This window comes from Triticum aestivum, chromosome 1D (genome assembly GCF_018294505.1).
Source record: "Triticum aestivum cultivar Chinese Spring chromosome 1D, IWGSC CS RefSeq v2.1, whole genome shotgun sequence".
NCBI lineage: Eukaryota > Viridiplantae > Streptophyta > Magnoliopsida > Poales > Poaceae > Triticum > Triticum aestivum.
Window position 1 is genome coordinate 450,909,721 of NC_057796.1, and position 72,089 is coordinate 450,981,809.

At 44.2% G+C, this 72,089-nt stretch overlaps 2 protein-coding genes and 1 pseudogene across 3 annotated transcripts; 2 read left to right on the plus strand and 1 right to left on the minus strand.

The window, feature by feature from the left end:
* The first annotated feature begins 32,192 nt into the window (after nucleotides 1-32,192).
* Nucleotides 32,193-33,163, plus strand: LOC123182838 (ABA-inducible protein PHV A1). 2 transcript variants are annotated; one of them, XM_044595509.1, is made up of 3 exons: nucleotides 32,193-32,348; nucleotides 32,450-32,494; nucleotides 32,528-33,163. In XM_044595509.1, exons 1-3 carry the CDS (start codon nucleotides 32,289-32,291, stop codon nucleotides 32,930-32,932), a joined length of 510 nt encoding a protein of 169 aa, XP_044451444.1. In that variant the 5' UTR covers nucleotides 32,193-32,288; the 3' UTR covers nucleotides 32,933-33,163. The 2 variants fall into 2 exon arrangements, with proteins under 2 accessions (XP_044451444.1, XP_044451442.1); XM_044595507.1 differs by having other exon boundaries at nucleotides 32,450-33,163.
* Nucleotides 33,164-36,916: 3,753 nt separating this feature from the next.
* On the minus strand, nucleotides 36,917-41,173 carry LOC123182840 (uncharacterized). The gene is made up of 6 exons (XM_044595512.1): nucleotides 40,842-41,173; nucleotides 40,602-40,752; nucleotides 39,800-40,060; nucleotides 38,872-38,953; nucleotides 37,641-37,834; nucleotides 36,917-37,408 (listed from the first exon to the last, which is right to left on the minus strand). The coding sequence occupies exons 1-6, from the start codon at nucleotides 41,078-41,080 to the stop codon at nucleotides 37,100-37,102; spliced, it is 1,236 nt and encodes a 411-aa protein (XP_044451447.1). The 5' UTR covers nucleotides 41,081-41,173; the 3' UTR covers nucleotides 36,917-37,099.
* Nucleotides 41,174-48,071: 6,898 nt separating this feature from the next.
* On the plus strand, nucleotides 48,072-48,836 carry LOC123174564 (ABA-inducible protein PHV A1-like; annotated as a pseudogene).
* The last annotated feature ends 23,253 nt before the right edge of the window (nucleotides 48,837-72,089 follow it).

Sequence of the window (72,089 nt, forward strand, 5' to 3'; positions counted from 1 at the left end):
CAGATCTGAAATCATGGCACTCGGGCCCTAGTGACAAGCATTAAGCATAGCAAAGTCATAGCAACATCAATCTCAGAAGATAGTGGATACTAGGGATCAAACCCTAACAAAACTAACTCGATTACATGATAGATCTCATCCAACCCATCACCGTCCAGCAAGCCTACGATGGAATTACTCACGCACGGCGGTGAGCATCATGAAATTGGTGATGGAGGATAGTTGATGATGACGATGGCGACGAATCCCCCTCTCCGGAGCCCCGAACGGACTCCAGATCAGCCCTCCCGAGAGGTTTTAGGGCTTGGCGGCGGCTCCGTATCGTAAAACGCGATGAATTCTTCTCTCTGATTTTTTTCTCCCCGAAAGCAAATATATAGAGTTGGGGTTGAGGTCGGAGGAGCTCCAGGGGGCCCACGAGGTAGGGGGCGCGCCCCCACCCACATGGACTGGGTGTGGGCCCCCTGGTCTTCATCTTTTGCAAGGATTTTTTATTATTTTCAAATAGACGTTCCGTGGAGTTTCAGATCATTCCGAGAACTTTTGTTTCGTCACATAAATAACACCATGGAAAGTCTGCTGAAAACAGCGCCAGTCCGGGTTAGTTCCATTCAAATCATGCAAGTTAGAGTCCAAAACAAGGGCAAAAGTGTTTGGAAAAGTAGATACAACGGAGACGTATCAACTCCCCCAAGCTTAAACCTTTGCTTGTCCTCAAGCAATTCAGTTGATAAACTGAAAATGATAAAGAAAAACTTTTACAAACTCTGTTTGCTCTTGTTGTTGTAAATATGTTAAGCCAGCATTCAAGTTTTCATCAAAGATTATGACTAACCACATTCACAATAACTCTCAGGTCTCATGTTTACTCATATCAATGGCATAATCAACTAGCGAGCGATAATAATAAATCTCGGATGACAACACTTTCTCAAAACAATCATGATATGATATAACAAGATGGTATCTCGCTAGCCCTTTCTGAGACCGCAAAACATAAATGCAGAGCACCTTTAAAGATCAAGGACTGACTAGACATTGTAATTCATGGTAAAAGAGATACAATCATAGTCATACCCAATATGAATTAACAGTAATGGATGCAAATGACAGCTGGGCTCTCCAGCTAGTGCTTTTTAATAAGAGGGTGATGACTCAACATAAAAGTAAATAGATAGGCCCTTCGCAGAGGGAAGTAGGGATTTGTAGAGGTGCCAGAGCTCGGTTTTGAAATAGAGATAAATAATATTTTGAGCGGCATACTTTCATTGTCAACATAGCAACCAAGAGATGGCGATATCTTCCATGCTACACACATTATAGGCGGTTCCCAAACAGAATGGTAAAGTTTATACTCCCCCTCCACCAACAAGCATCAATCCATGACTTGCTCGAAACAACGAGTGTCTCCAACTAGCAACAGTCCCAGGGGGGTTTTGTTTGCAATTATTTCGATTTAGTTTGCATAAAGCATGGGACTGGGCATCCCGGTGACCAGCCATTTTCTCGTGAGTGAGGAGCGGAGTCCACTCCTCTTGAGAATAACCCGCCTAACATGGAAGATAAGGGCAGCCCTAGTTGATACATGAGCTATTCGAGCATACAAAACAAAATGTTTATTTGAAGGTTTAGAGTTTGGCACATACAAATTTACTTGGAATGGCAGGTAGATACCGCATATAGGAAGGTATAGTGGACTCATATGGAATAACTTTGGGGTTTAAGGGATTTGATGCACAAGCAGTATTCCCGCTTAGTACGAGTGAATGCTAGCAAAAGACTGGGAAGCGACCAACTAGAGAGCGACAACAGTCATGAACATGCATTAAAATTAATAAACATTGGATGCAAGCATGAGTAGGATATAATCCACCATGAACATAAATATCGTGAAGGCTATGTTGATTTTGTTTCAACTACATGTGTGAACATGTGCCAAGTCAAGTCACTTAATCATTCAAAGGAGGATACCACCCCACTATACCACATCACAACCATTTTAATAGCATGTTGGCACGCAAGGTAAACCATTATAACTCATAGCTAATCAAGCATGGCACGAGCAACTATGATCTCTAATTGTCATTGCGAACATGTTTATTCATAATAAGCTGAATCAAGAACGATGAACTCATCATATTTACAAAAACAAGAGAGGTCGAGTTCATACCAGCTTTTCTCATTTCAGTCAGTCCATCATATATCTGTAGGAGATATGCCCTAGAGGCAATAATAAATGTTATTGATTATCTCCCTGTTCATAATTATGTTTATGTTCCATGCTATAACTGCTGTGGTTCCCGAGCCCGTATATCCATAAAGGCTCTGGGGAGAACCCATATGCACGTGTGGAATAATAAACGATAAAATGTATTCCTAGTCATGCCTCTAAGACTAGCTCAAGTGTTGCATGATGATTATGTTTTCCCAATCATGGGCATGTCTATGCCAAGCAACTTTGAGGGCACAATGTCAGGAAGGACATTTGTGTTGAATCGACCCGAATTGATGTTATGCTATGAGATACATTCGTCACAAGTTTATTGGTACATAACACAGAGATGGTTAATGTTTGCATGATTCCTTAGACCATGAGAGTATCGAGTTTCTTCATGCTTGCTTCATGAACTTTGGGGTTTGTTAAACGTCATCCGTAAATGGGTGGCTATTACGGCGGCTTACGGGTTCATGGAAAAGTGTGTCAAGTAACTTGATAGCTCAAGATTGGGATTTGCTCCTCCAACGATGGAGAGATATCTCTGTGCCCTCTCGGTGTTACGGTATCCATCATCGTCTGGCCAGACACTTTGTGATTTGATCACGGGGATGCCGGAACACGATAACGAGAAAAGAGAACAATACCGGTAACGAGGTAACTAGCATAGTGGACAAGTTGTTGATCCACGGGAATGCCAACATGTCTCACCTCGGGTATTTGTAACATATCGCGAAGCAACAGGAATAGCACACGGCAACTGGAGGTTCACTCGAATATTTATTCGTGTGGGTATAGGGGTCAATATGGGTGTCCACGGCTCCGATGTTGATCATTGATCGGAAGGGGTTCCGGGTCATGTCTATACTTCACCGAACCTATAGGGTCACACGCTTAAGGGTCATCTATCTGCTGAATACTAGACAGGGAGTCTGAGAGAAAATCACCGAAAAAGTTTCGGACAGCGGAATCGTACCGCAGAGAGAGGGCATCGGATAAGTTTCGATGATACCGAAAAGTTGTTTCGGGATACACCATTAAGTCAAATTGGTTTCGGCACATGCCTGATAATTCTTGGAGGATGCCAGAATCATTCTGGAAGCTTTTTGGAATTTTCTGAGATAAAAACCGGAAATGTTCCGGAGCTGCCGGAGTCACTTCAGATGCGTTTCGCAGATGAAAATCACTAAAACCGGAATTGTTTCGGAACACGTTGAAAATCATTTTAGTGGGTACTGGAAATGTTCTTAGCCCACATAAATATTTTCAGTTCGATCAGATGCTGAAAAATGTCGTCGTGAATAGTGAAAATCAGCTTTATGGTTACTTTATGGAAAGCCACCTTTTGGGGCTTTGCTCCAAAAGATCTTGGGGATGACATGGATGGATAGGAGCCATTTTTTGGGCCCCTCATGGGGGTGTGGCCGGCCACATGGGGTATCCCCCCTTGGGGACCCTCTTGTTCCTTGGTTTCACTCCTAGGTCCTTGTGGAAGGACTTCATTCATGTGCATTTTGGGTTTTTTGTGAAACTACCCTACCCCCTTGGGATTTTCTATAAATAGAGGTGGAGGGGCAGCCCTCCACACTCATCCCTTGCTCTCATACACATGCCATGCATTATCTGGCTTCTTCTCTCCCTCCCACGAAAAGAGTTTCGTAGAGCCGTAAGGCTGTCTGGGTTCCGGCAGGAACTAGTTCTGGACGGCGAAGCCCTGTCGGATAGATGACACCGTATGTGTGCAACTCTGTAGAGAGATCGTAGTTTCGGTCTTAGTTCGTGAGTGCCTCCCGAAGGGCTGTCCGTGTGACCGTCCGAGTTTCGAAGGTCCTCCCGAAGGGCTGTCCGCGACACCGTCCGGGGGGCTGTTCGACCGCCTCCCGGAGGGCTGTCTAAGGAGCAGATGAGGGTATACATCCTCGCAGTTGGGAGGTTGTAAATCCTAGCTGCGGGGATCTGCACCACCGATCGTCATCGACTCTACTTCCCGCTGCGCTACGAGTCGGTAAACAAAAAGGATCAAACCATGTATGCAGTCTCCATAGTGGTCCTGGGCTGGTGCGTAGGTCGGAATTTTTTTGGTTTCTGTCGCGTTCCCCTACAATATCATCATAATTGCCTTTCATTTGCACGACAGAACGATGTGAATAATAATATGAGTGCACGTGCATTGGACTAAGCTGGAATCTGCGAGCATTCAATAAACAGGAGAAGACAAGGCAATATGGGCTCTTGGTTAAATCAACAATAATGCATATAAGAGCCACTTCAACAATTTAATCATGGTCTTCTCCTATCGACCCCAAAGAAAAGAAAAGAAATAAAAGCTATTTACATGGGAAAGCTCCCAACAAGCAAAAGAAGAACGGGAAATCTTTTTGGGTTTTCTTTTTAATTATTACTACTACAGCAAGAAAAATAAACTAACTAAAAGCTACACTAAATTTTTTTGTTTTTCTTAAGGTTTATTAAACACACAAGAAGAAAGCAAGAAAAAGGAAAATAAACTAGCATGGATATTACAGTGAAAAAGTATGAGCACCGACATCTAGCAATGAGTGTGTGAACATAAATGTAATGTCGGTGGGAAATACGTACTCCCCCAAGCTTAGGCTTTTGGCCTAAGTTGGTTTATTGCCAAGGATGGCCTGGCGGATATCCATAGTTGTAGCCGGGGTCGTACTGAGACGAAGAGGACTCTGACTGCCACTGGCTAGCAGTCATCTCCGGATCCCAAAAGTAATCAGACTGTCGTGGAGGCTCAAATTGTGGTTCCGGCTCCAGGGCTGGTGTAGGGTTCCGGTAGGCTTGAATGGCCGCCCACGGAACGAGATGCGGACCTTCAGATAAATTAAACAAGGAAGGAGCAGGCAAGGTAATAGTCTCAGGGTGATGTTTATCAAAGAACAATTTGTATTTAAGCTCCCATTCCTTATTCTTAACAATAAAATCATGCGCTAACATACTCTTATAATCTAAATAAGCATTGGGCAACAATTTTTCTTCTTTCTCATAGAGCCTAATAGGTATGTTATAATGCGCAGCTAGGCGTGAAGCATAAATACCTCCAAAGATGGGGCCCTTAGTACGGTTCAGACTTAACCGTTTATCAATAATACCGCCCATACTAACAGTGTTATCGGAATATAAAAAATGGAGCATAATGATAATATCAGGGACACTAAGGTTTCCACAGTTTCCGCGACCAATTACAACGACTAGCAAATATGGCAAAGTAGCGTAAAACAGGAAAATGTATGCTAGTGATTCTTGCATCGGAAACCTTCCTAGTTTCCCCCACAGTGATGGTGTCAATAAACCCGTCCACATCTTTACGATGTGGTTCATCTAAGGTACCCTCGAAGGGTTTTGCAAACCTTGCAAAATTTATCTAGTGGGATCTTCTTAACAACATCATATAAATGAAACTCTACTGAAGGAGGTGTTTCTTTAGGAAAATAGTAGAAGTTTTGCACAAAAGTATTGGTGAGTAAGAGATACTGATGACGTTGGTCACGGAGGAAGTCGGTGAGGCCAGCATTCTCAGCCAATGAATAGAAATCATCATAAATCCCGGCTTTTCTCAAGAAATCATCGGAAGGCCATTCACACGGCCGGACCTCCGCGGTGCGAGGCAAATTATATTTGGGCCTCTGTGCTTCTTCATTTTGCTTTTCCTTCGAGCTTCGGCTCATCATTATTTTCTGAAATATTCTGAAATTTTTAGTAACTTCAAATAAAAGTAAACCAAACTCAACAAAATTGATAGCGACTACTCCTACAAGTGACTAGAGCCTATATCAAGCATTAGAACTACTTGGAACCATATAAATTTGACATGCAAGCTCAAGAACATGGTCACCTAGGCAGCACAAATTTGCAATGAATAAAGCACTAGAACAAAAACTAATTGGACCAATGGAGGAGTCACATACCAAGGAACAATCTCCCCAAGCAGTTTTGTGAGAGGTGCTTTGAGCAAGGAGATCGAAAATCACAGCAAAATGAGCTAGAACTCGTGCTTGAGCTGGATATTGGTGTTTGTGGGAGGAAGAAGGAGTGTATGGGTGCAGGAATAAGTGGAGGAGGGCCACCGTGGGCCCACGAGGCAGGTGGGCGCGCCCTGGAGGGTAGGGCGCGCCCTCCACCCTCGTGGCCAGGTGCTTGCCCCTCCTGCTGTGTTCTCAGTGCCAGAAATTCTCAAATATTCTAGAAAAAATCATATGCATTTTCAGGGCATTTGGAGAACTTTTATTTTCGGGGTATTTTTATATTGCACGGATAAATCAGAAAACAGACAGAAAAATACTATTTTTACTTTATTTCAACTAAATAACAGAAAGTAGAAGGAGGGTACGGAAGGTTGTGCCTTCTAGTTTCATCCATCTCATGCTTATCAAAAAGAATCCACTAACAAGGTTGATCAAGTCTTGTTAACAAAATCATTCCGAATAATCATGGAACCGGAGAAATTTCGAATAACACTATGTTACCTCAACGGGGATATGCACATCCCCAATAATAAGAATATCATATTTCTTCTTGACAGTAGGAAGAGGAAATTCAAAACCTCCAAATATAATCGATGGAATTTTTCCAATAGAGTTGATACTATGAACTTGAGGTTGTTTCCTCCGAAAGTGTACCGTATGCTCATTACCATTAACATGAAAAGTGACATTGCCTTTGTTGCAATTAATAACAGCCCCTGCAGTATTCAAAAAAGGTCTTCCAAGAATAATAGACATGCTATCGTCCTCGGGAATATCAAGAATAACAAAGTCCGTTAAAATAGTAACGTTTGCAACCACAACAGGAACATCCTCACAAATACCGACAGGTATAGTAGTAGATTTATCAGCCATTTGCAAAGATATTTCAGTAGGTGTCAACTTATTCAAGTCAAGTCTACGATATAAGGAGAGAGGCATAACACTAACACCGGCTCCAAGATCACATAAAGCAGTTTTAACATAATTTCTTTTAATGGAGCATGGTATAGTAGGTACTCCTGGATCTCCAAGTTTCTTTGGTATTCCACCCTTAAAAGTATAATTAGCAAGCATGGTGGAAATCTCAGCTTCCGGTATTTTTCTTTTGTTTGTAACAATATCTTTCATATACTTAGCATAAGGATTCATTTTGAGCATATCAGTTAATCGCATACGCAAAAAGATAGGTCTAATCATTTCAGCAAAGCGCTCAAAATCCTCATCATCCTTTTTCTTGGATGGTTTGGGAGGAAAAGGCATGGGTTTCTGAACCCATTGTTCTCCTTCTTTACCGTGCTTCCTAGCAACAAAGTCTCTCTTATCATACCGTTGATTCTTTGATTGTGGGTTATCAAGATCAACAGCAGGTTCAATTTCTACATCATTATCATTAATAGGTTGAGCATCATCATGAACATCATCATTAACATTTTCACTAGGTTCATGTTCATTACCAGATTGTGTTTTAGCATCAGAAATAGAAATATCATTTGGATTCTCAGGTGGTTCAGCAATAGGTTCACTAGAAGCATGCAAAGTCCTATCATTTCTCTTTTTCTTCCTTTTAGAAGGACTAGGTGCATCAATATTATTTCTCTGAGAATCTTGCTCAATTCTCTTAGGGTGGCCTTCAGGATACAAAGGTTCCTGAGTCATTCTACCAGTTCTAGTAGCCACTCTAACAGCATAATCATTTTTCTTACTATTCATTTCATTGAGCAAATCATTTTGAGCTTTAGGTACTTGTTCTACTTGAGTGGTAACCATAGAAGCATGTTTACTAATGAGTTTAAGTTCACCTTTAACATTAGCCATATAATCACCCAAGTGTTCAATCATATAAGCATTTTGTTTTAATTGTCTACCAAAATAAGCATTGAAGTTTTCTTGTTTGACAATAAAATTATCAAACTCTTCTAAGCATTGTCTAGCAGACTTATAGTGAGGAATATCGCCTTCATCAAATCTATAGAGTGAGTTTACCTTTACTACCTGTGTCGGGTTATCAAGACCATGAGGTTCTTCAATAGGTAATGGATTAAGATCACATGTTTCTTCAACAGGCGGTAGATTAAGACCATGTATTTCTTCAATAGGAGGTAAATTCTTAACATCTTCAGCTTTAATACCTTTTTCTTTCATAGATTTCTTTGCCTCTTGCATATCTTTAGGACAGAGAAATAGAACACCTCTCATGTTCAGAGTTGGTTTAGGAATAGGCTCAGGAATTGGCTCAGGAGCTGGCTCAGGAAGTGTCCAATTATTTTCATTTGTCAACATATTATTCAATAGAATTTCAGCTTCATCCGGTGTTCTTTCCTTGAAAACAGAACCAGCACAACTATCCAGGTAATCTCTGGAAGCATCGGTTAGTCCATTATAAAAGATATCAAGTATTTCATTTTTCTTGAGAGGATGATCAGGCAAAGCATTAAGTAACTTGAGAAGCCTCCCCCAAGCTTGTGGGAGACTCTCTTCTTCAATTTGCACAAAGTTGTATATTTCCCTCAAAGCAGCTTGTTTCTTATGAGCAGGGAAATATTTAGCAGAGAAGTAATAAATCATATCCTGGGGACTACGCACACAACCAGGATCAAGGGAATTAAGCCATATCTTAGCATCACCCTTTAATGAGAACGGAAATATTTTAAGGATATAAAAGTAGCGAGATCTCTCATCATTAGTGAACAGGGTGGCTATATCATTTAATTTAGTAAGATGTGCCACAACAGTTTCAGATTCATAGCCATGAAAGGGATCAGATTCAACCAAAGTAATTATATCAGGATCAACAGAGAATTCATAATCCTTATCGGTAACATAGATAGGTGAAGTTGCAAAAGCAGGGTCAGGTCTCATTCTATCATTAAGAGATTGCTGATTCCATTTAGCTAATAATCTCTTGAGCTCATATCTATCTTTGCAAGCTAAAATAGCTAAAGAAGCTTCTTTATCAAAAACATAACCCTCAGGAATAACAGGCAAGTCTTCATCATCACTTTCATCAATATAATCGGTTTCAATAATTTCTTTCTCTCTAGCCCTAGCAATTTGTTCATCAAGAAATTCACTAAGGGGCACAGTAGTATCAAGCATAGAAGTAGTTTCATCATAAGTATCATGCATAGCAGAAGTGGCATCATCAATAACATGCGACATATCAGAATGAATAGCAGAAGCAGGTTTAGGTGTCGCAAGCTTACTCAAAACAGAAGGTGAATCAAGTGCAGAGCTAGATGGCAGTTCCTTACCTCCCCTCGTAGTTGAGGGATAAATTGTTGTCTTAGCGTCTTTCAAGTTCTTCATAGTGACCAGCAAATATAAATCCCAAGTGACTCAAAGAATAGAGCTATGCTCCCCGGCAACGGTGCTAGAAAATAGTCTTGATAACCCACAAGTATAGGGGATCGCAACAGTTTTCGAGGGTAGAGTATTCAACCCAAATTTATTGATTCGACACAAGGGGAGCCAAAAAATATTCTCAAGTATTAGCAGCTGAGTTGTCAATTCAACCACACCTGGATAACTTAGTATCTGCAGCAAAGTGTTTAGTAGCAAAGTAATATCATAGTAGTGGTAACGGTAACAAAAGTAACGGTAGCAAAAGTATATTTTTGGTGTTTTGTAGTGATTGTAACAGCAGCAACGGAAAAGTAAATAAGCAAAGAACCATATGTGAAAAGCTCGTAGGCATTGGATCGATGATGGAGAATTATGCCGGATGCGGTTCATCATGTAACAATCATAACATAGGGTGACACAGAACTAGCTCCAATTCATCAATGTAATGTAGGCATGTATTCCGAATATAGTCATACGTGTTTATGGAAAAGAACTTGCATGACATCTTTTGTCCTACCCTCCCGTGGCAGCGGGGTCCTAATGGAAACAAAGGGATATTAAGGCCTCCTTTTAATAGAGTACCGGAACAAAGCATTAGCACATAGTGAATACATGAACTCCTCAAACTATGGTCATCACTGGGAGTGGTCCCGATTATTGTCACTTCAGGGTTGCCGGATCATAACTCATAGTAGGTGACTATAGACTTGCAAGATAGGATCAAGAACTCACATATATTCATGCAAACATAATAGGTTCAGATCTGAAATCATGGCACTCGGGCCCTAGTGACAAGCATTAAGCATAGCAAAGTCATAGCAACATCAATCTCAGAACATAGTGGATACTGTTGGGGAACGTAGTAATTTCAAAAAAATTCCTACGCACACGCAAGATCATGGTGATGCATAGCAACGAGGGGGGAGAGTGTTGTCCATGTACCCTCGTAGACCGAAAGCGGAAGCGTTAACACAACGTGGTTGATGTAGTCATACGTCTTCACGATCCGACCGATCAAGTACCGAACGCACGGCACCTCCGAGTTCAGCACACGTTCAGCTCGATGACGTCCCTCGAACTCCGATCCAGCCGAGTGTTGAGGGAGAGTTTCGTCAGCACGACGGCGTGGTGACGATGATGATGTTCTACCGATGCAGGGCTTCGCCTAAGCTCCGCGACGATATTATCGAGGTGTAATATGGTGGAGGGGGCACCGCACACGGCTAAAATATCGTATATCAATTGTGTGTCTAGAGGTGCCCCCCTGCCCCCGTATATAAAGGAGCAAGGTGGGAGGCCGGCCGGCCCTTGGGGCGCGCCAAGGAGGGGGGGAGTCCTCCTCCTAGTAGGAGTAGGACTCCCCTTTCCTAGTCCAACTAGGAAGAGAGAAGGGGGAAGGAAAGAGAGGGAGAGGGAAAGAGGGGCCGCACCCCCCTCCCCTAGTCCAATTCGGACTCCTCATGGGAGGGGGCGCGCCACCTCCTGGGCTGCTGCCCTCTCTCTCTCCTCAGGCCCACTAAGGCCCAATACTTCCCCGGGGGGTTCCGGTAACCCCTCCGGCACTCCGGTTTTATCCGAAACTTCTCCGGAACACTTCCGGTGTCCGAATATAGTCGTCCAATATATCAATCTTTATGTCTCGACCATTTTGAGACTCCTCGTCATGTCCGTGATCATATCCGAAACTCCGAACAACCTTCGGTAGATCAAAACATATAAACTCATAATAAAACTGTCATCGTAACTTTAAGCGTGCGGACCCTACAGGTTCGAGAACTATGTAGACATGACCGAGACACCTCTCCGGTCAATAACCAATAGCGGAACCTGGATGCTCATATTGGTTCCCACATATTCTACGAAGATCTTTATCGGTCAGACCGCATAACAACATACGTTGTTCCCTTTGTCATCGGTATGTTACTTTCCCGAGATTCGATCGTCGGTATCTCGATACCTAGTTCAATCTCGTTACCGGCAAGTCTCTTTACTCGTTCCATAATAGATCATCCCGCAACTAACTCATTAGTCACAACGCTTGCAAGGCTTATAGTGATGTGCATTACCGAGTGGGCCCAGAGATACCTCTCCGACAATCAGAGTGACAAATCTTAATCTCAAAAAACGCCAACCCAACAAGTACCTTTGGAGACACCTGTAGAGCACCTTTATAATCACCCAGTTACGTTGTGACGTTTGGTAGCACACAAAGTGTTCCTCCGGTAAACGGGAGTTGCATAATCTCATAGTCATAGGAACATGTATAAGTCATGAAGAAAGCAATAGCAACATACTAAACGATCGAGTGCTAAGCTAACGGAATGGGTCAAGTCAATCACGTCATTCTCCTAATGAGGTGATCCCGTTAATCAAATGACAACTCATGTCTATGGCTAGGAAACATAACCATCTTTGATTAACGAGCTAGTCAAGTAGAGGCATACTAGTGACACTCTGTTTGTCTATGTATTCACACATGTATTATGTTTCCGGTTAATACAATTCTAGCATGAATAATAAACATTTATCATGATATAAGGAAATAAATAATACTTTATTATTGCCTCTAGGGCATATTTCCTTCAGTCTCCCACTTGCACTAGAGTCAATAATCTAGATTACACAGTAATGATCCTTACACCCATGGAGTCTTGGTGTTGATCATGTTTTGCTTGTGGAAGAGGCTTAGTCAATGGGTCTGCAACATTCAGATCCGTATGTATCTTGCAAATTTCTATGTCTCCCACCTGGACTAAATCCCGGATGGAATTGAAGCGTCTTTTGATGTGCTTGGTTCTCTTGTGAAATCTGGATTCCTTTGCTAAGGCAATTGCACCAGTATTGTCACAAAAGATTTTCATTTGTCCCAATGCACTAGGTATGACACCTAGATCGGATATGAACTCCTTCATCTAGACTCCTTCATTTCCTGCTTCCGAAGCAGCTATGTACTCTGCTTCACACGTAGATCCCGCCACGACACTTTGCTTAGAACTGCACCAACTGACAGCTCCACCGTTCAATGTAAATACGTATCCGGTTTGCAATTTAGAATCGTCCGGATCAGTGTCAAAGCTTGCATCAACGTAACCACTTACGATGAGCTCTTTGTCATCTCCATAAACGAGAAACATATCCTTAGTCCTTTTCAGGTATTTTAGGATGTTCTTGACCGCTGTCCAGTGATCCACTCCTGGATTACTTTGGTACCTCCCTGCTAAACTTATAGCAAGGCACACATCAGGTCTGGTACACAGCATTGCATACATGATAGAGCCTATGGCTGAAGCATAGGGAACATCTTTCATCTTCTCTCTATCTTCTGCAGTGGTCGGGCATTGAGTCTTACTCAATCTCACACCTTGTAGTACAGGCAAGAACCCTTTCTTTGCTTGATCCATTTTGAACTTCTTCAAAACTTTGTCAAGGTATGTGCTTTGTGAAAGTCCAATTAAGCGTCTTGATCTATCTCTATAGATCTTAATGCCTAATATATATGCAGCTTCACCGAGGTCTTTCATTGAAAAACTCTTATTCAAGTATCCCTTTATGCTATCCAGAAATTCTATATCATTTCCAATCAGCAATATGTCATCCACATATAATATCAGAAATGCTACTGAGCTCCCATTCACTTTCTTGTAAATACAGGCTTCTCCAAAAGTCTGTATAAAACCAAATGCTTTCATCACACTATCAAAGCGTTTATTCCAACTCCGAGAGGCTTGCACCAGTCCATAAATGGATCGCTGGAGCTTGCACACTTTGTTAGCTCCCTTTGGATCGACAAAACCTTCCGGTTGCATCATATACAACTCTTCTTCCAGAAATCCATTCAGGAATGTAGTTTTGACATCCATTTGCCAAATTTCATAATCATAAAATGCGTCAATTGCTAACATGATTCGGACAGACTTAAGCATCGCTACGGGTGAGAAGGTCTCATCGTAGTCAATCCCTTGAACTTGTCAAAAACTTTTCGCAACAAGTCGAGCTTTATAGACAGTAACATTACCATCAGCGTCAGTCTTCTTCTTGAAGATTCATTTATTTTCAATGGCTTGCCGACCATCGGGCAAGTCAACCAAAGTCCATACTTTGTTCTCATACATGGATCCCATCTCGGATTTCATGGCTTCAAGCCATTTTGCGGAATCTGGGCTCACCATCGCTTCTTCATAGTTCGTAGGTTCGTCATGGTCTAGTAACATAACCTCCAGAACAGGATTACCGTACCACTCTGGTGCGGATCTTGATCTAGTTGACCTACGAGGTTCAGTAATAACTTGATCTGAAGTTTCATGATCATTATCATTAACTTCCTCACTAATTGGTGTAGGTGTCGCAGAAACTGATTTTTGTGATGATCTACTTTCCAATAAGGGAGCAGGTACAGTTACCTCATCAAGTTCTACTTTCCTCCCACTCACTTCTTTCGAGAGAAACTCCTTCTCTAGAAAGGATCCATTCTTAGCAACGAATATCTTGCCTTCAGATCTGTGATAGAAGGTGTACCCAACAGTCTCCTTTGGGTATCCTATGAAGACATATTTCTCCGATTTAGGTTCGAGCTTATCAGGTTGAAGTTTCTTCACATAAGCATCGCAACCCCAAACTTTAAGATACGACAACTTTGGTTTCTTGCCAAACCATAGTTCATAAGGTGTCGTTTCAACGGATTTTGATGGTGCCCTATTTAGAGTGAATGCAGCCATCTCTAAAGCATAACCCCAAAACGATAGCGGTAAATCAGTAAGAGACATCATAGATCGCACCATATCTAATAAAGTACGATTACGACGTTCGGACACACCATTACGCTGTGGTGTTCCGGGTGGCGTGAGTTGCGAAACTATTCCGCATTGTTTCAAATGTAGGCCAAACTCGTAACTCAAATATTCTCCTCCACGATCTGATCGTAGAAACTTTATTTTCTTGTTACGATGATTTTCAACTTCACTCTGAAATTCTTTGAACTTTTCAAATGTTTCAGACTTATGTTTCATTAAGTAGATATACCCATATCAGCTCAAATCATCTGTGAAGGTGAGAAAATAACGATATCCGCCACGAGCCTCAATATTCATCGGACCACATACATCTGTATGTATGATTTCCAATAAATCTGTTGCTCTCTCCATAGTTCCGGAGAACGGTGTTTTAGTCATCTTGCCCATGAGGCACGGTTCGCAAGTACCAAGTGATTCATAATCAAGTGATTCCAAAAGTCCATCAGTATGGAGTTTCTTCATGCGCTTTACACCGATATGACCTAAACGGCAGTGCCACAAATAAGTTGCACTGTCATTATCAACTCTGCATCTTTTGGCTTCGACATTATGAATATGTGTGTCACTACTATCGAGATTCATTAAAAATAGACCACTCTTCAAGGGTGCATGACCATAAAAGATATTACTCATATAAAGAGAACAACCATTATTCTCTGATTTAAATGAATAACCGTCTCGCTTCAAACAAGATCCAGATATAATGTTCATGCTCAACGCTGGCACCAAATAACAATTATTTAGGTCTAATACTAATCCCGAAGGTAGATGTAGAGGTAGCGTGCCGACGGCGATCACATCGACTTTGGAACCATTTCCCACGCGCATTGTCACCTCGTCCTTAGCCAATCTTTGCTTAATCCGTAGCCCCTGTTTCGAGTTGCAAATATTAGCAACAGAACCAGTATCAAATATCCAGGTGCTACTGCGAGCATTAGTAAGGTACACATCAATAACATGTATATCACATATACCTTTGTTAACCTTGCCATCCTTCTTATCCGCCAAATACTTGGGGCAGTTCCGCTTCCAGTGACCAGTCTGCTTGCAGTAGAAGCACTTAGTTTCAGGCTTAGGTCCAGACTTGGATTTCTTCTCCTGAACAGCAACTTGCTTGTTGTTCTTCTTGAAGTTCCCCTTCTTCTTCCCTTTGCCCTTTTTCTTGAAACTAGTGGTTTTACTGACCATCAACACTTGATGCTCCTTTTTGATTTCTACCTCCGCTGCCTTTAGCATTGCGAAGAGCTCGGGAATTGTCTTATCCATCCCTTGCATGTTATAGTTCATCACGAAGCTTTTGTAGCTTGGTGGCAGTGATTGAAGAATTCTGTCAATGACGCTATCATCCGGAAGATTAACTCCCAGTTGAATCAAGTGATTATTATACCCAGACATTTTGAGTATATGCTCACTGACAGAACTATTCTCTTCCATCTTGCAGCTGTAGAACTTATTGGAGACTTCATATCTCTCAATCCGGGCATTTGCTTGAAATATTAACTTCAACTCCTGAAACATCTCATATGCTCCATGACGTTCAAAACGTCGTTGAAGACCCGGTTCTAAGCCGTAAAGCATGGCACACTGAACTATTGAGTAGTCATCAGCTTTGCTCTGCCAGACGTTCATAACTTCTGGTGTTGCTCTTGCAGGAGGCCTGGCACCTAGCGGCGCTTCCAGGACGTAATTCTTCTGTGCAGCAATGAGGATAATCCTCAAGTTACGGACCCAGTCCGTGTAATTGCTACCATCATCTTTCAACTTTGCTTTCTCAAGGAACGCATTAAAATTCAACGGAACAACAGCACGGGCCATTTATCTATAATTAACATAGACAAGCAAGATACTATCAGGTACTAAGTTCATGATAAATTCAAGTTCAATTAATCATATTACTTAAGAACTCCCACTGAGATAGACATCCCTCTAATCATCTAAGTGATTACGTGATCCAAATCAACTAAACCATGTCCGATCATCACGTGAGATGGAGTAGTTTCAATGGTGAACATCACTATGTTGATCATATCTACTATATAATTCACGCTCGACCTTTCGGTCTCCGTGTTTCGAGGCCATATCTGCATATGCTAGGCTCGTCAAGTTTAACCTGAGTATTCCGCGTGTGCAACTGTTTTGCACCCGTTGTATTTGAACGTAGAGCCTATCACACCCGATCATCACGTGGTGTCTCAGCACGAAGAACTTTCGCAACGGTGCATACTCAGGGAGAACACTTTTATCTTGAAATTTTAGTGAGAGATCATCTTATAATGCTACCGCCAATCAAAGCAAGATAAGATGCATAAAAGATTAACATCACATGCAATCAATATAAGTGATATGATATGGCCATCATCATCTTGTGCTTGTGATCTCCATCTCCGAAGCACCGTCATGATCACCATCGTCACCGGCGCGACACCTTGATCTCCATCGTAGTATCGTTGTCGTCTCGCCATCTTATTGCTTTTACGACTATCGCTACCGCTTAGTGATAAAGTAAAACAATTACATGGCGATTGCATTGCATACAATAAAGCGACAACCATATGGCTCCTGCCAGTTGTCGATAACTCGGTTACAAAACATGATCATCTCATACAATAAAATATAGCATCATGTCTTGACCATATCACATCACAACATGCCCTGCAAAAACAAGTTAGACGTCCTCTACTTTGTTGTTGCAAGTTTTACGTGGCTGCTACGGGCTTAGCAAGAACCGTTCTTACCTACGCATCAAAACCACAACGATAGTTTGTCAAGTTGGTGCTGTTTTAACCTTCGCAAGGACCGGGCGTAGCCACACTCGGTTCAACTAAAGTGAGAGAGACAGACACCCGCCAGTCACCTTTAAGCAACAAGTGCTCACAACGGTGAAACCAGTCTCGCGTAAGCGTACGCGTAATGTCGGTCCGGGCCGCTTCATCTCACAATACCGCTGAACCAACGTATGACATGCTGGTAAGCAGTATCACTTACATCGCCCACAACTCACTTGTGTTCTACTCGTGCATAGCATTAACGCATAAAACCAGGCTCGGATGCCACTGTTGGGGAACGTAGTAATTTCAAAAAAAATTCCTACGCACACGCAAGATCATGGTGATGCATAGCAACGAGAGGGGAGAGTGTTGTCCACGTACCCTCGTAGACCGAAAGCGGAAGTGTTAACACAACGCGGTTGATGTAGTCATACGTCTTCACGATCCGACCGATCAAGTACCGAACGCACGGCACCTCCGAGTTCAGCACACGTTCAGCTCGATGACGTCCCTCGAACTCCGATCCAGCCGAGTGTTGAGGGAGAGTTTTGTCAGCATGACGGCGTGGTGACGATGATGATGTTCTACCGACGCAGGGCTTCGCCTAAGCTCCGCGACGATATTATCGAGGTGTAATATGGTGGAGGGGGGCACCGCACACGGCTAAAATATCGTATATCAATTGTGTGTCTAGAGGTGCCCCCTGCCCCCGTATACAAAGGAGCAAGGGGGAGGCCGGCCGGCCCTTGGGGCGCGCCAAGGAGGGGGGAGTCCTCATCCTAGTAGGAGTAGGACTCCCCTTTCCTAGTCCAACTAGGAAGGGAGAAGGGGGAAGGAAAGAGAGGGAGAGGGAGAGGGAAAGAGGGGCCGCGCCCCCCTCCGCTAGTCCAATTCGGACTCCTCATGGGAGGGGGGCGCCACCTCCTGGGCTGCTGCCCTCTCTCCCCTCAGGCCCACTAAGGCCCAATACTTCCCCGGGGGGTTCCGGTAACCCCTCCGGCACTCCGGTTTTATCCGAAACTTCTCCGGAACACTTCCGGTGTCCGAATATAGTCGTCCAATATATCAATCTTTATGTCTCGACCATTTCGAGACTCCTCGTCATGTCCGTGATCATATCTAGAACTCCGAACAACCTTCGGTAGATCAAAACATATAAACTCATAATAAAACTGTCATCGTAACTTTAAGCGTGCGGACCCTACGGGTTCGAGAACTATGTAGACATGACCGAGACACCTCTCCGGTCAATAACCAATAGCGGAACCTGGATGCTCATATTGGTTCCCACATATTCTACGAAGATCTTTATCGGTCAGACCGCATAACAACATACGTTGTTCCCTTTGTCATCGGTATGTTACTTGCCCGAGATTCGATCGTCGGTATCTCGATACCTAGTTCAATCTCGTTACCGGCAAGTCTCTTTACTTGTTCCGTAATACATCATCCCGCAACTAACTCATTAGTCACAATGCTTGCAAGGCTTATAGTGATGTGCATTACCGAGAGGGCCCAGAGATACCTCTCCGACAATCGGAGTGACAAATCCTAATCTCGAAATACGCCAACCCAACAAGTACCTTTGGAGACACCTGTAGAGCACCTTTATAATCACCCAGTTACGTTGTGACGTTTGGTAGCACACAAAGTGTTCCTCCGGTAAACGGGAGTTGCATAATCTCATAGTCATGGGAACATGTATATGTCATGAAGAAAGCAATAGCAACATACTAAACGATCGAGTGCTAAGCTAACGGAATGGGTCAAGTCAATCACGTCATTCTCCTAATGAGGTGATCCCGTTAATCAGATGACAACTCGTGTCTATGGCTAGGAAACATAACCATCTTTGATTAACGAGCTAGTCAAGTAGAGGCATACTAGTGACACTCTGTTTGTCTATGTATTCACACATGTATTATGTTTCCGGTTAATACAATTCTAGCATGAATAATAAACATTTATCATGATATAAGGAAATAAATAATACTTTATTATTGCCTCTAGGGCATATTTCCTTCAGATACTAGGGAACAAACCCTAACAAAACTAACTCGATTACATGATAGATCTCATCCAACCCATCACCGTCCAGCAAGCCTACGATGGAATTACTCACGCACGGCGGTGAGCATCATGAAATTGGTGATGGAGGATGGTTGATGATGACGACGACGACGAATCCCCCTCTCCGGAGCCCCGAACGGACTCCAGATCAGCCCTCCCGAGAGGTTTTATGGCTTGGCGGCGGCTCCGTATCGTAAAACGCGATGAATTCTTCTCTCTGATTTTTTTTCTCCCCGAAAGCAAATATATAGAGTTGGAGTTGAGGCCGGAGCAGCTCTAGGGGGGCCACGAGGTAGGGGGCGTGCCCTAGGGGGAGGGCGCCCCCCCACCCTCGTGGACAGGGTGTGGGCCCCCTGGTCTTCATCTTTTGCAAGGATTTTTTATTATTTCCAAATAGACGTTCCGTGGAGTTTCAGATCATTCCGAGAACTTTTGTTTCTGCACATAAATAACACCATGGAAAGTCTGCTGAAAACAGCGTCAGTCCGGGTTAGTTCCATTCAAATCATGAGTCCAAAACAAGGGCAAAAGTGTTTGGAAAAGTAGATACGACGGAGACGTATCAGTCTTGGAAGTGGATGAGGCCGGCCCCGGCGCACACTTCCATTAAAAAGGACGGCCATGCGGACCTTCCACACACTGCCAGGCGGCCCTGAAATAGGTGTTGATATTTAATAAGACGCGGGCGTTGGTTGGGCAGCCGACAAGTGGGACCGCGGCAGACACCTAGGGGACGCGCGGCGCGTCCGCGTCGACGCATTTTTGGCGCAATTTTAGGCTGAAAATGGGTCCGCGCTGATGCACGTTAGGCGCAATTTTAGAGCTCCCTAGTTTTAAAGGCCTCACAATCAATTGAAGTCTCCAATTTGAAATTGGTCATCCAATTTTGACCGGATCAATATTTTCACGCGGAGCTCTCATTCAAATTTTTTAGTATACTATGCTTCCTAATTTTGAAACTCTTCCATTCGATTGAGTTATACAATTTTAATCCTTGACTTGACTCAGTAAATCCTTAGTTGTGGCCCAATGAAATCTTAACTTCATTAAGCTCCCTAATTTTCAAGCCCCTCATTCAACTGAGGTCTTCAATTTGGATTGGTAAACAATTGATTTCGTCGTTGGCCTGGGCTTTATGGTGGGATTTCTAGAATGGGTCCTTTTGTAAGTTCTTAGGTGGCGTGGGCCTTCGTTGACAAAAAGAAGATGTCGACTATGACCGTTTAGCATCAGCACGACACATGCAGCCGACAACATAGGTAATTTTCTAATGTTTGTATAAATTAAAAGACACCCTCGAGTCACACAGTTAAAAAGACCCATCCAAAGACCACAATAAAAAAATGAAAAATTATACACTAATATGTCTCCAACGTATCTATAATTTTTTATTGTTCCATGTTATATTATCATTCTTGAATGTTTTATATTCAACGTATCTATAATTTTTGATTGTTCCATGTTGTTATATTATCATTTTGAATGTTTTAAATTCATTTATTAGCAACTTTATATCATTTTTGGGGACTAACCTATTGACATAGTGCCCAGTGCCAGTTGCTTTTTTGCTTATTTTTTACTTCACAGAAAATCAGTACCAAACAGAGTCCAAATGCTATGAAACTTTTTGGAGATTTTTTTCTGCCCAAAAGACACCCAGGAGGCCCAAGAAGTGCACCAGAGGGGCCCTGTGGACCCCAATAGGCACCAGGGCGCACTAGAGGCCCCTAGCACGCCTTGGTGGGTAGTGGGGCCCACAGGCACCCCCTCAACCGACTATCAGCTCTATAAATACTCTAAAATCCCCAAAACCCTAGGGGAGTCGACGAAACACAATTTCAGCAGCCGCAAGTTCCAGAACCACAAGATCCAATCTAGAGGCCTTTTCCGGCACTCTACCGGAGGGGTCAACGATCACGGAGGGGTTCTTCATCATCACCCTTGCCCCTCCAATGATGCGTGAGTAGTTTACTGAAGTAAATATGCCCTAGAGGCAATAATGAAGTTCTTATTTTATATTTCCTTATTCATGATAAAGGTTTATTATTCATGCTAGAATTGTATTGATCGGAAACCTTAATACATGTGTGAATACATAAACAAACATCGTGTCCCTAGTAAGTCTCTACTAGACTAGCTCGTTGATCAAAGATGGTTAAGGTTTCCTAACCATAGACATGAGTTGTCATTTGATAACGGGATCACATCATTAGGAGAATGATGTGATGGACAAGACCCATCCATTAGCTTAGCATAATGATCGTTCAGTTTTATTGCTATTGCTTTCTTCATGTCAAATACATATTCCTTTGACTATGAGATTATGCAACTCCCGGATACCGGAGGAATACCTTGTGTGCTATCAAACGTCACAACGTAACTGGGTGATTATAAAGATGCTCTACAGGTATCTCCGAAGGTGTTTGTTGGGTTGGCATAGATCGAGATTAGGATTTGTCACTCCGAGTATCGGAGAGGTATCTCTGGGCCCTCTCGGTAATACACGTCATAAGCTTACAAGCAAACGACTAAGGAGTTAGTCATGAGGTGATGTATTACGGAACGAGTAAAGAGACTTGCCGGTAATGAGATTGAACTAGGTATGAAGATACCGATGATCGAATCTCGGGCAAGAAACATACCGATAGACAAAGGGAATAATGTATGTTGTCATAACGGTTCAACCGATAAAGATCTTCGTAGAATATGTAGGAGCCAATATGAGCATCCAGGTGATGGGGAACATAGTAATTTCAAAAAAAATCCTACGCACACGCAAGATCATGGTGATGCATAGCAACGAGAGGGGAGAGTGTTGTCTACGTACCCTCGTAGACCGTAAGCGGAAGCGTTATGACAACGCGGTTGATGTAGTCATACGTCTTCACGATCGACCGATCCCAGCACCGAAGTTATGGCACCTCCGCGGACTGCACATGTTCAGCTCGGCGACGTCCCATGAACTCATGATCCAGTAGAGCTTCGAGTGAGAGCTTCGTCAGCACGATGGCATGATGACGGTGATGATGAAGTTACCGACGCAGGGATTCGCCTAAGCACCGCTACGATATGACCGAGGTGGATTATGGTGGAGGGGGGCACCGCACACGGCTAAGAGAGATCAATGATCAACTTGTGTCTCTATGGGGTGCCCCCCTCCCCCGTATATAAAGGAGTGGAGGAGGGGGAAGGGCCGGCCCTACTAGGCGCGCCCCAAGGGGAGTCCTACTCCCATCGGGAGTAGGATTTCCCCCTTCCAAGAGTAGGAGTAGGAGAGAGGGAAGGAGGAGAGAGGGGGAAGGAAAGGGGGGCGCCGCCCCCCTCCTTGTCCAATTCGGACTAGATGGAGAGGGGGTGCGCGGCCTGCCCTGGCCGCCCCTCCTCTTCTCCACTAAGGCCCAATAGGCCCATTACACTCCCCGGGGGGTTCTGAGGACCCCCCCCGGTACTCCGGTATTTGTCCGAACTTGCCCGGAACCCTTCCGAAGTCCAAACATAGTCATCCAATATATCGATCATTATGTCTCGACCATTTCGAGACTCCTCGTTATGTCTGTGATCATATCCGGGACTCCGAACTACCTTTGGTACATCAAAACAAATAAACTCATAATACCGATCGTCACCGAACATTAAGCGTGCGGACCCTACGGGTTCGAGAACTATGTAGACATGACCGAGACACGTCTCTGGTCAATAACCAATAGCGGGACCTGGATGCTCATATTGGTTCCTACATATTCTACGAAGATCTTTATCGGTCAAACCGCATAACAACATACGATGTTCCCTTTGTCATCGGTATGTTACTTGCCCGAGATTCGATCATCAGTATCTCAATACCTAGCTCAATCTCGTTGCCGGAAAGTCTCTTTACTCGTTTCGTAATGCATCATCCCGTAACTAACTCATTAGCTACATTGCTTGCAAGGCTTATAGTGATGTGCATTACCGAGAGGGCCCAGAGATACCTCTCCGACAATCGGAGTGACAAATCCTAATCTCGATTTATGCCAACACAACAAACACCATCGGAGACACCTTTAGAGCACCTTTATAATCACCCAGTTACGTTGTGACGTTTGGTTGCACACAAATTGTTCCTCCGGTATTCGGGAGTTGCATAATCTCATAGTCATAGGAACATGTATAAGTCATGAAGAAAGCAATAGCAACATACTAAACGATCAAGTGCTAAGCTAACGGAATGGGTCAAGTCAATCACATCATTCTCTAATGATGTGATCCCGTTAATCAAATGACAACTCATGTCTATGGCTAGGAAACTTAACCATCTTTGATTCAACGAGCTAGTCAAGTAGAAGCATACTAGTGACACTATGTTTGTCTATGTATTCACACATGTACTAAGTTTCCGGTTAATACAATTCTAGCATGAATAATAAACATTTATCATGAAATAAGGAAATAAATAATAACTTTATTATTGCCTCTAGGGCATATTTCGTTCACCAGGTTCCGCTGTTGGTTATTGACCGGAGAGGTGTCTCGGTCATGACTACATAATTCCCGAACCCTCAGGGTCGCACGCTTAACGTTCGTTGACGCTAGAGTAGTATTGGGATATTTGATGAGTGGTAACCAGATGTTGTTTGGAGTCCCGGATGAGATGTCGGACGTCACGAGGAGTCTCGGAATGGTCGAGAGGTAAAGATTTATATATGGGAAGTCATATTTTGGGTTCCCGAAAAAGATGCGGTTTTTTTGATATTGTACTGGGAAGCTTCTAGAAGTGTGTGGAGGATTCCGGAGGGGTCCATAAGTCCACAAGTGGTTCCACCATGACCCAAGGGCTAGGATGGGCTGCGGGGAGGCGCCCTGGCCTTATTGGGCTAGGCGCACCAAGTCCTCAAAAATCCATGTGGTTAGGGAAGGCAAAAAAGGAAGGAGTCCTAGTAGGAATAGGATTGGACTTGGAGTCCAAGTCCTCTCCCCCTTAGCTGCGCCCTAGGGCTTGGAGGGGCTGTTTACCACGCCCCTCCACCTATATATAGAGGGGAGGGGGTGCCCCAAGAGAACACACCAAGCCCTTGGCGCCCCTCTCTCTCTCCCGTTACTCCGTAGTTCCACTGCCTCGTCCCGGCGACTCTTAGCGAAGCGCTGTCGGTGTTCCACCACCATGATACTTCTCCAACATATCTATAATTTTTGATTGTTTCATGCTATTATATTATCTCTTTTGGATGTTTAATGGGCTTTATTAAACACTTTTATATTATTTTTGGGACTAACCTATTAACCCAGAGCCTAGTGCCAGTTCCTGTTTTTTCCTTGTTTCAGTGTTTTGAAGAAAAGGAATATCAAACGGAGTCGAAACGGAATGAAACCTTCTGGAGAAGTTATTTTTGGAAAGAAAGCAACCCGGGAGACTTGGAGTCCACGTCAAGAAATAAACAAGGGAGGCATGAGGCAAGGGGGCGCGCCCACCCCCTCTGGGCGCGCCCTCCACCCTCGTGGGCCCCTCGTGGCTCCCCTGGCGTATTTCTTCCTCCTATATATACCAATATACCCTAAAACCATCGGGGGACAGAATAGATCGGGAGTTCCGCCGCCGCAAGCCTATGTAGCCACCAAAAACCAATCGGGACCCTGTTCCGGCACCCTGCCGGAGGGGGGATCCCTCACCGGTGGCCATCTTCATCATCCCGGCGCTCTCCATGACGAGGAGGGAGTAGTTCACCCTCGGGGCTGAGGGTATGTACCAGTAGCTATGTGTTTGATCTCTCTCTCTCGTGTTCTTGATTTGGCACGATCTTGATGTATCGCGAGCTTTGCTATTATAGTTGGATCTTATGTTGCTTATCCCCCTCTACTCTCTTGTAATGGATTGAGTTTTCCCTTTGAGGTTATCTTATCGGATTGAGTCTTTAAAGATTTGAGAACACTTGATGTATGTCTTGCCGTGCATATCTGTGGTGACAATGGGATATCACGTGATTCACTTGATGTATGTTTTGGTGATCAACTTGCGGGTTCCGCCCATGAACCTATGCATAGGGGTTGGCACACGTTTTCGTCGTGATTCTCCGGTAGAAACTTTTGGGCACTCTTTGAGGTTCTATGTGTTGGTTGAATAGATGAATCTGAGATTGTGTGATGCATATCGTATAATCATACCCACGGATACTTGAGGTGACATTGGAGTATCTAGGTGACATTAGGGTTTTGGTTGATTTGTATCTTAAGGTGTTATTCTAGTACGAACTCTAGGGCTGTTTGTGACACTTATAGGAATAGCCCAACGGATTGATTGGAAAGAATAACTTTGAGGTGGTTTCGTACCCTACAATAATCTCTTCGTTTGTTCTCCGCTATTAGTGACTTTGGAGTGACTCTTTGTTGCATGTTGAGGGATAGTTATATGATCCAATTATGTTATTATTGTTGAGAGAACTTGCACTAGTGAAAGTATGAACCCTAGGCCTTGTTTCCTAGCATTGCAATACCGTTTACGCTCACTTTTACCACTTGTTACCTTACTGTTTTTATATTTTCAGATTACAAAACCTTTATCTACCATCCATATTGCACTTGTATCACTATCTCTTCGCCGAACTAGTGCACCTATACAATTTACCATTGTATTGGGTGTGTTGGGGACACAAGAGACTCTTTTTTATTTGGTTGCAGGGTTGTTTGAGAGAGACCATCTTCATCCTACACCTCCCACGGATTGATAAACCTTAGGTCATCCACTTGAGGGAAATTTGCTACTGTCCTACAAACCTCTTCACTTGGAGGCCCAACAACGTCTACAAGAAGAAGGTTGCGTAGTAGACATCAAGCTCTTTTCTGGCGTCGTTGCCGGGGAGGTGAGTGCTTGAAGGTATATCTTTAGATCTTGCAATCGAATCTTTTAGTTTCTTGTTTTATCACTAGTTTTGTCTATAAAAGAAACTACAAAAAATGGAATTGAGTTTGCCTCATACGCTTCATCTTTTTAATATCTTTCGTGAGAATGATGGAAAGGAAAATTGTGCTCAAGTGCTAGAAGAAGAAGTCTATAGAATGTTTGGCACTAAATCTTTAAATGATGAGCATGATTGCAATATTGTTAGTATGAATTCTTTGAATACCCATAATGCTAATGATATGCAAAGCCACAAACTTGGGGATGCTATGTTTGATGAAGATGATATTTTTAGTGCCCCAAGTTTTGGTGAGAATATTTATTATGATGAAAGCATGCCTCCTATTTATGATGATTATATTGATGAAAGTGGATTTGGAGAGGTCATGACTTTATTTAGTGATGAATCCACTATTTCGGAAGAGGTTCCAATTGAGTATGAGAACAAAGTTGTTATCTATGATGATTATTGTGATGACATGTATGCTATAAAGAATAAAGATAAACATGAAACTTGTCATCATGATTTTAATTTTTAATTGGATTATGCTTCACATGACAGTTATTTTGTTGAGTTTGCTCCCACTACTATTCCGAATGAGAAATTTTTTGCTTATGTGAAGAGTAGTAAATTTTCTATGCAAGTAGATCATGAAAAGAATGCTTTAGGTGCTGGTTTTATTGTTGATTCATTCATGATGCTACTAAAAATTATTATGAGGGAGGAACATATGCTTGTAGGAATTGCAACAATATCAAGTTTCCTCTCTATGTGCTTAAAATCTTGAAGCTATGCTTGTTTAACCTTCCTATGCTAGTTGATTCTTGTTCCCATAAGTTGTTTGCTCACAAAATCCCTATGCATAGGAAGTGGGTTAGGCTTAAATGTGCTAGTAATATGCTTCATGATGCTCCCGTTATGTTTAAATTCTTATCTTTTATGTGAGCATCATTGTCATCATCATGCCTAGCTAGAAAGGCATTAAAGAAAAGCGCTTGTTGGGAGACAACCCAATATTTATACCCTACAATAATCTCTTCGTTTGTTCTCTGCTATTAGTGACTTTGGAGTGACTCTTTGTTGCATGTTGAGGGATAGTTATATGATCCAATTATGTTATTATTGTTGAGAGAACTTGCACTAGTGAAAGTATGAACCCTAGGCCTTATTTCCTAGCATTGCAATACCGTTTACGCTCACTTTTACCACTTGTTACCTTGCTGTTTTTATATTTTCAGATTACAAAACCTTTATCTACCATCCATATTGCACTTGTATCACTATCTCTTCGCCGAACTAGTGCACCTATACAATTTACCATTGTATTGGGTGTGTTGGGGACACAAAAGACTCTTTTTTATTTGGTTGCAGGGTTGTTTGAGAGAGACCATCTTCATCCTACACCTCCCACGGATTGATAAACCTTAGGTCATCCACTTGACGGAAATTTGTTACTGTCCTACAAACCTCTGCACTTGGAGGCCCAACAACGTCTACAAGAAGAAGGTTGCGTAGTAGACATCACACCACCATGCCGTCTTGTTGGTTGTGATCCCATCTACTTCTCCTCTCCCGCTTGCTGGATCAAGAAGGAGGAGACGTCATCGAGCCGCACGTGTGCTAAACTCAGAGGTGCCGTCCGTTCGACACTAGATCGGTTGGATCGTGATCGGATCGCGAAGAGTACGACTACATCAACCGCGTGATAAACGCTTCCGCTTAACAGTCTACGAGGGTACGTAGACACACTCTCCCCTTTCGTTGCTATGCATCTCCTAGATAGATCTTGCGTGAGCGTAGGAAATTTTTGAAATTGCATGCTACATTTCCCAACATTTACCACAGACCTACGGGTCCGTAGGCAGTAGCTAGATGGCTTCTTCTCTCTTTTTGATCTTCAATACAATGTTCTCCTCGATGTTCTTGAAGATCTATTTGATGTAGTGACTTTTTGCGGTGTGTTTGTCGGGATCCGATGAATTGTGAGTTTATGATCAGGTCTATCCATGAATATTATTTGGGTTTTTTCTGAACTCTTTTATGCATGATTATTATAGCCTCGTATTTATTCTCTGAAACTTTGGTTTGGTTTAGCCAACTAGATTGAGGGCCTGTTCGGTACAAAGGATTTTCACAGGAAAGTCCAAAGGAACCGATTCCTGTGGAAAATTTCCCTAGCATGCGTTCTGGATAGAGGAAACATGAACAGTGAACCAAAGGAATTTTTCTCCGTCAGCGCTGATTTCACAGGAAAGTAAAAATCCACCCCAAGCTCATCTTCCGGGCGGAAGACCGAGGCAAGCGCTGTTGAGAACGTGAGCAGGCTGACAGTTGCACTGTATGTCTAGATAAAAAATTACTACTACGTGTACTAGCGGTCGGAGACGAAGGCAGCTGGTGTTCATTGCCGAATAGATCATGCATCAGTCATCATTCACGTCAGATGTATTAGGCTAGTTTGCTGAGTTTTCCCTGCGGTCACCCGAATACTTTTTTTCAGGCTTTCCTTTGTTTTCTAGATCCAATGATTTGCTCTAGTCTTCCTTTTCCATTACTACGTTTTCACAAATTCCTATGTTTTAGGACCCTTTGTTTCAAACATGGCCTGATTTTTCTTGCAATGGGAAGAGGTACTTTGTGATGGGTTTGATTTTGCGGTGCTCAATCTCAGTGACAGACAGAGACATGACACGCACGTATCGTTGCCATTAAGGATAAAAAGGTGGGGTTTATTCCTACATGAATAGATCTTGTCTATATCATGTCATCGTTCTTATTGCATTACTCTGTTTTTTCATGAACTTAATACACTAGATGCATGTTGGATAGCGGTCGATGTGTGGAGTAATAGTAGTAGATGTAGGCAGGAGTCGGTCTACTAATCTTGGACGTGATGACTACATACATGATCATTGCCTTGGATATCGTCACTATTCGCTTTTCTGTCAATTGCGCAACAGTAATTTATTTATCCACCGTATGTTATTTTTTCGAGAGATGTCTCTAGTGAAATCTACGGCCCCCGGGTTTATTGCCTACCATATTAAACTAAAAATATCTTCCTGCACTTTTTCTTTATTTATTTTATTTTGTGTTTTTGCAAGATCTATTTATCAAATCTCATACAAGTTTGTCTATCTCAATATCGAGGAGGGATTGACAACCCCTCTTACGCGTTGGGTTGCAAGTTCTTGTTATTTGTGTGTATGTGTTGTTTACATAGTGTTGCTTGGTTCTCCTACTGGATTGATAACCTTGGTTTCATAACTGAGGGAAATACTTACCGTTGCTGTGCAACATCATCCTCTCCTCTTCGGGGAATTACCAACGCAGATACAAGCAATCATACACTCACAGACGATTCACTATGGATTGGTCATAGCAAACACTCTCCCACCACTCACTACCCAGATTTTCACCGATGGGCTACTCTTTCACTAATTTTCAACTATAAATTAACATATTCATCTGTAACCATTATTCCGTGAAGTCTGTCCATAGGTGTAGCATCTCTGATAAAAACACACACTCCATTGTTGTTTCCCCCACACGCAACCAACAAGCATGTAAATAATTTTCACAACTTAAAAAAACTATCACGTAAAAAAACAGGTACAACCCTAAGAACATAAGCGGCGCAGCAAAGCACACTGCTCTTCTAGTATAACTCCATATCTTATCTCCCATTCTTCCCACTCACCCCGACCATGCCATGATTCTTGCAGTTTTCTGATATCTTAATGTCATCTCAGATGGCTTTCAAAGTTGCATCTATTTATCGCTATTTTCTCCTTCAACATGTGCCAGCTTTTCGTGTGTCCAACGGTAAGCCATACGACACTTTCTAGGCCCCCGCCAAAAAAAAGACACTGTCTAGCTCATCAGGGCACAACTTAAAAAGATCAATTAAATTATGTTCCGGCTCTTATAAAATCATACTCCTTTCAATCTGAATTAATTGATACAGGCTCTACACTACGCAGCCCGAATTAATTGACGTGGCCTCTATACAATACGCAGGCTGTGAATTCGGATGAAGGGAGTAGCACGAGAGAGTGATTTCCACTTGTGGTAAGAGAAGCACGTACGTACGGCATGTGCATATAATATTTTATCAGCCCTAATGAACGAACACCCAAGAATAGGATAATATGAAATCTTGCAATGAATCTTGGACACGTCGATCAAACAGAAACTAGAGCTTTGAAAAATTAAGAAACAGTATAATAGAGCTAGCTACGAGGCTTCTCAGCGATTTGACATTCTCAGCCATTGGATCACTACCACGTACGCTCGGGATTAGCTCGGTCATCACACAGGTCATTCACGACAGTTATTTACCCCTCGACCTGCGCGGGCCGTCCAAGGCACCGTTATCGGGCTGCTGCTCCTCAGAACGAGTTAGACGAGTGGTGATTGATCGGGCCGCATAGGTTGTAGGCCCAGAGGGCCCTGTCCAACATGCGCAACTTGTCCAGTCCGTGAATGCACGCAGCTTCCTGATACGTACCCGTTCATTGTCGCGAGAGTAAACAAAAAAAGCTCGTTCATCCCAAATATGTCCAGTCCGTGAATGCACGCAGCTTCCTGATACGTACCCGTTCATTGTCGCGAGAGTAAACAAAAAAAGCTCGTTCATCCCAAATATTTCTTCCCAGTTCGTCTGCGCTACTCCCAGTCTCCCTGTTCGTTTGCGCTGCGCCGCCGCCGTCCCGAGTCCCGGCGGCAAGCTTCTACTGCACATGCGCGTAGGAGACGACATCGGTCCCGTCTACTCTTCTTCCGCATGCCCCACGGTGAGGCCCGTCTTTCCCATGTCGTGCCCTGATGTATTCCTCTGCGGCGGCCGCACGCTCCCCATCAGTCCTTCGGGTGTGTAGGCCACCATGTTGTTGGAGCTGTACCATCAAACCATGACCGCGTCCTTTCCCCTTCCATAACTAAAACTTATGCTTTGAAACCTCTCCCGTTCTCCCTGATATATTATGTTGATCCTTCCTCCCTTCTGTGTCATTTCATTTCACATCTCCCGCTGTTCGTCAGACATACCAGTTACTTGGTTTAATTCTTGCTAACCACCCTATAATTCTCCTACATGTCTTCATATCAACATAACTGAATTACTATTACTCCTTACATGGTTACAGTGCTCGTTCATTGGAATTCCTATGTTGGAATTTGTCAGGGGGTGTGTGTCACACCCAATTGCAAACATGGCCGCTGGACAGGTGCGACTATCCACAAATTTTCTGCATTCTATGCAATTTGTTTGATTTTTATTCCAGCCGTGCACATCCATTTTGCCTGGTCCCTTTCATTTTCTTTATTTCTGATTACATATAGTCTATCTGTGGCATGATCTGGACCTACGCAGATTGGTTTCTTTGTTGGCTTTCTTCTTTCCTGTGCTACTGCTACCAACACTTTAAAATCGTTCTAGCAAAAAAAATCATTAGTCTAAAATGAGTAGGAATGGGTAGAATATCCCTGATATATGAATCACGATGAACATCATTTGCAGCTCATGTATTCTTTTATTCCAAATCATATGGGAACAAAGTCCCATAGCCAAATGCTGATAATTTCATGTCTTGTTTAATTCTTTCTGGCCATAGACCATTAGAATTTGAAGTGTGTAATCTTAATGCGGGATATCGTTGAATGACACATTTGTTATCTATACCGTCACATATATTTTGACTTCATTTGCTCCCTATATCTATAAATTCTCAATATGGGCGGGCGCAGCAACGCGCGTCTTCACGATCTAGTGAAAACAAGAAAACAGAAGCTATGGCGCGTGGCCCGCCGACCACCGCATATCGCCTGGCCTGCATCCTACTTGTACATTTCTACCTTTTCTTTGCATCGTGAGTAACGTCGGCATTGGACTTCACCGTCACACTACCCCACCCAATCTCTTTCCTCAACCTGTCTTTACACTTGTGCTGGTCTCCTACTTGGCCTTCGGCACCGGCATCCGCATGTGTTGGATCGAATCAGCAGCTCGTGATATGGGTGAGCGATCGAGCTTCGCGAATCTACTAATTTCTACGTGGCGGCCATGTACGAGCACCGCCGCGCGACGTGTCCCGTTGCTTCTGCCTATAAATGCCGCCTGCTCGAATCACCTTTCCAACACAAGCAGTTGAGCAATAGCTAGCAGTGAGATTTGGTCCTTCCGATCGAGTGATTTCAGTTGGTGTTTGTTGGTGAGAGAGAAGAGAAGAGAAGAGAAGATGGCCTCCAACCAGAACCAGGCGAGCTACGCGGCCGGCGAGACCAAGGCCCGCACCGAGGTAACCGCCGTCTCCCGCAGAGCCTACCACTTCATCGTGCATTCCTCCTGCCGCGCATGCGGCGTTGCTCAGTGAACTGAAATGATCTCTTGCTTGTGCAGGAGAAGACCGGGCAGATGATGGACAAGGCGGGGCAGGCCACGGAGGCCACGAAGCAGAAGGCCGGCGAGACGGCCGAGGCCACCAAGCAGAAGGCCGGCGAGGCCAAGGACAAGACGGCCCAAACGGCGCAGGCCGCCAAGGACCGCGCCGTCGAGAGCAAGGACCAGACCGGCAGCTTCCTCGGCGAGAAGACGGAGGCGGCCAAGCAGAAGGCCGCCGAGACGGCCGAGGCGGCCAAGCAGAAGACGTCGGAGACGGCGCAGTACGCGCAGGAGAGGTCCTCTGACGCGGCGCAGTACACCAAGGAGTCCGCCATCGCCGGCAAGGACAAGACCGGCAGCGTGCTCCAGCAGGCCGGCGAGACGGTGGTGAACGCCGTGGTGGGCGCCAAGGACGCCGTGGCGAACACGCTGGGCATGGGCGGCGACAACACCAACACCGCCAAGGACACCACCACCGAGAAGATCACCAGGGATCACTAGACGCATACATACGTCCAGTCTTCCTAATTTGCTTCCTTTACTCGTTTGGTCGTTCGCGGGCCTTTTACATATTTGTATGTTTCCCTCTTGTGATTTCCGCTCATTTAGGGTAAGTTTGCCTTCGATTTGATGTTGATGTACTCGTGTCCGGTTCTGTAATGAGTTACTTATAATACTTTGGTGTAAATGGATAACGAGGACAGTCGAAGGTGCTTCAATCCGTTGGTTGTCAGAAGCTTTCTTCACTTCTTATCTTTCTTTTTTTTGGAACGGGAAAGGCACTCTCAAGGCGCCAAATTACATTCAGCTCAAAAACACAGTACAGCGTGAATTACACATCCCTGTAGAGCTTGAAGAGATACAGAGAAAGAACAGGGCAATGAGTGTGCCTATGAGCTAAACTGGAACATCCGAAGACAGGTTGAACTGAACTGTTCAGATCCTGGTGAGCAACATTATGGGCAATGCCATTGAGACTCCTAGAAAATGTGAAAAACCTGCAAACGAGAGCGTTCTGAGATGGCAATGAAATCTGCCACTGATTGTCTGATAGCCCAATGGATTTTCTCTGAAGACACATCTCACATCCCTAGTTGCCGCAGCCGTCGCCAAAGTAAGATTATCTGTAAAATAATTGGGCTGATCGACATGAAGAAGTTTGGCTATTGCTGCTGCAAGGAGGAGATGTTGCTGCTTCAGCTTGCAATGGAGAATTTGTAGGGGGGTAAGAGGCTTGAATTTGTACTTTTGTGCTCCATTCTCCTCCTGGGATGAAAATGAAGATGCCAATTCCTGTAGCTGTTGAATTGGGCTGCAGACCTGGAACTTTTGAAGTGTTAAAAACAGCGTCCGAATAAGAAGATCGCTTTTGATAGTTTTCCCCTGCAATAATAAAGGATCAGCAGGTTGTGATTCAGTAATGGATAGGTTCTGGTGCTTATCATCCTAAGGATTGTCGGGGAGAGCTTGACATTCGGCAATGGAAGCAGCGACATGTCGGACCTGGTGAGGCAAGCCACCTTTCCTAGCAAAAAGAGCATCATTCCTGGACTTCCGTATACACCAAAGGAAATTAAAAATGGAAGGAATGGAAGCATTTGGATGATTCATATTTAACAAAGCCCATGTGATATGATGCATAGAGTGAAAATTTGTAGTAAGCTCATCAGTTATAATATACCATGGATGATCAAACCCCATATGATGTTCTTTTTTCCTAAATATACAAAGAGAGAAGAGTCAAGCTCCCAGAAGGTTAAGGAAGAAGATTCCCCTAAATATGAAACATACAAAGACTACCTTATCAAAGGAGTTGATCCTTTGGACGGTGAATACATGGACTTGAAAATAAATGAAAAATATGAAGAGATCAGAAAATCGGTGAAGGCAGAACTAAAAGAAGAATTCTGAAAGAATTACAAATAGAAATGAATGAAAATTTTAAAGAACTAAAGAAAGAATATGATCAAAAATATGATTTCAATATTTCCGAGACACATCACACGGACATTGCCGTACACGGGCAACCAATTGAATAAGAAAGTAGTAAGCATAATAATTGAATATATCTGAATATGAATTGATATGACTATCAATTATTCAGGCACAGAGGACCTACACCCAAATGTTGATAAAATTAGAATATTGATGAGGTATCATCAATAATATGGCCGGGTAGACCCATACCAAAATATATATTAAAATAATAATAATAATAATAATAATAATAATAATAATAATAATAATAATAATAATAATAATAATAATAATAAATGCCAGCCATGGAATGCATGCACGCATAAGAGAGCACAAGAGTATAGCTGAAGATTTCAGCCACGAAGAGCGAAGACTACTAAAGAATGCATGGCTCCATTGCACACCCAACAAGGCACCCAAAGTGTGTTGGCTTGTGTAAATAACTATGCATATAGCTTCGCTTGCAAGCAATGGAGTTAAATATTGGGCTGGTTTGTATACCAGACATGTCATAACAATATTTTACCATGCAACGGGGAAGCCAGTCTCTCAGCCACGACAAAGTCTTCTGTCTGGACAAAGTTCTCAGTCTGGACAAAATTTTCAGTCTAGACAAAAATATCAGTCTAGCATCAGAGTCACACAAGGCTTGATTGTGCAAACATTGAGGCACTTCAGCGGTGCATAAGGCGTGTCAAATTACGATATACTCCGGGCTCCAGCTATGACGCAGATGAATAAAGAAGGGAGCTTCTAGCATCCCCATGAACTATAAAGGAGGAGGACTGAGCGCTGCGAGGAATACACACACACACACACAACACCAGACTCTAGAGCATCACAACATTCGAGCACCACAGCCCTCACACTCCTCAGGAGTCGTGGTAGTAGTTGCTATCTCCAGTTGTAATAAAGCCTTTGAGAAATTGTATCACTCCGTGGTGGAGGTAGGCAGAAGGTAGTCCTCTTTTTCTCTTTGTAATCCCTTCGGAGTCTCCCGAAAGGGAAACCCGTATGTAAATTATGTTGTCGAAATGAAGTAGTTTCGTGCTTCACTTGGTTTTTCTGTTATGAATTTATGAGATGAGTTCTTAAGCTAGGGATCCTATAGGAGAAAACCCTGCCGGTAGTTCTTTGTTTAGCATGTGTGGCGTCTATTGAGAACCTTGTAGCCGTAGAGAAGTGTTCCCTTCGGGTGGAACTGCCTGGGAAGACGGTAGGAATTTATCCCATAAGTTCATAATATAAACATCAAGTAAAAGAACTTAGTTGCTTCTAAAGCAACATAGTGATAAATACGGTGAGTACCGAGTAGGATTAACACAACTGCTGCATATCCGTAGGCCGTCTCATTGGTTTCGCCAACCCATAAAAGATCCTGCATAAACAAATAAAATATAATAATTACTGTATCTAATTAAATTACGTTAATCTCGAATTCACTAATAAAATACATTTTAATATTAATTAATTTCGAAAATTTTAATTAACTAAGTTTTCATACTAAATAATTTCGTATTCCGCACAAACATATCCTGAAAGAAATAGAACTTGTTAGATAAGTGGATTTGTTGTATCACAACACTTAAAAGAGAGAGCAACAAATGTTGTTTTCGAATGATAAGGCACCCCTTCGGTATCAACACCTTCCAAGCCCAAGCAAAACCTGTGCGAGTTACCTTTCTGACCGTGTGTCACCGTCAAAAGATTATCTTTGGGCCGTAGCAAGTCAAACAAGATCAACTACTCTATGGTGAAGCTGCAACTTCTGGGTGGAACTGCAGCAAAGTAGATTTGATGGAGTGGAGCCGATTTTGAAAGGATAGAGCAGTCCCAAACAGGCTCTACATACTGGTTTCCTTGTGAAAGTGCAATCTCATCGATAGCTGCAATTCTTCATGCTTGAAACTACTCCCACCGTCCCATAATATAAGAACGTTAGTTTTTCAAGCTAACGTTCTTATATTATAGGACGGAGTAGTAGAAAGGTAGTCTCATCTGTCAAACCTTCATGTCACCTTATTCTTTTATATATGCTCCAATGCAATAAGAATGTCGATGTGCACCGCCCTCGTTGCAAAGTATCAAGCTGACTTTGCAGCTAGCAGCTGTGCAAGCATACAATGCTTATTTATACATCAACCTTTTGCATTTTGAAGTCATTGCTTTAACATATTTCAGATTACAGAGGTTCCTAAGCTTTATTGTTGAATTCTATCTCTTCAATAATTAGTATATTTCAAGAGGGGCAAAAATAATTGATTATGACTGTAAGGGTATGTGGTGTGTGGTTTGTTCACGAGAAAAGGCTGAACAGATAGTCTGTTATTCCTAGATTTGGTACAGATGCACATTTTGCATCTTACTTATTTCCTACATAAGCACATAAGCAGCAGAATGAGCAGCATAAAGCGTGGTCGATATCAGCTGTGAAAAAAGACAGGTGTGTATGGGTTCAAAGTAGAAAAATATTCTGGTTTGCTAACATTTCAATGGAAGCACAAGAGCTGAGAAAAATAACTGAATTTCACCCATGTGCTAAATGGAGAACAGAAGTTATTTCAAAACTTGTCATTTACATAATTTGCGGCCAAGAACACTGTACAAGCATGCCTTTTCAATTTCAAGTAAGTAGGACTCAGTTTGTAAGGATAAAACGGTAGCATCAACAGCTTAAGCCGGGTCCTAGTACTACTGCATGGGCACCGTCGTATCAGTTCTTCCCCTTGGCGAAGAGCCTGATTCTTTGTCCTGCTTAAAGGCCTTCTTCAGGAAGAATGCCATGGCAAGCTGTGCGCCGAGGTTAGATCGACCTTTCGACAGACAAACGATGCTTCCAATTAGCAAAAGTCCACTTGCAATCGTTTCCCGTGATGACTTCTTCCCTAGCTGCTTGCAGGGAGAAGTTCCGGATGAAGGTGTAGGAGGAGCAACAGCCGCAGCTGTATTCACTGGACATCGATTACTTTCATCCATGTTGATCTGCAAGTCCTGGGGAAACTGATGCAAGAAAATAGATTCATCAGAATGACATTCACACATCATGTGGATACATACATAATTTTAAATTCAAAAGAATTGGCTGATACTACTTATAAACATATTTCATCTCCAAAACAATTGCATTGACTGCATTGTTGTATTTTAATCATGGGAGCAAACAAGAGACAACTTACAATCCATAACAAGCAATAAACTAACATGAATCAACAAACTGTTAAGGAGCACCAACCTTCTTGGTAAGTCTTCGCATGGTCGAAATTGATATCGACGGACCACGGTGCTGAGGATACCGGCGTAAAGCATTGTTCATTTTACAAATATAATTCCAGATGCCCTTGGAAAAGGCTAGCTTTGCCATCTCGATGTTCATGCCATTGTCTTCATGGTGCAGCACTGTGATTTCACATGCGTCTCTTCCAGGGACTACAAGGTAAATTGTAGGTGTAAAATTACCAACAGACCACGTAGATGATATAAGTACCCCGTTACAAAAATGATGACCCTAGAAAGTGTGCAATAAAATTTGTCTAACTTTTACTATTTATATGTAAAAGGATTAATGAGAAAGATCAAATGAAAATACTAACATCATTAGATTTGTCATGAAATCTTTTCATAATTATGTATGCTTTTAGCTTTCTTTGCTAACATATTCATATAAGAAATAACGATCGAAATTGCATCTTCAAAACTCCCTCTGTTCCAAAATAGTGTCTACAGTGTTTTTATTTGGTATTACTGATGTTGATATTTTCCTCTATGAACTTGGTCAAGCTTGACTTCTGAAAAAATCTATACGCGCTATGTTTTGTAATGGAGAGTACTTGGTAGATGAATTTACTGCACATTTCAAGCAAATAATAATATACAAGGATTAGCAAGCTATAAATCAAACAGGTAGTTATAAACCAATATTAAAAAGGTATAAAATGGCACTTTCTATTCGTTCCAACTTCCGATTTCCATCAGAGTGGCACATATCAGGTCATACAGGAAATTAACTTAATGGGTACAGAAATATACTACTCAGTACAACTCAGTACACATAGCATTTCCAACTTCCGAGTTCTATTTGTTTTGAGTTCCTCTCAAATGTGCACATAGCATTCAGTACAACTCAATGGGTACAGAAATATTACAAGCATCAGGTTCTTTTATATAAGACAAAGTACAAGTCAATCCAATCCACATATTTATAAAGATACAAAGTTGTGATATTGATATAGTAGTTGCATTTGAATCTGAAAACTATGTATTAATTTATATCTTATGGGAATTATATAGGCTGGTATTTCCTGTTGTAACAAAAGCTAGTCACATAATAGCATTCACTCAGCGTCATTCTATATGTCACTTTTTAAAAAGCTACCATCACCACCAAACGAGTCACTGAAAGAAGATAGCTTAGTCTAAGCTAAATAAAATACCAAACAGAAGGCCTTGTATCAATTTTCACTTACCTTTCCTAATACACCACCCCGATCTCAGAAGTCGTACTCGAACAAATTTTCTTTGTATTGGCGCAAGAGAGTGTTCACATTCCTGCCAGGATAAACTAATTAAACAAGGCAATCAGGTAATTCTGCAATAGCAATGTCATTCTCGTTCAGACTGCATATGGGGCAACTCAAGCGTAAACTGAGTGACAGCCTTTTCTTTTAGAATGGCAGCTCAACTTTACTTCAAGTGACTAATGTTTTCTGGTTCAATTTCATTCAGGTGAGTTTTTTTTCAACATCAGTTGATACAATTTTTTGTTTTTTTGGTTTCAAGTGATTTTATGTTTATTTGGTTCAACCTTAGTTCAAGTGACTTTATATTTTTGTTTGTTCAACATTAGTTCGAGTGATTTCATGTTTATTTGGTTCAACCTTAGTTCTAGTGATTGTAATTTTTTGGTTCAACCTTGGTTCATGTGATTGTATTTTTTTTGTTAAACCTTAGTTCAAGAGATTTTATGTTATCTACAATGGGCATAACATTATCGCTATAATATGTACGTATGCAGTCACGTCACTGAATTTTCAAGCATAAGAGTTGAATCTTGAATTTCAGGTTAGAATAGAACATTTTAGATGTAACTGTGGCTCCATCAACTTCATTCTGTAATTTACTGCAGGAACATTGCTACCATTCTAGGTGACACAGGACGAGCTAATATTTTCATTTCGGGTGAAAACTGAACCCTTCATGATTAGGATAACTGTACATGAATGTACGTGTAGTGAGTAAATTACTGCATCCGTACAAAAACCAAGAATAGCACAACTGCAGATAAATCGATATCTAATGAAAAGATGTCATATATATCACTGATGCACAGTTGTGTGAAACTGCAAATGAATAGTTTGTGCAAGAGGCAGAGAGGGTGAGGGAGATGTGACTAACCTTGACCAAGCAATAGAAAGAGTTCTCATCTGATGCCCAAACTCGCCATGCCAATATGTACTCTCTTGGTGTTAAAAGAGGGAACTTCTTAACTGTTCGCCCTATCTCAATTCCGCTATTTTCATCACACTGCAGCTGCTCATGCTTTATCACGGTGTTATCCCACTCCATTCTGTACTCATTATCCATGTAAAAGTCCCTCAAAAGCTCTGCTGAGCATCCCTCATAAGTTGTCACACTAAGATATCTAGGTGTGCCATCCTGCATTTGAGAAGAATTACGATAGATAAATAAAATTCGTAAGCTAGACTCTGCACCCAATCATGGCAAACTCTTGTTCAGAATCCAGAAACAACCCATAGGCCCTATGAAATTCCATTTTATCAATAATTAGTGATTAACTCTTGCGAGCATTATGAGTTCTAACTAATTGCAAAGCCTTAATTTCACACCTCAATTTCATGTAAAAGAAAACAGATACAGTTCCAATTCATCGGGGGAAAAGCATAACAATTATTCAAAAAATTGTTTGCAGCCATCATTGAGAATTTTACTAGTGGTCAGGTGGTGGCCGACTACCAGAGTCGATGGGTCGAGTGAAATGTTAATCCTTGTCCGACTAAACCCCTGAATTAATCACAACGAGCCCGTGCTATGATGTATGTGCTACAAATCTTAACATGCTTCTATCTAGCCTAGTATCTCTAGGCTGAACCCAAGAACAATAGCCAAACTCTGGCACATATTTATCTGTAAGATGAGAATGAATACAAATCAATGAGTAACAGGGCAGCGCTGGTACCGCGGTCCTCTCGCACCACGCCTTGTAGGAGACGGCGTCGTTCCCCTTGGCGATGACGGGATCCCAGCCCTCGAGCTCCGGCTGGCGGGCGCCGACCCCCAGGCTGCCCACCAGCTGCCTCAGATCGTCCTCCGTCACGAGGCCCTCCACCCTGCGCTCCACAAAACACAAACACCCCCATCCGATCAAATCAACCGCACGAATTGAACCAAGGGGCAGGGGAGGGGGTATCTGACCGACCCTGAGCCGGAGCTGGACCCGGACCCGGAGGACGGGGAGGGGGAGGCGGGCGCCGCGGGGGCATCCTCCTGCTGCCGGGCAAGGCGTGCGCGCCCCCGGCGGCGGCGGCGGACGAGGAGGACGGAGAGGTGGGCGACGAGGAGCAGGAGGAGCGCGGCGGCGGTGGCCCAGCCGCTGGCCCCGCGCGCCGCGGGGCGCCAGAGCTCGGCGGCGCCGAGGAGGGCCTCCAGCGGCGGCATGGGATGGGATGGGTGGCGCGCGCGCGCTCGGGTCGGTCCGCGGCCTTGGGGTTCCCCTCCCCTGCCTTGTTCCTTCCGTGATGGGGGAGAAAGCGAGGAGGCTAAAAGGAGAAAAATAAAAATAGTCGGAGGAAAATAGGGGAAAAGGGTGAGGCGGGCGGCCCTGCTCGGACGGTCGCCGCAAGTTTTGTGATGGGCTGGGTTTATGCCCTTTTTTTCCTGGGTTCAGACCTTGAGTGTAGTGGCTCACAATGAACTTGGAGTGGGTTACAAGAAATGGGCCACATGAATCTCCTCTTTTTCTCACTGGATGAGTGTGATATGGTTGAATCTTGGTGATGGCCTTGGATAAGATGCACGGCATGGTCCCGCTGGATGTATCCTCTCATATTATTATTTATTAACTGGCTTTATGAATTATAGGAGAAGAGAAGATAATTACAGGAGAAGATTTTGGCACAGAGCGGAGTTTTATTTCGCTACTAGTAAGATCACAGCGCCTCTTGTTTTCATATGCGGTGTTTGCTTCGAATTGTTAGTGCGGGGTACACAATTGATCATAGGATAGCATTCTCATATGGTGTAAATGTTTATAATAAGTTAATAACATTGAGAATATACAACATAATTCTTTTGATTAACATAAACCCCCCCCCCCTCTGATTTTCATTAGGAGAAACCAACGGGTTCATAGAGACTACTAAAAGAAAAAGGGAAAAGAAGCCCTAAAGGCAGCGATATCCCTAGACCAACTGAACAAATGAGCAACATAGCACAATACCTGCCAACGACAAAGTATCATTGCAACGACGCAACTTAAAGCATAAACGTTTTCAGGAACAAGCAAACCGGTTTTATGACTTCCAAAAGAATAGACAATATAGATGTAAATGCTTTGTTTAGATAATGAATGCACATGTTCATTGAAGAACTCCATTCCGATATGGTGTATATATGTTGTCTCGATGGCCATGCAAATATGATACCATGTAACTACATTTACCCTTTTTTAGAGAAAGTTGAATATGGCGAGGTTGAAGCAGTTGGATTTCTGTGTTTCTACTCTTTCGATTGTAGTTCTTTGATTTAGTTTACACATAGGATTTCAAAATCCTAGAGGGGAACTTACTACCCAGAGGATACATGTCATCAAAGAGATTTTTTTAAAGCTAGGACTAATTATTACCTCGAATGATAGTAATCTTAGGTAACAACATCACTCCAGGTAATGCTATTTGGATGTTTAGTTGTGCACACATTATAATATCGTGTATGTATGTTAGGATGGCAAATGGCATGCTTTAGAATTTTGATATTCTGCACCACATATTTGCGCAAGAAGATATATACATCATAGTCTCGTGCATCTGCCGACTCATGGAACCTATGTTGCACCCCACAGAGCCCAGATGGTGGAGCAGAGTTTGCTTTTCGGATTATGAGGGAGCAAAGTTAGTGGCATTCCATGATGAAGCATGAGACAAAGCTTGGATGTCTAGGCAGGCCTCATCATAGAGCCGAATCAGAGGCGCTAGCTTGGTGACTTGCTTTACCTTGTATAGGTAGCTTACCTTGTCATGTGGGATTGTGTGTTGTGTCACATAGTTGCATGTTTAGAGAACTAACTTTATCATATTTATCCCTAACCTTGTAAATAAAAGCTGAAAACCCATAGTTGGTTATTCCCATTTCCTCCCCTAGTTGACATCTTTGATCCTTTCAGTACGCCCCAACCATCCGTCCTACCACAACATGGCAATATCATGTATGCCTTGAGACCTTTGCTCCAACTTTTATCAGAGGAATGATATTTGGTCCGATGGAGCTTCCTTGTGCGAAGCGGTAGACCGAGGTACATGCAAGAAAATAATCGTTGACAAGCGAGAGTGGGGTGTTCAAATCAATTTTTGCTATAGAGGTTTCCGTGCTTTCTAATCGAGAATTTGAAAGCAATATTAATATACTCCCTCCGTTCCTAAATATAAGACCTTTAGAGATTCCACTATAGACTATATACGGAGCAAAATGAATAAATCTGCACTCTAAAGTATGTCTATATATATCTGTATGCTGGATTTTTTTTCTATTTTGGGCCAAGCCCAATAGCAGTTTCAGAAATTCCTAATAAATCCTAGAGGTCCACGCAGCCCATTCGTGCAAGGCAAGAGGTGGAACTAAAGTTTAGTCCCACATTGCTAGCTTAGAGGGAGTTGGATCTCTTTATAAGGGAGGCTCTTTCTCCACATGTATGAGGATGAGAACAAGAGGAACATCCGCGCGCGCTCCTCCTCCGCCGCCCGCCGCGCCGCGGGTTGCGGGAATGAGCCGAGCCGATGTCTAAATTTTTGCCACGCACAACGGGTATACGAAAGGTCACGCAGAAGCTGAAACGTTTTGCTGTAGTGGAGATTGAATACGAACGGCGCACCTCTTCACCTGCTGCCTGTTCGTTTCGTCTCCCTCGTTCTCTTCAGCTCTCAGCGCAGCCTCTCGCCTCCTTCTCTTGCGCCTATAAAAGGGAGGTCGCTCCTCTCAGAGAGACGCAACACAACCTCTTCTTCCTCTCGCCACAAGTTCCTGAGCACTGCGCTGCTGCTACGTTCTTCCCCATCCCGGCTTGCGGTGTGCACCGCAGGTCGGGACAGTAGGCCTCCGAAATCGCACCTCTTTAAATCCTCTACGGGAGAAGGGTGATAAGGTTTTTGGGGAGCGCTCAGCGCGACTACTGACTTTTTCGTCATGGACGCCCCGGACTCCGACGACTACTTCCCCGACGACGACTTCTTTCCCGACGTCGACAACCTCCTCGACGACATGGCTGGCGAGGACACCGACCCCAAGACCGGTGCATCTACTCCTGTTCCGTACGTTCTCATACTCTTCGTGTTAGAGGTTCTGTCACAACTTCTTGCTCTAGTGTCTGTTCTAGATGTGTTCGGTTCTAGTTCATATATGCAGATGCTATTTAACTTCTCTCTGTCAAATCACATGACTTGTTTTATCACACTAGTAGAAAAAGAGGCTTCCATACGCCCCCATTAGTCCCCAAAACAATCGAACCGCTACCAAAGGGGTCTTTAGTCGCGGTTCGGGAGGAGACCCGCGACCAACTATCTGGGCCCAGCGCGCTCGGTCGACAGCTGGCGGACGGGAGGGGCTTTAGTCCCGGTTGGCCTGGCCAACCGGGACTAAAGGTCCCCGAAGGCCTTTAGTCGCGGTTGGCCAGGCCAACCGGGACTAAAGGCCCATCCAGCTGGCGGACGGGAGGGGCTTTAGTCCCGGTTGGCCTGGCCAACCGCGACTAAAGGTCCCCGAAGGCCTTTAGTTGCGGTTGGCCAGGCCAACCGGTACTAAAGGCCCATCCCTATATATAGGACTCAGCTCACTTCACTTCACTCAGCTCACTTCACTTCACTCAGCTCACTTCACAATTTTCAGAAGGGGGTGGTGGGTTTGCTTTTGGTTCCTCCTATGCACACAAGGTGTTTGATGAAATGCCCGAGAGCCTGAAACAAACATGATATGAAGTGTCCGAGCCACACTTGAGCTTTCTCATTTATTTTTCCTCCGCGATCGCGGTTAGCAACTTGAACCTTTCATGTGTCATTGATAAAATATGCATGTGTGTAGTTCATTGTTTAATTTGTATTATTTCTAGCTAGTTAGTTTAACAAATGCATGATGGTTAATTATATACTTTATATAATAATAATGCAGATGAATCGGCAATGGATGTACGGTCCCCGAGTCTCCGGCGAGTTCACTACGGGTTTGAAGGATTTCCTCGTAGTGGCAAATGCGAACAAGCAGCAAGGTTTTATTATCTGTCCATGTGCTGTCTGTAAGAATCAGAAGGGTTACTCCTCCTCAAGAGACGTTCACATGCACCTGCTTCGGCACGGTTTCATGCCAAGCTATAATTGTTGGACCAAGCATGGAGAAAGAGGGGTTAGAATGGAAGAAGATGAAGAAGGGGATGATATCGATGACAACTATCATGATCATTTCGGTGATACTTTCATGGAGGATGATGCTGAAGGTGGGGAAGGGTTAGGTGAAGGTGAAGAAGAGGCACATGATGAGCCCGCTGATGATCTTGGTCGGACCATTGCTGATGCACGGAGACGCTGCGAAACTGACAAGGAGAGGGAGAATTTGGATCGCATGTTAGAGGATCACAAAAAGTCGTTGTATCCAGGATGCGATAATAGTCTGAAAAAGCTGGGCTGCACACTGGATTTGCTAAAATGGAAGGCACAGGAAGGTGTAGGTGACTCATCATTTGAAAATTTGCTGAAAATGTTGAAGAATATGTTTCCGAAGAATAACGAGTTGCCCGCCAGTACGTACGAAGCAAAGAAGGTTGTCTGCCCTCTAGGTTTAGAGGTTCTGAAGATACATGCATGCATTAACGACTGCATCCTCTACCGCGGTGAATACGAGAATTTGAATGAATGCCCTGTATGCACTGCATTGCGTTATAAGATCAGAGGCGATGACCTTGGTGACGATGTTGAGGGCGAGAAACCCAGGAAGAGGGTTCCCGCCAAGGTGATGTGGTATGCTCCTATAATACCACGGTTGAAACGTCTGTTCATGAACAAAAAGCATGCCAAGTCGTTGCGATGGCACAAAGAGGACCGTAAGTCCGACGGGGAGTTGAGACACCCCGCTGATGGAACGCAATGGAGAAAGATCGACAAAGTGTTCAAAGATTTTGCAGCTGACGCAAGGAACATAAGATTTGGTCTAAGTACTGATGGCATGAATCCTTTTGGCGAGCAGAGCTCCAGCCATAGCACCTGGCCCGTGACTCTATGCATCTACAACCTTCCTCCTTGGTTGTGCATGAAGCGGAAGTTCATTATGATGCCAGTGCTCATCCAAGGCCCTAAGCAACCCGGCAACGACATCGATGTGTACCTAAGGCCATTAGTTGAAGAACTTTTACAGTTGTGGGCCAGACCTGGTGTACGTGTCTGGGATGAGCACAAAGGAGAGGAATTTGACCTACGAGTGTTGCTTTTTGTAACCATCAACGATTGGCCTGCTCTCAGTAACCTTTCGGGACAGACAAATAAGGGATACAATGCATGCACACACTGCTTACATGAGACTGAAAGTGTACGTTTGGTTAATTGTAAGAAGAACGTGTACCTGGGTCATCGTCGATTTCTTCCCCGAAATCATAACATAAGAAAGAAAGGCAAGCATTTCAACGGGAAGGCAGATCACCGGCCGAAGCCTGCGGAACGTACTGGTGCTGAGATATTTGATATGGTCAAGGATTTGAAAGTCATCTTTGGAAAGGGTCCTGGCGGACAATCAGTTCCGCGGGGAGTTGACGGGCACGCACCCATGTGGAAGAAGAAATCTATATTTTGGGAGCTAGAATATTGGAAAGTCCTAGATGTCCGCTTTGCAATCGACGTGATGCATGTTACGAAGAATATTTGCGTGAACCTGCTAAGCTTCTTGGGCGTGTATGGGAAGACAAATGATACAAAGGAAGCATGGCAGGACCAGCAACTTTTGAAAGACCCAGATGACCGGCATCCGGAATGGTTTCAAGGTCGTGCCAGCTACGCTCTTACCAAAGAAGAGAAGGTCATTTTTTTTGAATGCCTGAGCAGTATGAAGGTCCCTTCTGGCTTCTCGTCGAATATAAAGGGAATAATAAACATGGCGGAGAAAAAGTTCCAAAACCTGAAGTCTCACGACTGCCACGTGATTATGACGCAATTGCTTCCGATTGCTTTGAGGGGGCTCCTACCGGAAAATGTTCGAGTAGCCATTGTGAAGCTATGTGCATTCCTCAAGGCAATCTCTCAGAAGGTAATCAATCCAGAAGATCTACCACGGTTACAGAACGATGTGGTCCAATGCCTTGTCAGTTTCGAGTTGGTGTTCCCACCATCCTTCTTCGATATTATGACGCACCTCCTGGTCCACCTAGTCGAAGAGATTTCCATTCTCGGTCCTGTATTTCTACACAATATGTTCCCCTTTGAGAGGTTCATGGGAGTATTAAAGAAATATGTTCGTAACCGTGCTAGGCCAGAAGGAAGCATCGTCAAGGGCTATGGAAATGAGGAGGTAATTGAGTTCTGTATTGACTATGTTCCTGACCTTAAGCCGATTGGTATTCCTCAATCGCGGCACGAGGGGAGACTAAGTGGAAAAGGCAAGATCGGAAGGGAATCCACGATATGTATGGACGGTCATTCTATGACTGAAGCACACCACACAGTTCTGCAAAATTCCAGCTTGGTGGCTCCGTACTTCGAGCAACACAAGAATATTTTACGCTCGGACAACCCGGGGAAGCCTGAATCCTGGATTAGAAAGGCCCACATGGAGACTTTCGGCAGTTGGTTGCGAAAACATTTAATGAATGACAATGATGTTGGAGATCAGCTGCTTGCTCATATTGGTTGTGCTTTATCTAGTATTTCTGTTAATAAAATTATTCGGTAAATTGCTCATATTTCCAACACTGTATGTAGTCGATAGTTGAATTACTAAAAGGTCTTATATTTAGGGATGGAGGGAGTATTTGTTAATCAATATCATTTGGAATTCTCTGTAAAGAAATACTCTAGAAGGATATTAAAGTATACAGACATACGCATACATATATATACCACAATTTAAGGAGTTGTGAAAATATTAGAATAACAATTCAAATATGCGTGCAATTTTGTCATTTTAAAAAATTGCATTTAAGAGATTTGCTTTCACGATCTTTTTACGGCAAATGTCTATAAAATGACAAAACTGGCATAACTTAATACTATTTACATCTAGCGCAATTAAAGTGTGGTTTGCAATTATATACAATAAAACTATATAAGAAAAAACATATAATTAATATTTATCATTATTGTTTTGTCGTTAACTAGGCTAACTAAGTAATTAAAAAATATACATGTTTACATTATGGTATGTAAAAAATGAATTATAAAGAAGTATAAAAGTTTAATACAAATTATATTTAGAGTTAATTACACTTTTGGTACATAAACTTGCACTCGATGTACATGTTCATACATAAACTTGAAAAATGACACAAATCGGACCTACAACTTGTGTTTCGGATACATTTAACTACATTTCTGTTTGTCCCCGTTAATTCTCCATTAAACATTGCACATCAGTTGACACACACTCCATACTTGCGTGTGGGCCCCACGCGTCCGGGCAGGGGCAAGGCGCCACGGAGGCCACCAAGCAGAAGGCCGGCGAGGCCACGGACATGGCATCCCAGATGACGCAGGCGGCCAAGGACAAGGCCTCCGAGACTGCGCAGGTCGCCAAGGACAATACCTCCGAGACCACACAGGCAGCCAAGGACCGCATCGTGGAGAGCAAGGACTAGACCGACAGCTTCCTCAGCGAGAAGACAGAGATGGCGAAGCAGAAGGCAGCGGAGACCGCCGAGGCGGCCAGGCAGAAGGCCGCGGAGACCGCGTAGTACACGCAGGACAGGACGTACGACGTGGTGCAGTACGCCAAGGAGTCCACCATCACCAGCAAGGACATGACCGGCAGCGTCCTCCAGCAGGCCGGTGAGACGATGGTGAACGCCGTGGTGGGCGCCAAAGACATCGTGTCCAACACGCTGGGCATGGGCGGTGACAACACCAACGCTAGCACTACCGGCAACGCCGCCACCAAGGACACAACCACCGGCACCACAGAGAAAATCGTCAAGGATCACCACTAGACGCATAAGCTCAATTTTCTTTCGTTTCCTTCTCTCAATACACACATATTTGGTGTTCCAGTTTCATGATTTTCACAAGCACGTTTTGGTCTCAACTTTGACCTTGTCATGTATCTTTGTGTTTGTCATTTCAAGTTCCTAGTATACGATGTAATAATAAATTTGGAATTAATCTTATACACGTGGCATGGTATACTATAGTTTTTGTCATGTGACACCTCCCCTCATTTTGTGTGAGCAAACATGGCCTCATCAAGGATGATCTACCGGCGTCTGTGGCCCACATGCAGGTATGGAGCGTGCCCTGTATTTAACAGAAAGTTCATGACAACAAACGGAAATGTAGTTAAATGCACCCGAAACACAAGTTGCAGGGTCGATTTGTGTCATTTTTCAAGTTTACGTATGAAATAGTACATGGAATGCAAGTTTATGTATCAAAAGTGTAACTAAATCTTATATTTATTTTAACTCATCATGAAAGTTGGACTATCCTTGAGTGTGATAATGTTTATTGATGTAGAACAAAATTTCTAGGAACATTAGCAAATTGCTAAAATCGGTAAGTTTTGATCGCTTTCTTAGGATATTAGTGATGTTTTGTTGGGCGTGATACAATGTTGAGAAATGGAAGATAAACTCATCTCCAGTTTTATACTACAATTGAGAGGGCACAAAGGTCTTATTTAGATGCGGGAGATTGGGTGCGTTTATTTATTCAATTATCTATTGTTTTTAGCTTGGGTACCCAAGATCCAACCAAGACCTTAGAAAGATATCGATAATGGTATTGTATTTTAGTAGAATCTTGGAAGGTGGATTTCCTGGATGTATTTGACCTTCTGCTCAATACATGATCAGTTCATATCTTTTACACGAACTTTATTCTGCACCTCACTATTTGAGATATATTATGTCCTAAGTAATGCGCTTAATATGAACAGGAAAAGAAACTGTAGAAGGTATGCATAATGTATGGCATTTTTAAAGTAATGGAAAAATGTGGCAGACTACAAATTGTATGTACAAAAGGTCAAGATATCACTAATTAGGTACTAGTAATTGATGACATGCTACTGAAGAGTAAATTGAAGACATGGTATATGTTCCTCAAAACAGTTAGTAGTTTTGTTTATAGTTCACATCCTCTTAGTCGCCATGTAATTACATGTCAAGTGTAGTTAGTATAGTAATATCTGGAAGCGGTACACGTGGGAAAATATGACTTAGAAAAGGGCGGGGACCCCGATCCATTTTATCCAATTTATAACAACATTGGACCATGGATTTGGGGTTCTAACTAATCAGGATGAAATGAACTTTTTATCCAATTTATAGCAACATCATGGACCGTGGATTTGGGGTTCTAACTAATCAGGATGAAATGAAGTGGTTGTTGTAATATTTGCAACTTGTAGACAAAGCATTTTTTGCTTTGTTAAATACTCACAAGTCACCCCCTCCCCCGCGCCTATCTTCACATGTTGATCACACTACAAAAAAATACACTTCCGTGATGATACGTGTTTGTCACAGTAGGTCACGTTTTCTGTCATGCATGTACATCCATGACGATTTCATGACAGAATCAAGATAGTCATACCTGTGCTGTCGTAGAAGTGTTCCATGACATTACCAAAATTATCATCACGGAAGTGTCCACTTCCACGACGATAAATCGCGCGTCATAGAAGTGCTTTCGTCAAGGGTGACTGACACGTGGCATCCACCGTAACGGGTCACCGTTAAGCTATCGGGTTCCGGTTTGGATCCGATAACCCGTTAACAGGCTCGACCAATGGGGATTTTCCACGTGTAAAATTATCATTGGCTATAGCAACCACGTGTCAGCATCCGAAAAGGACAGGTGTCAACCGCCCAATGGACAGGAGGCGCCTATGATACGTCAACACATGGAAAGGCCCAACAACGGCCCATTTAGGTTAAAAAGGCTGGCCCAGTCAAAATTAGCGGGCTGGCCCATTAACGGCCGACTTGCAGACGGCCCATTCGCAGGTAAGGCCCGTACAACTATTGTCAAATCGGCCCGTCAACGGTCCATTCTAAACTTGTCATCATCGCGGCCCATGGTCACTTCTGGCCCGTTAACAGTCCGCTAAGTATTTGGGCTGAATTACGGCCCGGTGTGTTTCCGGCCTGTTAAAGGTCTTGCTTCATTTGGGACCATTTTTTGGCCCTTGAAACTTTCGGCCCATAAACGACCGTGAAGGATTTGGGTCATATTCAGCCATGTCTGACATTCGGCCTGTTAGAGGCCCACTGTAGATTTGGGCCACTTCCAGCCTGTTGTGATTTTCGGCCTGTTAACGTCGGACGAAATCCATGGGCCATATGTGGCCCAACTTCACATCGGGCCTATTAACAGCCCATATAAAACTATACTAATCAAGCTCGACAGAACTTCCGGCCTGTTAAAGGCCCGTGTAGTAGGTCGGCGCATTTACAGCCCGTCTGAATTTCGGCTTGTGAACGATATGCATTGTAAATGGGCCACCAGGAGCTGAGATACATTTCCGCCTGCAAAAGACCAGTGAGTTATTTGGCACAATCAGGGCCCAATCTCACTTTCGGCCTATTAAAGGCCCATGTTATTTATGGGCTTGAGATATTTATACATGTTAACAGCCTATTATTACTGAGGGCCCAAATTATGTTTAAGCCTGTTAAAGGCCCACTAGGTGCACATGCCTACCAAAAATATGAAAGCTTATGCTTATTTAGGCCCAGATATTTTTAGTGGGCTACATGCAAATTACGGCCCATAATCGTTTTTAGCCCAATTGGAATGGGCCTAACGAATGTTGGCACGTTCACTACTAGAAAAACGGCTATAGCTAATATGGACATTAATGACGCACCATGTATGTGGTGCGCCACTGCTATATAGCTAGCAGTGGCGCACCAGATATAGGTGCGCCATTATTGGCCATATTACTAATGGCGCACCTGGTCTGTGGTGCGCCATTACTAGTTTTGAAAAAAAATTGTTAGTAGTAAAACTAGTAATGGTGCACTATCCCCTGGTGCGCCACTGCTAACAATTTTTTTTATTTTTTTTTCAAAACTAGTAATGGCGCACCACACACTAGGTGCGCCATTAGTAACCCTGGTTACCAATGGCGCATTCTTAGGAGGTGCGCCATTGGTAACCTGGGAGCAGCTAGATATTTTTGACAGCCACCTACCACACTCACTTTCCCCACTTCATTCTCTCCACCTCTATCAAGCTTGGTCTCGGCTGCCTCCTCCTCCTCACCTCATTTGCACCATAGATTCACCCAAATTAAGTGGTTAAATTTCTTTTTTTTGATAGGTAAGTAAGGGGAAAGCTTTCTTTATGTTCTAGATCTACTTTTTTCTCCCTCCAACAACGTACACACTTTTTATGGCCTAGATCTACGTATGTTTGTGGTGTTGCATATGTTTGTGTTTGCAGGTACCGGTATTTGAAATGCGATAGTTGCCAATATTTTGCCGGAATGTTGATTCATTTCCGTTTCGGCGAGAATTTGGCACTATGCATTCTTTTTGGTCCTATTTTTAGGCAAAGTTGTGCCAAAATTTTTTTGTTCTAAAATATCGTTTTGCTCTACCCCGCAGGCGACCATGGTCCGCACGATGACCGAAGGCATCGTGAATAGGTTTTTGAGCTCCGCGAAGGCCGAGATGCTTCAAAAGAACGAGACGTAGATAAGATGTCCGTGTCGAAGATGCAAGCTGAAGAGCCTTATGGACCCAGATTCTGGACAGGTGCGGGACCACCTGCTCTTGCGTGGTTTCATGGATGGCTATCGGTGGCAAGGTGATGAAGATGATTATGAAGTCGTCCATGGGGGCCGGTCAAGAAATAAGGAAGGGCAGCAAGACAACCGCGGCGAGGGTGGGCGAGAAGACGAAGAATCTCCAGGACATGATCACGAAGTAGATGCAGGACACAGTCATCATGTAGAAGATGCCAGACATGATGATGAGGAAGATCAAGACGAAGGGCATGATCATGAAGATGAAGATGACGGAGCAGACGATGATGGACCATCGATGGGCTGGGTGCAGGACCCTCATATTCAAGAGCTGCTTCTTAAGCAGACGGGTAACGCAAGAGCTGCCGCCCGAGAGAAAGCCAAGCTGGATCAACTGGAGATAGACGCGGTTACTCCATTGTATGAAGGATGCAGGCCCGAGGATACCCGCCTGAAGGTAACGCTCATGGCTCTGGAGATGAAGGTAAAACACAAAATGACCGACGCATGCTTCGACGAGAACATGTCATCCTGGCACGAACGTCTTCCCAAGGGGAACAAGTGCCCGACCAGTTTCGAGGAGGCGAAGAAAATCGTGTGTCCTCTGGATTTACCGCACGTGAAATACCATGTGTGCATGAACGATTGCATCATTTATCGGGACGAGCACGCGGAGTCTACCATATGTCCGGTGTGCGGCGTCACTCGATACAAGAAGAGGAAGAAAGCTCCTCGAAAAGTGGTGTGGTACTTTCCGATCACTCCTCGTCTGCAGCGGTATTTCGCGGACCCTAAGCTAGCAAAGCTCCTGCGTTGGCACGCGGATAGGGAGGAGAAGAAGCGAGAAGATGACGGAAATGATCCGGAGGTAAATAAAAAAGACAAGATGTTGAGTCACCCTAAGGATGCGAGCTAGTGGCAAGCGTTGAACTTCGAACACCCAGAATTTGGGGACGATCCAAGGAACATCATGCTGGGCGCGAGCACCGATGGAGTCAATCCGTTTGGCAGCCAGAGAAGCACACATAGCACATGGCCTGTGTTTGTGTGGATGTACAACCTTCCCCCTGGTTGTGCATGAAGAGGAAGTACATTCACATGAGTGTGCTAATTGAAGGGCCGAAACAACCAGGGAACAACATCAATCTGTATCTGGGGCTGCTGAAAGAGGAGCTAGACACGCTGTGGAAAACGCCAGCCAATACGTGGGACGCCGCAGAGAAAGAATATTTCCCTATGAGAGTCGCACTGCTCACGACGGTGCACGCCTATCTCGGTTACGGATATGTCGCAGGGCAGGTGGTCCACGGATTTTGTGCATGCGTCAGGTGCATGGATGACACAACGTATCGCCAGCTAGATAGAGATCCCGGGTCTTCGAAAACCGTGTTCATGGGACATCAAAGGTGGCTTCGCGACGATGACTCATGGAGAAAACGCAAGGATCTGTTCGATGGTGAAACCGAACCCCGAAGACGCCCGCGTACGAGGAGCGGCGAGGAAATAGACGAGCTGTTGAAAAATTGGAAAGAGTGCCCACCGCCGGGAAAGAAGCGAAAGGTGCCAGAGCCGCTGCTGAAGGTATGGAAAATGAGGTCTGTTTTCTAGGACTTGCCGTACTGGAAGATCCTCCGTGTGCCTCACAGCCTTGATGTCATGCATATCACGAAGAACGTGTGCGAGAGTCTGCTTGGTACCCTGCTCAACATGCCAGAGAGGACCAAAGATGGGCCGAAAGCAAGGGCAGACTTGAAATCAATGGGCATCAGGGAGGAGCTTCACGCTAATGATGATGATGATGAGGCGAAGGACACGGAAAGTCGTCGCAAAGGCAAAAAGGCCAAGAAGATCGGACATGACTGCCCTCCCGCGTGCTTCACTCTAAGTCAGGAGGAGATCGAGCAGTTTTTCACCTGCCTCGTAGGAGTAAAACTTCCTTGCGGTTACGCGGGGAAGATAAGCAGATACCTAGACTCAGCGAAGCAGAAGTTCAGCGGGATGAAGTCTCACAACTGTCACGTGCTGATGACGCAGATACTTCCAGTTGCAATCCGTGGGATCATGGACGCGCACGTCCGTGAAATGCTATTTGGCCTATGCAACTTTTTCGACGTCATCTCTTGGAAGTCGGTTGGCGTGAGGCAACTCAGAAGGCTACATGAAGAGATCGTGGTGATACTATGCGAGCTTGAGATTTACTTCCCGCCCGCATTCTTCGACGTTATGGTGCATCTGCTGGTCCATATCATGGAGGATATCATCCAACTCGGGCCGACGTTCCTGCATAGTATGATGCCATTCGAAAGGATGAATGGTGTCATCAAAGGATACGTTCGCAACAGGGCACGTCCAGATGGAAGCATAGCCAAGGGCTTTCTGACCGAAGAGTGCATCTCCTACTGCACGAATTATCTAGGCATCGAGAACCCCGTTGGTCTGCCCGTCAACAGGCACCTCGGCAGGTTCGCTGGATGGGGTCACCGCGAGGGTCGCCGCGAAATGCATGCCGACTTCAAGGGTCGACTCGCCGACTTTGAAAGAGCAAACCTAGTCGCGCTACAACACATAGACGTGGTCGATCCTTGGGTGATAGAGCACAAAACCTTTATTGAGAAGATGTACAATGACCGAGGTCAACAGAGGACGGACGGAGATATAATCAAAGAGCACAACTCATGTTTCATGCGCTGGTTCAAGGAGAAGCTTCTGTCGTACCCTTTACATGAGGATTCTTCCGCGGAAGAAAAACTCATATTCGCCTTGTCACAGGGCGCCGAGCACAACCTGATGACCTATGAGGCGTACGATATCAATGACTACACATTCTACACCGAGGAAAAGGACATGAAGAGCAATGATTATCAGAACACCGGGGTAATGATGGAATCCTACACCGGTAACGACAAGGACATGTACTACGAAAGGATCGAGGAGATCTGGGAGCTGAGCTATGCTGGAGAGAAGGTCCCGATGTTCCGTGTCAGATGGGCCAAGAGCGTCCTAAAATAAGACCGGTATTTCACCACCATGGTTATACCTGAAGCCAAATCCAAGACCGCGGGCGCAAACGTCACCACGAAAAATGAGCCTGGCTTCCCAAGTGGACCAATGCTTCTTCATTACCGTCCCGTCAAAGGCCAGTCGTGTTGTCATGAGGAGAGGCAAAAGGAACATCATCGGAATGGATGGGGTCGCCAATGAGCAAGACTTCGACAAGTACGGCGACCCGAAGATGGAAGATGACGACGACGATGAAGTATTACACCACAAGAAGAAGCAGGACCATCCTACCTAAAGGACGTCCGTTCAAGAGAAGAACTCCATTTGCGAAAAAGAAGGGCAAGAAGATTGTGAAAAGATAGCTAAGATCGAATCACGACGTGTCGGCCGCGTGTGTGTGTCAGTGGCAAGCTCAGTTATTACATGCAACTAAGTTGAAGTATGGAAATGGCATTTCTTCTGTTCTAGTCCTCTATCCAGTAACCTCTTTTGTTCAAAACAGTGGGGATTAATGTTGTTTGTACTTATCTTCCTTTTGTAACTTCTCCATCACCAAGTTGAAGTATCGACCACCTTCTTCTTGGATTTGGAATTTTTGTTCTTCTCCCTCTTGTTTTGTTGCAAATCATCATTTACAGGCACCTTGGGCTTCTTTGTGTTTTCTTCTAGTATTTTAATTGTTTTTATTTATGTGTATTCTGGTAAAAAAAATAGTAATGGCGCACCAGGAGAAGGTGCGCCATTGCTATCACGGTGTTTATGGCGCACCCCTAGAAGGTGCGCCATTGATATACCAATTTTTATTTATGTTTATTCTGGTATTTTATTTTTCAGTGTTCCTTTTCCTGCTTAAATTTGCAAACATTTTTTGAAAATGCGAACATTTTCTAACTCACAAAAAGTATTGAATTTGTTAATATTTTTTGAACTCATGAATATTTTTAAATTTCATGGTCACCTTTTGAATTCATGAATATTTTTTCAAATTTGATGATATTTGTTCATATTCATAAATGTTTTACCAATTCACAAATGTTTTGCAATGCAAGTATTTGAAAATTAGTAATAACTACTTATATCGTAACATTTTAAAATTTATGGTCATTTTCTAAAAAATTATTACATGCAACTAAAAATCCAAAAAAAGTTAGTAATGGCGCACCAGGAGTAGGTGCGCCATTGCTATCACGGTGTTTATGGCGCACTCCTAAAAGATGCGCCATTGCTAACCCTCCCCCCACTAAAAAAGGCAAAGATAAAAAAACCTTCGATCCCAAATCCCCAATCCCCACTGCTGCCCCCGAGCCCTCGACCTGCGCCGCCGCCCCGACCCACTGCGCCGCCGCCCCTACCTGCGCCGCCCCGACCCACTGCGCAGCGCGTCGACCTCGCCGAGGAGCAGCAGCGCGTCCACCTCGCGGAGGAGCAGCAGCGCGTCAAGGATCCACCTCCACGGTCGACCTCCATTCCCGCTGCTCGGCTCCAAGAAAGCTAGGTAAGGAACCAAGGATCCATCTTTCTTTCCCCTGCCCTGCCCTGCTGCTTGTTCATCCCCTCACCGGATCTCTTCTACTCCCCTTTCTACAGGTGCCATTCCTGGGCTCCGCCGCTTGATTTCCTCACCCACGGCATGCCACGCCAGGCCAGGTATCCTCGTCTGAATTTCCCCTCACCAAAATTTCCGCCTCGGTGTTGTCTTGGATGTAGTATGTAGATCTCCTTTTTTAGTCTGAGTCAAATTTTAGTATAGTATGTTTATTGTAAGAATCTAGAGGCCGACCGAGGCATGTTTGTGTGGATTTTTCTTAGTTGGTCCCTGATCCACCATCAGGATTAGTGTAGGCGTGTGCATCGATCAGTCCATTAGTTCACAGATGCAGCTGCAAGGGTTGCTGAATAATGACAAGTTTTGTTCGTGATTGGAACTGCTATTCTTGGCGTGACTTGTCAGATAGACAGTGCCCTAGGTCAGGTTGTTATTTGGGGCATGTGATTTCGTTAAGATTACTAGTGTTGATCGTCTAAGCATATCTTTGTTTGGTAAAACCTAATTTATATTACATCTTTGTTGACTTGTGTCTGCTTGATGAATGAGGTAATACTACATTATGCTAGTGTTCTGATTGAGCAAACTATGAAACAGTGTTATGAAAAATGGGGTGATTTTATATGATCTTATCTTATCTGCAAGAAATGGAACACTGATACATAAATTGCCGGTTATTCATATCACCTAATTTATGTTGCCTCTTTGTTTGGTTTGTGGCTGCTTGACGAATAGACTAGCAATACTACATTGCTAAGTGTTCTGGTTGAACAACCTATGAAGCTATATTTCCTGAAATGTGGTGATGATCTTATCTGGAAGAATGAAAATGATGAGCTATGTTTCAGTAACGGACATGGTTCAGATCGCTGCATAGATTGTTAGTGGGTAACAATCTATTTATCTCATTCCATCGCGGGGCACTAGCTCATACCCAATTGGTCTTGTTCCGACTGCAAGTTCAGACCCACAATGCTACAGTCCTTAGATTGGAACACTAAGTGTTACTGAGAGTTTTTCTAAGTTCTTTCTAAACGCGGATGTAATAACAGATAAATTGCCAGTTTTTATATGTTCATGTGTTTCTAGTTCATGTCATTTTAAGAAGAAATTAGGATTTCTGCTTGGATTGGATTGACTGATAATGCAAAGAATTGACCTTGCCATGGATGCTTTTGAATTTCAGTGACAAGTAGCATGGAAATTGACATGTACTAATAATGCTAAGAATTGACCTGTACTGGTAGGCTATAGTATATGTGTGCATCCAGTTCATTATTTGGATGAACTGGTAGCTAAGTGTACAAGCAGACTTGCCTAATATATCCAGTGCAGTGCTACAAATTTGTTCAGATCTACCTTGCTACAAATTTGTTCTGTAGCTATTTGAGGTGTAGCAGGATCATGACAAAATGTGCTGCTATCTTATTCCAAGATGCACATTTCTCCTGAAGTGTTGTGCAGGGACAAATAGTTACCCCTTTCTCCTGAAATGTTGATTAATTTTCATTTCGGTTGAGAATGGGGCACTCCTAGGTCAAGAAAATTAGCAAAGGTCATGCCCAATTTTCTTGACCTAGAAGGTGCCTGATTCTCAACCGAAACAAAAATTAATCAACATTTATAGACAATGTTATTTCTACAAAGCAAATATTTCTAAGTGGCTTTTATAGTTTTCCCTTAAGTTGAAATGCAAACTATTTTTTCTTCCTGCAGCAAGAGCAATAGTGCACTTAGTTTGGTGGAGTTGAAACCAGAGAGTTGATTACTAATATAGGATAAAACTGTGAACAGTGAAGTAAATAAAACTCCAAATCAACACAATGCCTCTTGTGTTATACATATAGAAGTGTGATATCAACTCATAGTTATTACTAATGTCAGTTGCTCTCTTTCTGTGCCTTTTTACAACATGACCAATGCATAGTTATTACTAATGGTATAATCTGTACCTATATGGAGTGTGTACTATTAGTGTAAATTCTTCCTTGTTAATGATAACATGACAGGAAATAGCAGTGAAATTACTTTCTATAGGATTTTGTTGTTGTTGTGAATTTTCAGAAAGGTTACTTAACTCACCTGTTGCAGAAAAAAAACAGTCAGTGCTAACATGCTGATTTGTAATAACTCTAGTAGATACTACCCTGATCTCATCCAATAATTCTAGTAGACTTTTTTCCTATTTAGAGCGAACATGGCCGACAACCATGAGGCCGGCGGTTTGGGCAAGTCATTCTGGGAGCTGTCCCAGGAGATGGAGGAAGAACCTCACCGCTATGAGGACACCGCGGAAGACACCGATCCCGACTACACAACCCCTAGTGGTGTCGGGGATGACACCACTGATGGTGCCGCCGGGGATGCCACCACTGATGATGGCAGCGCACGCACAGATGGCAGCCAACCGAAGAGGCAACGGAGGAATTTACTGAAGTGTCCTCCAGTGGGCATCCAACGGCGCCCAAAGAATTAGTCAGTGGGTACGCGGGACAACTCGGGTGCATTCTCCGGAGCACCGTCTCGATCAACACCGAGAACCTAAGGCATCGTGACCGAGGGAATTTGCGCAACCTCCTCGTCACGAAGCTGCACGAACGATACAAGTTCCCCGGTGACTTCGCAAACACACGCCTCTCAGGGAATAAAGTGAACAGTGCCGCCCTCACGAAGATGAGCACGGCCCTGGCTACTTGGAGAGCCGCGGTGAAGAGAAGGATTCTAAGTGGTGATAGTTATGAGAAGATCAAGGAGACAAATCCTTCGATCAACGAAGCTGACTACCTGGAGTTCAAGATCAAGTGCGAGAGCAACGCATCTGCGGAATCAAGTCAGTGGGGGAAAGATATGCGGGACTTGAACTTAGGGGTCCACAAACTCGGTCCCGGCGGTTACAGAGTGGCGGAACCTATATGGGACAAGGAGGACGCGGAGCGTGCCGAGCAAGGCCTACCGCCCCTCTTCGATAAATACCGTGACAAGCAGACCAGGAACTATGTCAGGGCCCGGTACAAGGTGGACCCGGTAACAAAGGAGCTTACCACGGATCCGAAGACCAAGGCGCTTGAGCTTGTTCTGGTAAGGAATACACCCCCGCGTAATTAGCTCCATATGGTTGCATTCTAATTAATGAAGCCAAATTTCTAAATGGTTCACGTTCCTTCCGCAGGAAACTGAAAGCAGTAGCGCGGGGTCGTCTCAGAGCTCCCCTTGGGACACCACTTTAAATAGGGCGTTGAACGTAATGAAACACAAGGATAAGTTCAGTAAGCCGTCGTCAGCTGGTCGTGTGGCCGGCAAAGGCTTGTCCACGAAATGGTCGGAATACTATAACACTGGGTGAAAGGAGAGAAAGACCAGCTCGGAAAGCCAGGAGCGCGAGGTTCAAGAACTCAAGGCACAAGTGGCGCGGATTCCGGAGATAGTCGAAGAGCAAGTGCGAGACCAACTAGGAGCGACGATCACCGCCATTATGCCTACCTTGCTTGAGGGGCTGCAGGCGTGGATTGCGGGCGGCCAACAGGGGCCGCCCCCGATTCCCAACTTCACGGGCAGCAACTCGCACAACGCGCCGGCGCCATTGGTGTCTCCGGCGGAGGCGGTGGTGTCTCCAGCGTCGGTGCCGGCATTGGAGCTTAATGCACCCGGGTGTGGGAAGAATACGCCGGCCGGCACCTCGGCAGCAAGCGGCCCCTCCGTCACTTGCACGCCCGCCGTTGGCGGTGCCTCGACATTAGTCGAGCTCGACGCCATCACGGTAACTAAGCCTCGGCCGATGACTTCATCTCCTTGCCTTTGACTGGGCATCCCTGACGCCCTACATGTTTTCGCAGGGCGCCGCCGACGTTCCATGCACTCTCCTGCACTTCGTGGACGGCGAGTTGATCGATGTCGCCAAGGCCAGAATCGTTCAACCGGGCAACCGCGTGTTCCACGGTAATCCGATGCCACCCACCGTGTATAGGGTTCAACTGGTTTGGGTGCTGCGGGGCTGCGACGACTTGTTACCTCCGTATCGACCCCCTGGGGCCGACGAAGATGATGTGATGACCCTCAGCGCCTGCATAAGCTGGTCCATGCTTTGGCCGAAGAGCCAGATTCGTTTGGGGGCGGGGGACACCACCCCACAGACAACACCGCCAGTCGTGCCGGCGCCAAGCCATGGCAAGACCGCCGCAACGCTACCGCCGTCAGCTGATCCGGACATGCATATGGCACAGGATCCGGACGACGACGACGGTACATTTACCAACGTCGATAAGTACTTCAACGAACATGGGTACGGTGACGAATTCTTGGGGCCTCCTTCTCAAGAACCCAACCCTGCAAAAGACGATCGCGATCTAGCTGGTACCGCGGAGAAACCCAATTGCAACAGGCGTCGTCTGGCGTTCAGTTCTCAGGAGACGCCTCCAGCTGCCGCCTTCACCGAGCCTCAGATAGCCGAGGTGCGAAATATTATCAGCCCCAACACACTCAAGAAGGTGGTCTCTGAGCAGAACTCGATCCCATTACAGCAGAAGAAGCAGAAGGGACGGAAAAGAAAAAATAACAAGGGTGCGAGCCAGCCGGCACCGAGTACGATCCGTGCTCAGGACGGGCCACCTTCACCTAAGGATATCTCGAGGAGGGTGCATGTGGCGGGTAGGCCGATGCTACCGACTAATCTGCTCAATGCTGCAACCGGTGCTATGCGGAGTCTGCATGACAGTGTTCTTTCTATGGAGAAGCGGCGTCTCTCCGAGAATGATGTGGCATACCCGGTTTTCGTGGCCAAGGTGCCAGAGGGCAAGGGCTTTGTCGATAGCACCATCGGGGGTATGATCGTCCTGCGGTTTGATGACATCTTCGCTATGTTTAACCTTCATCCGCTGCACTACACCTTCATTCGGCTATTTTCGCTCAGTATGGAGATGCGGATCATTAGAGACAAGACCCCGGACATCGTGATAGTCGACCCCTTCTACATGCGTGCCAAGATCTTGGGCAGCGCTGGGGACCGGCAAGTCGCGAGTTCATACCTCGAAGGCGTCATTCTGGCGAACCCAGATAAGGATAACTTCCTCGTGCCTTACTTTCCCGAGTAAGTCATCCCCTCACCGTCCCATAACATATGATTTCTTAGATTTCGATCGTTCTTTTTTTCTAACATTCTGTGTTTTGTGCAGTGACACACATTGCACACTCATCCTCTTAAGCCCGAAATATTCCATGGCCACGTATTTTGACTCGGACCGTCAGTCGAAGAAAGACTACACAAATATCAAGAAAGTTCTTGATGATGCTCTCCCCGGCTACGCCAAATCTGGAGGCACCTTCAGGAGGCCAATTTGTAGGTACGGCAAAGCACGTGTTCACCCACGTAACGACGTTCCCCTACGTCAAGCAGCCGCCTGGCAGTCAGAAGGATGCCTACTACGCCCTCCATCACATGCGGGCGATCGTATGGGACCATAATCACCTTATGCTACCAACTAATCTCAAAGATTGGCCGCACGCTTGTCGGCAATCCAGGACGCGGACATCAGAGAAGAATTCTTTCGCATCCAGTCGGAGTTTGCGGAAATCATCTATCAAGATGTCCTTCGTACCTCGGGGCAGTTCTACCTCAAATATCAACCGTCCAACAGTGAAATAGAAACAACGCTACAAATGCAGGCTGACAACGACCGCACATTCATGACCATCACGAAAGACGGCGGCTTCATCCACACTCCGGTCCCTGAGTCGAGTCGAAAGTATTGGTGCTATGTAGTTCTGAAATATCGATTAGCTCATGTTGTAATTAAACTTTAATGAACTTGTATGTCTCTTTAGTTTGGACAGTCGTTCAACTTATATGTAATCGATGCTATTTATTAGTAGGACCATGAATCGTGCTATTAATGTGTTGCTTTTCTCTTCCGATCCTTTTGTTGCATACTTATATATTGCTTATATATTGTCTGTGAATTGCTACTAACATTTTGTTTGTCTAGTGCATAGAGATGCCGTCGTATGTCGTGTACAAGGGTAAGGTTCCCGGAGTCTACGACGACTAGGAGGAGTGTCGGAGACAGGTTCACCGTTTCAGCGGTAACAGTTACAAAGGGTACACCACTAGGGCGGAGGCGGAAGCTAGATACGCGCGCTATCTAGCGGGAGAGAGGAGGGAGCGGGGGAGGAACCGGATGAAGACCAGTTTCATCGCGATGATGCTCATCGTGACCGTAGCTCTCTTCTATGTGATGGTAGTTTAGATGATCAATATCGACTTTGTAATGTGACGATAAACTCGGCTAATATGATGAACTTTGCTAATGTCTCGAGACCTAAACTTGGCTAATGTTTGAACTTTGTTCGCTATTTCGAATTTGGAGACTAATATGATGAATTCTATTGTGTGATGTTTATATTCTGTGCCGTCACGTATTTTGTAACCTGTGCAAATACCAGAAAAGCAAAAAATAATAATTCCTAATATTCATATTAGTGGCGCACCATATTGAGCATTAGTGGCGCACCAAGGCTAAATACCAGTGGCGCATTATGGGGCATAGTAATGGCGCACTTGGGGGCATACGTGAAGGTAAATATGGCCCCCTAGGAGGCATAGCAATGGCGCACTGTTGGACATAGTAATGGCGCACTATGTGGTGCACCACTATTATCTGGGATACTAATGGCGCACCAGAGGTGCGCCATTATTATTTGTTACTAGTGGCGTGTTAATAGTGGCGCACCTATAGTGCGCCATTAATAGCAAAAACAGGTGCGCCACTAACAACCTTTTTTCTAGTAGTGGTTTGGCTCCTATGAAGCTTTCGGCCGAATACATTACTAAGATAAATCTATACAAAAATAGCATCGTAATTTCTACAGCCTTTGGCAGCACGATAATTGCTGTATCACAACAAAATAAATTCCAGCCATACATCAAAAGGCCTGTTGGCATAAAGTTTGCAGTCCTTGTAGATAAAAGCACCATCAGATGTATAGAAGAACAGATTATTTGACCTGAGTGCTAATGTTTCAGGCTGTAGAATCTGATGGAGCAGCATGATCATCCCCTTTTTTCCGCCATTGCTCTTGAACAACAAAGCAAATGTCTGATAGTCTGGTTTCAAAACCATTCATATCTTGATGACATTTGTCTACCACTATTCTTGTTTCCGAAACGACGTCCATTAGGGATTGGACTTGTGTCTGGAGCACAGATATATCACTCTATCTAGCCGGAAGATTTTGTTCAGTAGGCGATTTGGTTGAGGTTACCTCGACAACCAACCCAGAATTACGTAGGAAGGTGCTTTTTGCACTGTTAGTGGAGAGATACCGACGCACTGCAGCAAGAGGTGACATTGTGCCTGTGGTAGCCTCGTCACCTTCAAGTGGTTGTGGATGTTCAATCATTTGTTCCATAGCTTGCTGAAAGTTTGAATTTGTAGATTAGTGTACCAGATAAGTTACTAATTAGACAAAAACAAACAATGTAGGTTTCACGTTTATACGTAACTTATTTTAGTGAACTACTATAATACATTAGCATGTATTGTAGTGCCAACTGCATAATAAAATCACTTTCGGAACATATGTCCATGTAGCATGCCTACTGTATTGTCTATTTCCTCACATTCGTTGACATGTAAGGATAAAGAGACATGATTTGAAGTAGATGAAAATAGTATGATATTATTCATATCATGGGCAAACAGATATAAAACAAACAGGCTATTGTATCATTGTGTGGGCACGTGAACATCACAACTAGATTACAGATCAAGACCAAAAGAATATCCTTCATCTCTTTTAAACCGTGTAAGGTGAAATGATGCGTTAAGACAACTGTGTATAAAAGTGAACAGAGTAATTGACACTGGCTGCAAACCAAGCTGTTAAATGAACACGTCACAGTAACAAGCAGTTCAAACACTGGTACAACGATGTGCTATACAAACGGTTTTTAACCCCTTTCCGCGACGGCATTTGGAACCGTCGCCAAGTGAGTGTGGGCGATAGGGGGGTCCTTCCCACACGACCCAGAAATCGTGGGGGATAGGCCCTCCTAGGACACAGGCTGGGGCCGTGTGCGATTGGGCGAGGCATCGAAACCCAATCATTTCCGTAGGTATGTACATCCCACACGGCGAATCCTAGAAAAACATTTCCCTAGGTATGTATATCACACACAGTTCTTTGTGTGGAAACGTTTGTGCAAGGTGGTCTAACGCAAACAGTTCACTGCCGGAAGCCGTGTGTGATTGTTAGTTGATCGAACACGCCTACTTTCTAGAAACCGTGCGGGTTGTTTGAGTTCATCGCCCACGGTGCTGTCTGAGTAACTGCCTGCAATAGCAAACCCCAATAAGCAGGGCAATTAGCCTATTATTGACAATCCATGTACTAATCAAATTGATATTTCTTATAAAACACACTAGATATTTCATATCCGTATAACAGCAACCAGGATTTCATAATCGAATTACATCAGACAGCTTCGGCACTCAGTTACGCCATTACACAACAGCACCAAGTTTCACATGCAGCATCAAAAACCTTTGGAAAGTAGCATCATACACGGTAAATACACAGATGAATCTCATCTGGGAAACTGCAGAAGAGGAAGGCAAATATTGAGGCTTCACTGATGTTGAATGTCCTTGCAACTTTAGGCCAGTGGCTATGGATAATTGCCCGCCCAACCTTCGTCCTCTTCAGCAAGACTTCAATATTGTACCGTGGGTGTTGAATGAATACCTTCCTCGCCTCTTGACCATGCAGGTGGTTTGAGAGGTAATCATCGGTGAACTGGTTTGAAAAGTACTGGAAAAAAATTATGCATAAATCGCTGTTATAAATTTTGAAATGGCGCAAGGGGTAAAAACAAGGTAAAAGAGTTAGTACCATCCTATAGTTGACTGATGTCTTCTTCATTGTGCAAACAAAGATCTTGCCGTTATTCGTCGCAAGTTTCTTCATCCTAACAATCTTTCTGAGTTTCTTGACTTGACTGATATTCATGGACATCTCATTTCCCCATATGCAAAATGGGTAAAACAGTGGGTCTAAGCCTCTGACAGCAGGACCTACATGTGCAAGACCAAATTGTAAGAAACCTAAATATTAGAATGATTCCTGCAACCGCACAATAATGTGCTATTAGCCAAAGGACCCTGCTTGAACAAACCTCAATGGTAAACCGCAGTGTCACCCATTGTTTCCCTGCAACACACATAAGGAAGATCTTGATCAGGTTAACTGAGAGTTGCCATACTATCAGTAGAATATGTATTGAGTACACCCAAATTCGATTGGTGTCACATGCATAACAATACAACATTGTACCCACAGCAAATGAAAATCAAATTGAAGAACTGAACCAAACAGTTAAATGGACAGCATACCAAATGAACCAAAATAGTTAACTGAGCACGACATTGCAGAATAGAAACATGTTCTAGAAGATAAGACAGTTAACAAAACAAAGAATGCTTGAGAACAGTACCACGAAATGTAGCAATTGTTGGATCAAAAGTGTTAACTAAACATTACATTTCAGAGGACCAAACTATTAACTGAACATCAGATTGCATATTAACATTATGGAGGACAAATCACTAGAAGGCACTGGCGGTAGCCTCGAGAAAACAGCACGACTGTATTTTAAAGTAGACAACCGCGTGGTGGTGTCGACGGTGGCCTCGAAGACGAGGTGCTCCTCCAAGATCTGGTGGTCGACACGCATGGCAGCCATAGCAACCTCGTGCGTGCGTGCGGCCGCATGCTACTGAGCTCCACGTTATACTGCGTGCAAAATGGTTGTGGGCGGCGCTTAATTGGAGGAGGGGGCAATGATTTCGGTGGAAGGTGTCGCGCCGTCGGTCGGGGCATGTGGGACGGGAAAGGAGGGGGATGGTGTGGGTGGGGTGTGGATTACCTGACCAGATCGACGAGGCCACGCAGCAAGAAGGGTCGGCGGCGAGGAGGCCGCACAGCAAGAAGAGGGTCGCCGGAGAGGAGGCGTTGCTGCAAGAAGAAGGGTCGCTGGCGAGGAAGCGGCGCTACAAGAAGAAGGGTAGCCGGTGAGGAGGCGGCGTTGCAAGAAGAAGGGTCGCCGGCAAGGAGGCTGAGCTGCCAGTAAGCAGCAGTGAAGGTTTGAACTTTGAAAGCAAGGAGGAACAGTGGAAATGTGGCTTTTGGTGGGAGGGAGGGGGCAGGGAGATAGATATTTCTGCGGTGGCAAAAAAATTCGCTCGGCTCCATGAGAAACTGGCGCACAAGTGTGGTTCAAGCGAGGGCGGTGGACTGTAGACGACGAAGCTTCCTGCGTAAGTCAGACAAGACGGTGCGCCAAGATATTTTATATCGCATCCCACATGATTCTTTCTAGTAAACTGTTTGTGGTATACATATTTTTTCATTATGTTTTGAAAGACAAAATGGTGTTACGGACGGAAAGGATGGTGTTTGAATTGCTAGAACATTTACGTACAGTGAACATGCAACTAGTACATGAGTGTTGAGCTAAATTTTAGAATTACTCTGGGTCGTTTGGCCTTTTTTATACATTAATTGAGTTTCTGCGCATTTAATGTGCATAATTAAAATTTGAACTACAAGCACATGCTCAAGTGCACCAAAGTTGGTTGAAAAATCATATGTGTGTCTTTGGGTGAATTTATAGGTCCCATGCAAGAAATGGGAATGAGATTCAAACATGTGGGCTTCGTGGCTCGACCGGAAAGATTGAGAAACTTGTTTTTTTAATTCCTATAAATCCAAAACATGCCTGAAAATCATGAAACTTGGCATGGTGTCATGACATGGAACCAACATGCTGCGGTAATTTTTTTGGCCGAATTGGGACAAGCTTTGGTGTAAGCTATTGTAGACCGGAGCTTCCCTGAAGAAGGCTCGTGGTTCCGAGAGGGAACGTGTCACCTCCATGTGCGAAATGACATACGTACACTGTCTTCTCCCGCCTTAATTTTTTTACACAGGCAGATTAGACCAAATAGAAGTATAGTGCTAAATTTAGGAATTATTCCGAGTTTGTTTGGCCTTTTTTATACATTAATTGAGTTTCTGCGCATTCAATGTGCATAATTCAAATTTGAACTACGAGCACATGCTCCAGTGCACCGAAGTTGGTTGAAAATCACATGTGTGTCCTTGGGTGAATTTCTAGGTCCCATGTAAGAAATGGGAATGAAATTCAAACATCTGGGCATCGTGGCTCGGCCGGAAAGATTGAGAAACTTGGTTTTTTTAATTTCTGTAAATCCAAAACAAGCCTGAAAATCATGAAACTTGGCATGGTGTCATGACATGGCACCAACATGCTGCTGTAATTTTTTTGGCCGTATTGGGACAAACTTTGGTGTAAGCTTCTTGCACACCGGAGCTTCCCTCAAGAAGGCTCGTGGTTCCGAGAGGGGACGTGTCACCTCCGTGTGCGAAACGACATATGTACACTGCCTTCTCCGGCTTAATTTTTTTACACAGGCAGATTAGACCAAATAGAAGTATCGTGCTAAATTTTGGAATTATTCCAGGTTTGTTTGGCCTTTTTATACATTAATTGAGTTTCTACGCATTTAATGTGCATAATTCAAATTTGAACTACAAGCACATGCTCCAGTGCATCATATTTGGTTGAAAAATCACATGTGTGTCCTTGGGTGAATTTCTGGGTCCCATGCAAGAAATGGGAATGAAATACAAACATCTGGGCGTCGTGGTTCGGCCGGAAAGATTGAGAAACTTGGTTTTTTAATTCCTGTAAATCCAAAACACACATGAAAATCATGAAACTTGGCATGGTGTCATGACATGGCACCAACATGCTGTGGTAATTTTTCAGTCCGATTTGCGAAGGCGCACACATTAACAATCAACAAAGTCATTTTGGAACAAGTGCTGTCACGTTACAAATCGGAAACACAAGTATTATTGAAACCGTGGGCGTTCTACTTACCAATTACGTGCCGCCACGTGTCCCTTTTTTTATTGTCTAGGAGGTGCTGTGCGGGGTAGCTATTTGAGTACGGGAGGCGTGCGATCAGACCCCTGCGCGTGCTCATCGGGAGGAGATCCCTTTAACCTCTACCCGTCGCACACCTCCCTCCCAACGTCTCCATTAATGGCGCCCGAGCCCTTGTTCTACGGCGTGCCCATATGTCGCACTGGACTGAGATTTAAGAGAGAAAATGAAAATCTGAAAAGAAAGTTTTGCACGGTTCTTGATGTAATATCCGACGGACCTATATAGCATCGACTGCGAGTTATAGCAAGCATGATGAATATAAGGACGATGACAGTGGATAATAATTGTCTTACATATTTAGGAACATAATTAAAATCCCCACAAAAAAGGAACATAATTTAAAAAAGCCACATGCGGCAACGCCCGAAATACACAAGGGCAAAAGAAGAAGGAAGACAATGATCTGGCTCACTGATCTCTACTTTCTTGATGCCTTGCTGCAGGCCGCGGGAACTAGTCTCCGCAGTGAGCGGCGATGAGCTCTTTCTTGTCCTCAAGATGCTACTTGAGACCATCCACAGATTCCTCCACCAGCCTTCTGCGCTCGATGCGTAGCATGGCATTCTTGTCCATAAGTTTCTCGACGATGACGTCGGTCCTCTTCAACAAGGCAGTGGTCTCCTCCTGCTGCTCCGCACTTCCGATGATCTTCACCCTCAGCAGGTCGCACTCGGCCCGGAGCTTCGCATTGCTCTCATTTAGTTGCCGGATGACGCCGACAAAAGAGGCTTTCATGTCGTCTTGCAACCTCGCCCAGCCGGAGATCTGATCCATCTGGCTATGGACGATCGCATGCATGCGCCTGTAAGAGTCCTCGCCTGCCCGTGAGACATTTTCCCAGGCTGCCGCGGCACGGGAGGACATCTCTGCTGCATTCGCGGCGCGGCGGGACATCTCTTCTGCTTCCGCGGGGCGGCCGGACTAGTCTGCCGCATCGACGGCGCGGCGGGACCTACGTGCTGCTTCGGCGGCGCGGCGGGACTTCTGTGCTGCTACGGCCGTGCGGCGGGACATGCCAGCTGCGTTCGCGGCGAGGTGGGACATCTCTCGTGCTTCCGCTTCCATGCTCGCATCTCCTTGGTGGCAATCTCTCGACCCAGAACTCACGCTGGCCATGGTTGACGCAAGGGAACGATGATGAATGACTTGTTTGTTTTTGTGGATGAGGAGTTGAGGAGGAATGTGCAGTCATCTTGGAGTAGTAGTATTTATAACCGAGTACTAATACGCTCCTAAGTGGGAAACCATTTAGGTTTTGATCGGTGTGAACAGGTTTGCAATTTGGAATGTGACGGGACGCATGCTCAAAATTTAGTGGCGGTTATAAGTGCAGCACTATTCTCGGAAGGCGTAACGTGGGCACGTACGCCTTCTCGGTCGCGTATGTGGCGTTTGCACCATACGGTGCACCGTAATAGGCAATGTCAGCACACGTCTTGTTCCAACAACCGTGCGCGCTCGTTATTACCATCGCGCATGCTTCTTTTAATTAGAATGTGTGTGCCCACTTGATCCATCTAACTGTTCCAGTTTGTTGTGGCTAATTGCAAACAGTTCATCCGTGTGAAGTGTATGCCATCAATCGCAACCACTTTGATCTGGCTGACCCGTTTCTGTTCTGTTGCCTAATCACAAACAGTTAATCCTTCTGAAGCGTATGACCTCAATCACGCACACTTTTATCTAGCTGCCCGTTTTTATTGTTCCTCCTCATCACAAACAGTTCATCCGAGTGAACCGTATGTTTTATATCGCACACGCCTTCATCTGGCTGCCCGTTTCTTTTGTTCCGTCTCATCGCAAATAGTTCATTGAACTAAATCGTATGCCCTGCATCGCACACGCAACTAAAATCTGAACCATGTTTGATGGCTCCGCCATTGCAAACGTTTTGCACCTTTTTTACGGTTCTTTTACACCACCATTTGGGATTATTGCATCGCACACAGTTTTGTCGAAGGGTCTCTGATCGTAGTGTCGCGTTAGCAGCATCCTGCAGTAGTGAAAGGCAGGAGGACTAAGGACTTACAACAGCGGCTTGAACTGGTGTGCTCATGCCCTTCGTCTTGCTGGTGTGGCCATCCTTGAAGATTTGCACTGCATTCGGTTCAGGTTCTTTTTGGTCCGCACGGGCTTTTACAAGAGCCTTGCAGTGTGCAATATACAAGAGCCTCGCAGTGTGCAATATAGCTATGAGATCCTGTTGTCTGTTGTAATTTCACTTTAGAATGGTTGGTCTTGTTCTTCAAACAGTTAGCCTAGAAGAAGATACACATGTAAGGCACATACGTAAATACAAATTCAATATGTGATCTGATCAAATACATATATCCTACCCGATACTTTGGATCAGACCAGTGTTTAACAAGGGTTGTCCAGTCTTCATCTGTAATATATTCCACTGGAGATGTTTGGGCGATTTCATTGTTAGCCTTGCCTTCAAAGTGAGTTTTTCTAACGTGATACCGACATTGTCGCAGAGCAAACTGAAAAACATGAGTGCATGCTTGTTTAGTTGCATCATCTTTCGGATCCAACTTGAACCTCATCTGTTGAAAAAAGAATGTGAGTCTTATTAGGAGGAAGCTAGAAAGTATGGGACAGAGCAAGACGATATTACAAATTGCGATGAATAACATTACTTACGGATAAATGGTCAAGGAAGGTGTTAAACTCAGTATCGTCTTTCTCATTCCTGTACTGGATCCACGTTGGGAGGATACGTGCATGACACCTAGCGGCAACGGCTGCCTATGATACTAACTTGGCTGACTCTGTAGCATCACGTGGCCTTTTTAAACCTGCCTCAAAATGGATCTCCATTCTTCCTCCTTTAGATTTTGTTAATCTGTCAAGCATTATCCCTGATGTCTGTTTTCGCTTGCGCCGTGGTGCTAGTTCAACAACGAATATGGAAAGTGTTAGTGCATATCAAACTATGAGAGTACATA

Excerpts from the sequence above, each read along its gene's own strand:
- LOC123182838 (XM_044595507.1), top strand. The coding sequence starts at position 32,289 with ATGGCCTCCAACCAGAACCAGGCGAGCTACGCGGCCGGCGAGACCAAG. Across the intron at positions 32,349-32,449 it reads AGACCAAGGCCCGCACCGAG|GAGAAGACCGGGCAGATGAT; the intron begins GTAACCGCCGTC and ends TTGCTTGTGCAG.
- LOC123182840 (XM_044595512.1), bottom strand. The coding sequence starts at position 41,080 with ATGCCGCCGCTGGAGGCCCTCCTCGGCGCCGCCGAGCTCTGGCGCCCC. Across the intron at positions 40,753-40,841 it reads GGGTCCAGCTCCGGCTCAGG|GGTGGAGGGCCTCGTGACGG; the intron begins GTCGGTCAGATA and ends TGTGGAGCGCAG. Across the intron at positions 37,409-37,640 it reads TGCGAAGACTTACCAAGAAG|TTTCCCCAGGACTTGCAGAT; the intron begins GTTGGTGCTCCT and ends TTCTTGCATCAG.